The 52,047-nt window shown below is 41.5% G+C and overlaps 1 protein-coding gene across 1 annotated transcript; it reads left to right on the top strand.

Annotated features, from left to right (window-relative positions):
• Nucleotides 1-514: 514 nt before the first annotated feature.
• On the top strand, nt 515-41,023 carry sirt6 (sirtuin 6). Its single transcript, XM_059991682.1, has 8 exons — nt 515-671; nt 5,276-5,403; nt 11,758-11,940; nt 16,207-16,266; nt 25,869-25,964; nt 34,278-34,358; nt 37,581-37,704; nt 39,866-41,023. Exons 1-8 carry the CDS (start codon nt 606-608, stop codon nt 40,217-40,219), a joined length of 1,092 nt encoding a protein of 363 aa, XP_059847665.1. The 5' UTR covers nt 515-605; the 3' UTR covers nt 40,220-41,023.
• The last annotated feature ends 11,024 nt before the right edge of the window (nt 41,024-52,047 follow it).

The raw sequence follows: 52,047 nt of genomic DNA, 5'->3' as shown, positions 1-52,047 counted from the left end.
CAGTGGCCTCCTCCCCACTGTGGTCTAAGATAAACAGGGGTAGCCTCTCAAACCCTACAAATGTTCTAATCCTAGGCCTTTAAACGTGATTATATTCCACGTTCCTGAGTCGTGACATATTTGTTCCAAACCAGACTGAGGTCTGGCTTTTCCTGTCCACTGCCCGTTTCTTGTCTTGTACTGCTCCATGTCCTTTCCTTTCAAGTTTGCGCCACTTTCCGGCCAAGCCAATCTTCTGCTTGTCCCTATGATGGCTTTACCATCTGTCCTCGTCCCAGGCCCAGGCTGTGAGCGGGACTGCAGCACGGTCATCTCGAAGGTCATCGGCAGCCATGCGCAACAAATCACGTGACGGCGTCAAACAGCCAAGCATGTTCACGTTACGTCCGCAGATAGACCCGCACACCCACCTTGCGTCGGTGGGCGTAAGCGCGTGTCCACGTGACGGCTGACGAGCGGCGCCCGATGCCACGTGACGGAAATGCTCAGACGAGCGCTCTCACGTGACGGCAGCCGGTTGACGTGCGTAGCGTCATGACGCTCGTTCAGCGTCAGTGCGTTGTGTTTGTCTGCAGAGTTACTGCTACCTGCTTCTCCTTCAGACCATGTCCGTTAACTACGCGGCGGGGCTATCGCACTACGAACATAAGGGCAAGTGCGGCTTGCCTGAGGTAAGGGAGGTAGCGCCACTGTCCTGCCTTTCCCGCATCGGGTTCAAGAAGTATTGGGTCTGATGAGGCTGGTCCCAGTCGTGCCACAGGCCCTGGGCCAGAGAGCTGCGTTGCTTGGGCCCCAATCGTCTGTAGAGTTCATTATTCTCCCAGATAAGATGCGGCATTGAGAGATCAGAAAGTGAGGGACAGCGTCAACATGCAGGTCCAGTAATCAGAAACAAATGATGTTAGCCTTTACTGAGCAAGTTGGCGAAAGAGACCTATTCATAATAGTCGTAAAGGAGACTGCACCTGGGGTATGAAGTGAAACATTTGTTCCCTTACCTAAGGAGCTGTGCATTTGCTTTGATCAATTTCTGAGCTAAAGATGCCTTATGAGGAGAGGTTAGAGAGGAAACAAAGCTGAAGAGATCGGGGGAAACTGCCATAGAAAAGTACAGCACAGAAACAGGTTCTCTGCCCCATCTAGTCTGTGCTGAACTAGTTTGCTGAGGCCTATTGACCTGCACCTCGAACATAGCACTTCATACCCCTCCCAGGTTTGTATTTATCCAAACTTTTAAATGTTGGAATCAAACCCATATCCACCACTTCTGCTGGCAGCTTGTTCTCACCACCCTGAGTGAAAAAGTCCCCCCTTGTGTTCCCCTTAAACATTTCAACCTTTCACCCTTAACCTGTGAAATTTAGTTCCAGCCTTACGCAACCTCAGTGGAAAAAAAACCTCCTGTTTTACCTACCTCTGCCCCTCATAATTTTGTATACCTCTATCATATCTCCCCTTATTCTCCCACAATCCAGGGAATGAAGCCCTAACTTATTCATCCTTTCCCTATACTAAGGTCCTCAAGATCTGTAACATCTTTGTAAATCTTCTCTGTACTACTTCAATCTTATCTTCCTGTAGATAGGTGTCCACAAATGCACACAATACTCCAAATTAGACCTCACTCATTAAATTACTAGACCTCACTAATTAGACCTCACTCATTAAGCAGCTTCAACATAACATCCCAACTCCTGTGCTCAGTATTTTGACTTAAGTGCCAAAAGCTCTCTTTATGACTCTACCTACCTGTGACGCCACTTTCAAGGAATTATGGATCTGTATTCCCAAGTCCTTCTGTTCTGCACTCTTCAGTCCCATACCATTTGCTGTGACTGTCCAGCTCTGGTTTGTCCTCCCAAAATGCATTACCTTAGACTTGTCTGCATTAAATGTCAGACAGCATCTGTGGAAAGTGAAATAATCAGCATTATGGGTTTGGCTCACAGAACCAAAACAATGATTGCTACTCTTCACAGATGCTGTCCTCTATACTAAATTTTTCTACCATTTTCTGCTTTGAATTCAATTTCATTTTGATTTATTTTTTGGTGTGTAAGGACTTGTGTTCCTTGATAATTATAACACAGGTCGTAAAGGGTAGTTAATCAGATACTTACCCCTGATTGGAGAAAATAGTCTTGGTATAGTAAGTCACAATGATTCACTATGAATTGTGAATCAACTTATCAGACCCATAAGATATAGGTGCAGAATTAGGCCATTTGGCCCATTGAGTCTACTCTGCCGTTTCATCTTGGCTGATCCATTTCCCTCTCAATCCCAGTCTCCTGCCTTCTCCCCATATCCTTTCATGCCCAAATAATCAAGAATCTATCAACCTTTTCTTTAAATATACCCAGTGACTTGGCCTCCACAACCATGTGTGGCAACAAATTCCACAGATTCACCACTCTGGCTAAAGTTGTTCATTCTCATCCTCATTCTGAATGGATTGGCCTCTATTCTGAGGCTGTGTCCTCTGGTCTTTGACCCTCTCCCACCGTAGGAAACATTCTTTCCACATCCACTCTGTCAAGGCCTTTCAATATTTGGTAGGTGTCAAGTCCTCTTGAAATGAATGTTAACATTTAGAGAATGCTGCACAATGATTCCCAAGTCTCTCCGCTTCTCAGATTTTTTGAATTTTCTCTCCACTTAGAAAATAGTCTACATTTTTATCTCTTCTACCAAAATACATGACCATACACTTTCTGCCACTTTGCCCATTCTCCTAATTTGTCTAAGTCCTTCTGTAGCCTGTTTCCTCAACACTACCTGCCCCTCCACCTATCTTCATATCCTGAAATTTGGCCACAAAGCCACCAATTCGGTCATCAAAATCATTGACATATGTAAAAAGAAGTCCCAACACAGACTCCTGTGGAATACCATAGTCACCCGCAGCCAACCAGAAAAAAACTCCCCTTAATCCCACTCTTTGCCTCCTGCCAATTAACCAATGCTCTGTCCATGCTGGTATCTTTCCTGTAATACATGGGCTCTTGTTAAGCAGCCTCATGTGGTACCTTGTCAAAGGCCTTGTGAAAATCGAAGTATACAACATAAACTGATTCTCCTTTGTTATCCACCTTGTTATTTCTTCAAAGAATTCCCACAGATTTGTCAGGCAAGATTTTCCATTCAGGACCATGCTGACTATGGTATGGTACCTGTACCTATCGCATGGTACTCCAAGTACCCAAAACCATGTCCTTAACAATTGACTCCAACATCTTCCCAATCACTGACTAACCTGGTCTTTAATTTTCTTTCTTCTGCCTCTCTCCTTTCATGAAGAGTCAAGTGATATTTGCAATTTTCCAGTCCTCCTGAACCATACCAAAACTAAAATTGTGGAGTGGAGATTGCAGACCAGCCATCATCAGAAATTGTTGATCAAGGTCTAAGATCTATATGACTCAACTCTTGTTTGCATTTGTTCTCATCTCCTCAGTTAAAGCATTTTCTGCTGTTAATGGATTATCCTTCTTAGTCTTTTTAAGGTCTTATTAAGTGACACTATAAGATTAGTATTGTTTGTTTTGTATTACCCTATAAACTATTTATCTGAAATGCATTGGGGGTGCCGGTAGCATTCATTGGACCTTCTGAAAGAGGAATAAACCCATTTAACTGCAGGAGAATCAGTCCACAGCCATCTTGCAAACAATTACTGACTTGCGCATCCTTTGAACAATGAATCTGCTTTCACCTACTACTTCATTATCTGAAATTGATGAAGTTGTGTTCATCGTTAGAAAACTTTGGGGGGGGAAAGCTTTTTGTAGCATTTTCACTGCTTCAGATAACCTTAAATGCTTTTTGATCTATGGATTATTTCAGAAGTTCCCCCTTTATTAGTGTGTACACAACAATTAATGGTGTTCCCCGGCTTTCTCCTTGTAAAAGCTTAAATGTATAAAATGTATGAGTTTAATGATGCCTATTTCAGGAATTATAATGTGTTAGAATTCCTTCAAGATTGCTTTAAAATCAGCTTGGATTTATTATTGATTTATATAGAGATACAGTGCGAAATAGACCCTTCTGGCCCTTCAAGCCTCACTGCCAGCAACACACTGACTTAACCCAATGTTATCACGAGACAACTGACAATTAACTGACTAACCAGTACGTCTTTGGACTGTGGGAGGAAATTGGAGCACCCAAAGGAAACTCTCACATTCATGAGGAGAACATACAAACTCATTAGATTACCAATGAAGAAAGCACGCTAGAAAATGGTGAAAGCATTCAGCAGGTCAGGCAACAGGCAGAAAGAGAAACAGTTGACATCTCAGCTCAGATACCCTTTGTCAGAAGAGTAAAAGAAGCTAAAATAGTTTATTTAATTTCCAGAAAAGGTAGAGGTGATGGATAGTATAAAGGAAACATTTCTGAAAGGGAGAAGTCATGGTTGCAATGATGAAGCAATCTGTTGATAGGGTTAGCGAAGACAGAAAGAGGGAAAGAAATGGCCAGGATGCCAGAATGCACTACTAGAGGGAGGAAAATTGCATCATTCTTTCAGATGGAACCTGGTAATGTAGTGGTCTTGGGTTTGAATCCAGCCGGCTCCTTGCACGCTTTCCATCCATACTGGGTTGAGCGTCGAGCTAGCAACACAGCTCTGTAAAAAAAAAACAGCAAGGTTGCCACCTGACACGGAACGGAATAGATTGGGGGGGGGGGGGTGCGTAGAGCAACACTGGGAAGTTCTGGTTCAAATACTGGGCATTTCTCACAGATCTACATTTTATAGCTTTTACATGCATCTTAGTGTTTCTTCCTTCTCTCTAACAATTCTGATGCTACCTTCAACAGCTTATAAGCTATGCCATTCTGACTTCATTTTGTCACAGAGATTCCCATCCCTTATTGCCCTCTGTAACCTTAAGCTATCTTGGTTTCTTACTTTTCCAGTTCTGATGAACTGTCTTCAACCTGAAACATTAAATCTTTTTCTTCTTCCACAGAGGCTGCTGAGTGTTTCCAGCATTTTTTGTTTTTATCTCACGTTTCCAGCATCTGCAGCTTTTGATTTACACCTTTGAACCTGCAGTTTACCTTATGCTGTAATGATGGTTTAAATCCTGGAGGGTGATTGATCTTACGTCATTTGCTGTTGGTTACCATTGCTCCCAAGTGATCCAAGCGGACATCTTAGCATTTGTTTTAACTTTATAAGGATCTGAGGTTGAAGGAAGTACAGTTCTTTAAAGCCACAAGTAAAACTTCAGATTGAAACCAAATTGCGTTCTTAATGTTACAGAGTTTTGATCCCCCTGAGGAACTCGAGAGGAAGGTGTTGGAGTTGGCTGATCTAGTACGGAACGCCTCTTATTTAGTGGTGCATACTGGAGCTGGGATCAGCACATCCTCGGGAATTCCTGACTTTAGGTATTTTGCCTTTGCCAACATGAAGTTGCATTTGAAGCAAGTGTCCTATGTCTGCATGTTGCACGTTAATGAATCTGTCTAAAGTGTTCAGTGACATTTATTAAATGGCATGGATACTGTTTGTGTTAGGATTTGAGTCCCTTCCTTGCCTTGCTCTTTTCGGTCTTTAGCTGTCTTCACTGCTCTCGCCAAGCTCTATTCTTTTGCCCTTTTGTAAATTTCCTTTCATTTTGACACGATCGATTTTCATGCTGTCAATTCCCTCATCTACATCTTTCAACTTTCTTAATTTTGTTAGCTCCTCTATAGACTAAGTGCTCATCAGTTTTTTAATTATCCTTCCCAATATTCTTTTATCACCATTTCTGTATAATGATTTTCATAAATTTTCCCGAGTGCCAGAGGATGGTTTACTGTACTAAAGGTGTTCTGTAATAATACCATGACAATCTTAATCATTTGGTCTCTTCAACTTTCACTTAATATGTGGTATTGAAAACAGTAAACATCTTGTGAGTTAATCCTCGGTAACAAATGGGTAGTCTCAATATTTTTAACAACCCATAACTGGTAGAGTATGATTTTGTCACTTTTCATACACCTGATTAGGGGGAGTGTCATCGGGAATTATTAACATCGAGTCATTAAGCCACGGCTTTTCCCAAGTGTTTGGAATCCCCCCCCCGCAGAATCATAAAATTTATGCATAAAGGGAAGCCATTCGGCCCTTTTTTTCAATGCCAACTATTGATCAACTAAGTTAATTCCACTTCCCGATTCCGGGTCTAAAGACTGGAAAATTACAGCTCACTAAATAGGCATTCAAGTAATTTTTACAATGAGGTGAGGTTTTCTATCTCCTCCATTCTTTTTGGTAGTGTGTTGCAGATCCCATCCCCACTCCTCAATGAGCAGGATATTTTTCCTGTCAGTTCCTCTCCTCACTACCTCACTAATCCTCTTTTGCACTATTTATTTACTGTATTATAACTTGTAGTAATTTGTTCCAACAGAAGCAACCAAAGCTTAGACATTTTCCCTCATAGCTGTAACAAGATCCTTGTAAATCTTCTCCACACTTATAGCACTAATATTTTTATTATGTGATGACCAGAACTCTACACAGGGCTCAAGCTATGGCTTAACATGTTCCAATGTGACGTCCCTGTTCTTATTTCCATGTCCTAGCAAATAGAGGCCAGTTTTCCATTTGTGTATTTGCCTTCACAGATTTGTAGGCAGGCAAATCTTGTCATTGTAGTTTATTCACTTTTAAGAATGCTGCATTATCTCTCTCATTGTTCATTATTTCTATTGCTTCCCATTATTCCCCTTCAACTTAAGTGCTTATCTAAATCTCCCTCTGGTGAAAACAGATGCAAAATATTCATTGAGAACGTTACACATGTTCAGCATCCATAATCAATCCCTTACTTCTGAATATAATTCACTTTCTAATCCTCTCCTGTCATGCATTTGTAGAATATCTTGAGGGTGCTTAGATTTTGCCTGCCAGCATTTTTCATACCTGTCTAAATTGTTATCTGTTTTCACCAGTGCACCTTTACAGCCAGATTCTGCTATGTTGAGCTTTCAGCACCTTTTCACTTTGTTCTGCCCTGTATTTTTATGAGTTTAGAATTGGGGTCTTCTTGCCCTACTGATAGATACTTCCTTGTTCTGAACGTTCAGTACTTAAACCTTAAATAGCTCCGACAGATTTGGCTTCAAGGAGCCATTTCTATTTGTATTAAATAGTCTTTTAGTCTTGTAAGATTAACCTTGCTCCAATTTAGAACTACTCTGATCCACCTTTAGTCCTTCATAGCCATACTAAATACAACTCATAATCACTACTCTTTTTGCTACCTTTTCCACTTACCAGTGTTCCTTCACTAACACTGTTGTACTCCTGTTGTGTTTGTTATACTTAAAATATTTCTTAATGCATTCAAGAATTCAGTTTCTTCTAAACCCATTATTCTGCTACTCTCATATTACTTACAGAATTGTTGAGATTCCCAGCTATCATTCATTTATCATTTTGACATGTCTTGGATATATAATTAATAATTGTCTACCTCTGTCTAAATATTCAGTAGGAATAGTATGTTCCCATTAATGTGATTGCTCTTTTTTGTTGTACAATTCAACCAAGGTTGCCTCATTTATTGATCTTTCTCATATATCACTCCTCCCAGATGTAACTGTGACAGCTGATAGGACTGTGTTTTATGGCTATCATGAAAGCCCTATGTCAAGAATGTTCAGCAGTCACATCACATTTCAGTAACGGTTTGTCAAACTCCCAAATTAACATCTGTGCCCTCAGTTCATCATCACCTTTATCCTATAGACCATTTGTGCTAGTTTGGACAATTAAGCCTCCCATAAAATGGTCTTTTTCAGCCTATTGTTTCCTCAGCCTTCATCTCTTATGCTGTGTTTTCAGATTTGGAATATGTTTCCATGTATTGAGTTCATCCAAACTCCATCAGCCTACGTCCTAATTTGTACCATGTCCTGTTCAACTAACACCACTACCTTTTTTGACCCACACTGTTCTCATCTTGGGTAGTATTTCAACAGTACAATTCTCATCTTTTCGCGACCTTCCTGTCATTATGTTTGTGATCTCTTTCAATATAATTTAACTTTCAGTATAAATTCTGTGTTTCTCTAGTGAATGTTATGTATATGATGCTATGTACCTGTGTTGCTGCTGCAATTTTCATTGCATATGTGCATACTTTAGAATCATGTTTCATCTTTAGTCTCATGCACACTCCTGATGTTAATGGCCATCTATGGTAGCCTTTGAGTTCCAGAAATTTCCTCCATGGAGTTCTTCTCATCCAGAATGTTCATTTAAAATCTGACTACTTGACCAAGTTTATTGTAATATCCCTTTAATCTGGTTTAAATTTTGGTAACACATAATTGCCTCGTTCTGAGAGTACATTTACTTGGTACTGTGGAATGTTTTACTATGTTTAAAGAGCTATTTAATTGCAAGTTGTTGTGTTGAAGAGTGCTATTTTCAGATTGTTCAGCAGACAGGAAAACATATTTATTTGATGTCAACAGTGCTCTCCAGATGTCTGTAGGTGATGCAGTGGAATACTCCATGATAGTTTGTGCAGTCTGCTACCCATTTCCAAGCAGACAAATACTTAGTCACAAACCTTAAGGGCCTAGGTTGTAGTAGATCTGTGTTTACCTTGAAGTATTTTGAAACTTGCCTTTAAATAGTAGGGCAAAGCAGCAAATAAGTTGATAGTTCACTAAGTTATCATGAGGTGATGGAGCAACTTGAAATATTTCAGAATGAAAGCAAAAAGTGCTTTGCCTTGTTGAATTTAAAGCAGTAGGTGGCACAGTGTTTCTGCTGGACCTTACATCTTATACTTAATGTTTTCAAGATGTTGAAAATCTGCAGTTAAGCCCAGCTTTAAATTTGTGATTATGTGGGCTGTATAAGATGCAGTAATGCTTGAGTATGTTTTCCTACACAATGCCTTTTGTTTATTTCAACTATTATCAATTGCCATCAATGGCAAGCTTCTGTCCCTCTGCTGTTACCACAGATGAACAGGACTTTACCTGAGAGCTGTTTTTTTTACCATTTGTGCAAAATAGGCCCTTTCTTGGCAATAATCTTTTCTAACTATGCATTTTAAAACTTCTGCTTTCACCTCCTTTAAGGAAAAAAGTTCTGACAGTTTCTAAAAGAAATAAGCTCACTTCATGTATTTGATCTCTCGTCTCCTTTTTTTTAAGTTGTGACCCTGCTTTTAGCTTCTCCCACAAGAGGATATGAATCTATTTCAAACTGATAAATTATTGTGTGTAAACGTCTTTAACTGAATAAAGTCTTGGTTTTTAGAATTTACACTGGATAATACTTATGAAACAATGGACTGTGAATATACTCTTAACATCAACCCACTTCATGGATAAATACTATTCTTTTCCTTTGTGCTATGTGATTGCTATTAAATGTCTGTGTACCATTTCTTCTTAACTGTTCTTGCCAGTTTAGATAAAGTTGTTCTGACTGAGATCTGTATTGGTTACTATTTTATATTTTATTTTTGGGTTCCTTCATAAATTGGCATGTTCCCAACAAAACTATTTAACTTTCAAATATCAATAAATCACCCATATCTAGAGAGGAGCTGTAGTCTGTTCAGCTTAATTCTGTGCAAATATATATATACTTTCAGTTTAGTTTATAGCATGTGAATCACTTCTGCATCTTCAGTGACTGTAATATGGGAATCAGAACCTAGTGCTATTCTCCTAAGTGAGAGCCAGCCAAAATTTAACATTTCTACTTTCTGAAAGTGAGCTCTTTATTTGCATTTTAATGCATTTATAATACCAGTATAAATTTGTGTATTCCATATGCAGTTACCTCTCCATCCCAGTTAGACTCATTCTAGCAATATGTTCCCTCCTTATGTGTACCATAACCATATAGGATGCACTGATCATAATGTATGTCAGGTCACATTTCTAACAAGGTTGACCATGGGTCATAAGACCATAAGATAGAGAAGCAGAAGTAGGCCATCGGCCCATTCAGTTTGCTCCGCCTTTAAACCATGGGCTGATGCAATTCTTCCAGTCATCCCCAGACCCCTGCCATCTCCCCATGCCCTTTGATGCCCTGGCTAATCAAGAACTATCTACCTCTGTCTTAAATGCACCCAATGACATGGCCTCCACAGCCACTCGTGGCAACAAATTCCACAGATTTATCTCCCTCTGACTAATGTAATTTTTCCACATCTCTGTTCTAAATGGACATCCTTCAATCCTGAAGTCATGCCCTCTTGTCCTGGATATCTAATTTGTTCAGGCCTTTTAACATTTGGAATGTTTATATGAGATCCCTCCTCATTCTCCTGAACTCCAAGGAATACAGTCCAAGAGCTGCCAGACGTACCTCATACGGTAACCTTTTCATTCCTGGAATCATTCTCATGAATCTTCTCTGAACCTTCTCCTTTCTAAAATAAAGAGCCCAAAACTGTACACAGTACTCCAAGTGTGGTCTCAAGAGTGCCTTATACAGCCTCAACAGCGCATCCTTGCTCTTATATTCTATACCTCTAGCAATAAATGCCAACATTGCATTCACCTTCTTCACCACTGACTCAACCTGGAAGTTAGCCTTTAGGGTATCCTGTACAAGGACTCACAAGTCCCTTTGCATCTCTGCATTTTGAATTTTCTCCCCATCTAAATAATAGTCTACCCGTTTATTTCTTCCATCAAAGTGCATGACCATACACTTTCCATCATTGTATTTCAATTGCTACTTCTTTGCCCATTCCCCTACACTATCTAAGTCTCTCTACAGGTTCTCTGTTTCCTCAACATTACCCACTCCTCCACTTATTTTTGTATCATCAGCAAATTTAACCATAAATCCATTAATCCCATAGTCCACGGCATTGACATACATCGTAAAAAGCAGTGGTCCCAACATCGACCCCTGTGGAAATCCACTGGTAATCAGCAGCCAGCCAGAATAGGATCCATTTATTCCCACTCTTGGTTTTCTGCCTATCAGCCAATGCTCCACTCATGCCAGTAAGCTCCCTGTAATTCCATGGGCTGTTATCTTGCTAAGCAGCCTCATCTATGGCACCTTGTCAAAGGCCTTCTGAAAATCCAAGCACACCACATTTGCATCTCCTTTGTCTACACTGCTTGTAATTTCCTCAAAAAACTTCCAGGAAACCATCTGGCTTTGGCCTGTTTTGTCATGTGCCTCCAGGTACTCCATAATCCTATCCCTAACAATCAATTCCAAAAACTTACCAACCACTGATGTCAGGCTAACAGGTCTATAGTTTCCTTTCTGCTGCCTCCCACCCTTTTTAAATAGCGGAGTAACATTTGCAATTTTCCTGTCATCTGGTACAATGCCAGAATCTATCAATTCATGAAAGGTCATTATTAATGCCTCCGCAATCTCTCAGAACCTGACAGTACATTCCATCAGGTTCAGGAGACTTATCCATCCTCAGTCCATTAAGCTTCCTGTGCACCTTCTCAGTTGTAATTTTTACTGCATGTATTTCACTTCCCTGATACACTCTTGAATGTCCAGTATACTGCAGATGTCTTCCACTGAAGACTGATGCAAAATATGCATTCAGTTCCTCTGTCATCTCTGCGTCTCTCATTACAACCTCTCCAATCCTTGTGAAATATGACGACTTCTCTGCAATCCACTGCATTATGTTTTGAATGTGCGTTACTTCCATTGTGTAACTCAAGGGGCTACAACATGCAGCTTTGCAAGCTTCATTTGTAAACTCTTACTGATGCTTTCAACAGGGGACCTCGTGGTGTTTGGACGATGGAGGAACAGGGCCTGGAGCCCAAATTTGACACCACTTTTGAGGAAGCCAAGCCTTCTAAGACTCATATGGCACTTGTGGCACTTCAAAGGGTTGGCATTGTGAAGTATGTGATCAGCCAGAATGTAGATGGGCTTCATGTACGGTCGGGATTTCCCAGGTAGGATCTCTATGCCTTCATTTTCTTTATTTTCTTATATTTTAAAATCTTATATGGGTTTTCCTATTGACAGTGATCAATATTATGTATATGGATTTAAATGCAGATGCATTTGGGCATATGCAGACAAGTGGTGTAAATTTTACTTGCCAGACATTGACTATCTTCAACAAGAGTCCACCTACTTTTTGCATTGAATAAAATTACTACAGCCAATTATGAATTTCCAAGCACTATCATTGTTTAAAATTTCAGCGGCACTAACCACAAAAAAAAAAGCTGTCAGGTGTCACTTACTAACAACCTGCTCATGACTGTCTAGTTTTTATTAGGATATAGAAATTGCAACACAGAAACAGACCATTTGGCACAAGGTCTATGCAGATCATCTCACGCTCCTCTTGACTTTATTACATCACCATATCCTTTCTATATTTACTCCCTTGTCTACTTGTCTAGCTCCTTGCTAAGTGAGCTACTTCAGAAGCTAACTGAACTTAAAAAATCTCATTAAGAGAAATTAGCCTTGATTTATTAGTGTCTGCTTGAACTCAATAACTTCGTTTTGAACACCTCCAAAAGGGGACGTATTTCTTAAATCTATCATATCAAATCCCAAAGTCTTAAAACAGTGGTCCCCAACCACTAGGCCGCAAAGCATGTGCTATTGGGCCACGAGGAAACAATACGATTTGGCGATATGAAACGATATGAGTCAGCTGCACCTTTCCTCATTCCTTGTCATACCCACTGTTGAACTTGAACGCATGCGAGGTCATTATGCACGTGAAGTCATTACCCATGCGAGGTCATCGGTCACCTAAACGCAGTGATACCCTCGCACCAGGGACCACTGGTTGGCCTCGGGTAACCGGCCGCCTTGTGCAGCCGGTGAGAAGTGCCATTGCTACTGGCCTGGAGCGCAGACAGATGGGCGCCGCCTCTAAATCTGTTTAGCACACCAAATGTTTGTGGGGAACCCGGTGCTAAAATATTCGCAGACGACCTAATTCAGGCTCAGGATTTCGTAAGTAGCAGAGCAGCTACCCGCTGCGATCTACTGAAAGTCATCCCTCGAACCAAACTTTTGTCGGCCGATAGATCCTACTTACCTACAAGGGGGGTGCGGGCAGGCGGGCGCTCTGTCGCACTCCTCGCTCGGTCAGTCGTTCTCTCCAGACTGCGACCGCCGCGGACCCAGCATGGGGACCTCCAGCCCTTACCTTGTCCTCTCACTGGTATGTTGCAATAATTTTATATGTTCATACGAGGAAAATATGTGCTGCGTGTTTAATATCCAAACGTTACTTAAAATGTTATGATGCTATTTACTTATAAGTGAGTTATAATTGACCTATCACTATATTCATGCGAGGAAAATGTGCGCTGTGTGTTTAATATTAAATTTGTTAGATAAATCCTTTTAGAAGCAAAATTGAGTGTATTAGCCACTTATAAGTGACTTACAGTTGACTTATCACCTATATTCTGGTCATGGTTAACACACCCCTCCCTTCCCCACCCCCATCGGTCGGTCCACAAGAATATTGCCAATATTAAACCGGTGCAGAAAAAGGTTGGTGACCCCTGTCTTAAAAGACTTGCACTAAATACCTTTGACTTCTGTTTATTAGCCTGAAGTGTCTATTCAGTGTCTATTCATTGTTCTTCATTTCTGCAATATAGGTATTATTTCTTCATCTTGATTTGTGAAATGAAGGTCAGAGTGGTCTGATGCTCTTAGCTATGGTCAACACAATGATTTGTGTATTTACTTAGCTTGTCTACTTTTCAGTTCTATTCCTCCAGAATAGAGGTTCACAAAATTTTCCCACTGCATAATCCTTTCTAGATTTATCAGCTACCCACCTAGTTTTACCCAGCATGTTTTATATTCCTTGCATGTCAGTTATTTTATTTGCTTGCTTTAAGATTAATTTGCCAATTTATAAATTACCGACAGGGATGGATCCTGATATTTAAATCCAAGGTTCTTTTTGAAGTCAGGAATGAGGCATAAAACTTGTTGCTTCACAATTATTTTATTAAAAGTTGACAGAGGAAATTTTAATAGACAGTGATCAAGGAAGCTAAAATTAAAGAACTTAGGAGGACAAACTGGCTATGCATGGCTTCATGTTTAGCTATCTTATATCCTTACAGAAAAGGAAACTTCAACTCAAATCTATAGACAAGACCAATTAGAAAACTAATATCCAGTACTGCAGTACCAAGTTAACCAAAGGGAAAGCACTTACTCAAGTAATGCAAAATAAAACTGCGAGAACTTTCCAGAATTATACTTTGTATAGGGGCATATTAAACTGTTATGTACATATAAGGACTACTTAAAGTATAGACAGATTGTTAGATTGCAAAGAAATAACAATTAAACAGTCTAAGAATTAAACAGTTGGATCCAGCAGCAGTCTTTGCTAACTGTTACATCTGAAAAGCTAGCCATAATAAGTTACTGCGAGTTATTAATTGAACTGACATCAAAATTAGCAAATTGCTCAGTTTTTTGACAAAATCTAAAAGGGAGTCGTAAACACCACAAAACACCAAAAAATAGAAGATTGATACTTCTTAGGTAGCTCCTTGGAGTTAAGAGTGACTCACTTAACTCCAAGTTCTATGGACTCTAAAAGGGCTAATCAGGCCAGTGTGGATCTCACATACAGGGTCATGAATGATTGATGGGTTGGTAGAGGCTACATGCCTTCCACTATTTAAGCTGGCATCTGTGTGCTCCTGACAAATGCAGTTAACATACTCAGTGTATCCCAAATGCTTCATTTTGAGCAACTGGTTGCCACGGATTCCCAGCAGTCTAATAATGTTACAATTTGCAAAGGAGACTTTGAGAACATCCTTTAATTATTCCCTCTGTCCATTGATTTGGTGATGTGTTGCTGTGAGTCCGGAATAGCAAATTTGTTTCAGGATGTCAAGCATAAAAATGTGGACACAAGAGACTGCCAATCCTAAAATCAGGAGCAACAATCGATCTGCTAAAGCAATTCAACAGGTTGAGCAGCATCTATGGAAGGAAAGGAATTGTCAACATGTCATATCCTACATCAGAGCTGAGTGTGGAGAAGAATGATAGCTAGTATAAAGAGAATTGTATTAGTGAAATGGGGGCCAGAAGGTATTTAGTCAACTGAAGATAAATGAAGGATAACATTCAAATAGAACCAGCTAAGGGAGGAGCAGGGGATGAATTACAAAGCAAACTCAGGTGGTTGATAGGTGGAGACAAGCAAAAATAAAGGCTGTGACCATTCTGGCCTCTCCATTGCTTGTCATTTCAACTCTCCTTCTCATTCACACACTAACCTGGCAACTCTTGCGAGACCCAAAGCAAGCTGAGGAACCACACCTCATTTTCTGCCTTGGTAGACTACAATCTGATGATATGAACACTGAAATTTGCTATTCCAGGTAACCCTTCCTGTTATGTTCCAGCCACCACCTGTTTTTGATCCAGTCCAGAGTTACTATTTTTGTGCCCATTAGTAAGTTGTGAGCATACTATGTTGGTGCTGGAAGCATGGTGACATTTGCGGACTAGCCCCAGCACATCCTTGGACTGTGTTTGTCATTGATACAAATGATGTAGTTCACTGTATGCTTTGATGTATATGCGATAGATAAAGCTAATCTATATTAAAAAATCTTACATCTTTTAGCATGTCTCTACCTTCCTTATTCCCTCCCTCTCCTCCACCACTGCAACCTGGCTCGATCTGCCCTTTATTTGCCTTCTTCCATCTACTACCTTCTCCAGTCTCCTAATTCCAGTCCTCCCCTACTTGGTTACATCTGCCTGTATTCTTCCCCATCCTCAATCTACCTATCACCTACTGGCCTCTATCTCACTACTGACCCTTCCACTGGCTAACTTTCCACACCATAAACATTCCTGATACATGAACAGTTGCGACTTGCCCACTGGAGCAGCAATAAGTCCAAAACTTGTTACTGTAAAAACGTCACACAACTGAGATGAGGAATTTGGGATTATCAAGTGTGTTCAGTATGTGATACTTGCTACCATGTGAAGTTGAGTAACCTAGGGCAGCTTGTACATCAGGGTGAAAGGGTTAACTGGTGACAAACAAAATAGGATGCAAGTGGTTCATGTAGAGTGTAAAGTGTGAGCTAGTTGTACAGTTTCTGTGCTGTAAATTCTAACACATCTGTGTGCATAAGTAGAATTGACAATGTATTTTCACATTTACTCTGTGTTTCCATTCTCAGGGACAAGCTTTCCGAGCTGCACGGTAATATGTTTGTGGAAGAATGCACCAAATGTGGCAAGTAAGTTTTATACATTTTTGTAGTTCATAGCCATAGCTCTGTGCAGTGTCTTACCATGAGGTTAAATGAATTGTTTGTTTTCCCATTGTCTTTATTTCAGGAGACTAAAATCACTTGACAGCAGTGTTGCTTCTACAGAAATCCTTTGTGGTAATGATAGACCGCTTAAAGCTGAGCACAAGTATAATTTCAGACATTTTGTATCATTTAGGAATTTGGAGAAACAAGAAATTAACTTTTATTGATATAATGCATTTAATTCCTTAATGGTTCTGATGTTTTACAATAGTTCAACTAAGTTAAAAATATTTTGTTGATGATTTTCATTTGTATTCAGTGTCTGAGGCTTCTCGCTTGTGTCGAGCAATAATCAGCCAGTATGAAGGATTCAAATTGCCCTGATTCCGTTTCTCCATCACCACAATGTCCTGGTGAAACCTTTCACAATGCTCATCACTGACAGTGCCAAGGTTTGCAGGGAAGAAGCCTAAATGGGAATGCAGAAAATGAATTTTTAGTGACACTTCATAGTTTTGTATGCTTGAAGAATGTTGTCAACAATATTTATTGTGATACAATGCAGAGTAAGCCCTTCTCACTGCCTAGCAATCTTCCGCCGCCCCCCCCCCCCCCATTTAATCCTAGCCTAATTTGGGGACAATTTACAGTGACTAATTAACCTACCAACCAGTATGTCTTTGGATCGTGGAAGGAAACCAGAGAACCCGGAGGAAACCCATGCAGTCACAGAAAGAGTATGCAAATTTCTCACAGGGAGCAGCAGGAAATGAACCCAGGTCGCTGGTACTGTAAAGTGTTGTACAAATCTTAGTAGACTACTTTGTCCAGCACCTTTGCTCAGTCCACAACAAAAAGTGGGATTGCTCAGTGGCCACCCATTTCAATTTTACTTCCCATTCCCATTCTGACAAGACAGTCCCCTCTACTCCCACAATGAGACCACACTCAGTTTGGAGGAGCAACACCTTATATTGTCTGGGTAGCCTCCAACCTGATGGCATGAGCATCAATTTCTTGAACTTCCAGTATTTGCCTCTCCCACTTTGTCTCCTTCACCATTCCCCATTCCTGTTTCCCTCCCTCACCATATCCTTACCTGCCCATCATCTCTCTCTGGTGCTCCTCCCCATTCCCTTTCTTCCATGGTCTCTGTTCTCTCCTATCAGATTCCCCCTTTCCAGCCCTTTATCTCTTTCACCTATCAACTTCCCAGCTCTTTAATTCAACCCTCCCTCCCAGTTTCACCTATCACCTGTCACCTTATACTTCTTCCTCTCCTCCCCCACTACCCTATTCTGACGTCAACCTTTCCTTTCCCATCCTAGTGAAGGGATTCTGCCCAAAACATCGGCTGTACTCTTTTTCCATCAATGCTCCCTAGCCTGCTGAGTTACTCCAGCACTTTGTGTGTGTTGCTTTGGATTGCCAGCATCTGCAGATATTCTTGTGTTTGAGGTTTCACTAATAGCTTTTTTTCATTGTCCACTTAGGAGTTTGTCCTTGCCTAGTTTCATATTAATCTACTCAAAACGGAAGTACCTACAAATTGGCTTTTGAGCAAAATAACACCCTGTGGCCCACCAACCATCTGTCATCACTAACTGCTTTTCCTTTTGTATGTGCTATTCCATTGCAACATCATCTAAAGACGTGGACTCTCCTTCCATGAGTATTCTGCAACAGCTAGCTCTTAATGAAGAATAAATAAGCAGATAATTTTCTAATTGAGAAGCTGTGACTAGTGGGATTCCATGGGAATAAATGTTAGACCCCAGGTGTTATCACTGAATGAAGTGCCCACTTTAGAACTGTGTGTTTGAACTAACTCCTTAAACCCATCTGTCTCTACCTTCTCGAATTGTATTAGGGAAGAATGGATATCGTCAATGTAGAGGTGGAACCTCATTCAATGTTTATTTAGCTGATTTGCTGAGGGACCAGATGTTGATGGAAAGTAGTAAGCCAAAGTTAAGTCCTTGGTGGCCATGGGAGGTAATGGTATAGGGAAACATACAGGTGAACTGTTGGAAGTATCCTGACTGGTTGCATTGTGTCCTGATACAGCAGTTCCATTGCACCCGAAAGCAGAAAGCTATAGACAGTACGTGGTGCTGCCTCATGAAGGTGGGATTTGTCATCAGGGGCCCCCACCATCCAGTTCAGAAATAGCTATTTCCTATAACCATTAAGTTCTTGGAACAAACCTGCACAACCTATCTTTAGCTTAGCAATAGAATACTATGTACCACCTCTTGCTCTATCTTTGATTTGTCTCTAATTTTATCTTTTTTATGTACCGGTCTTATTTATGCAGCCTTTTTTCTCTCTCCACTCTCATGTATAATTTATATTCTGTTTGTTGTCTGTACCTGTGTGCCAGTGCTGATGCTGCAAGTAAGTTTTTCACTGAATCTGTACTTTATACTTGTGCACATGGTAATAAGCTCTGGCTCGTGAGAGGAAGTAGTAAATTACAGGTGATTCTCTGGCCACAACAGAGTAATCATTGCTGACTGGTGATGATCTAACCTCAGTAGCCTTTCTGAATTTGAGGAAATTGAGCACTGATAAAGAAATTTCATGTTTGGTGTTGGTATGCTAAGTAGAGCTTTGATGTAGCTTCATCACACAGCTAAGGAAAACAAAAATAGCTTCATCCAGTTGAGAAAGTTAATCTGCAGTTTTTGGAAATAATTACTGCGTAAATTCTGCTGAACAATAAAATTTCACATAATTTGAGAGTTGGTAGTTTAATATAGACCAGGAATCAGATGAAAGCTAATTGAAAATGCAACTTGTGCTATCTTTATTTCGAATTAACATCAATTAAATGAAATACTTCACTATGGAAAATGCATGGTCATACACTTTGGTGGTAGAAATAAATGTGCAGACTGTTTTCTAAATGGGGAGGAAATCCAAAAATCTGAGATGCAAAGGGACTTGGGAGTCCTTGTGCAGAACACCCTAAAGGTTAACTTGCAGGTTGAGTCAAGTAGATGTGCAGGGATGTGATGCTGCACTGGTGGGGCCTCACCTTGAGTATTGTGAACAGTTTTGGGCCCCTCATCTTAGAAGAGGTGTGCTGGCATTGGAGAGGTTCCAAAGGAGGTTCACGAGGATGATTTCAGGTTATCATACAAGGAACGTTTGATGGCTCTGGGTCTGTACTCGCTGGAATTTAGAAGGATGAGGGGAGATCTCATTGAAACCTTTCGAATTTTGAAAGGCTTGGACAGAGTAGATGTGGAAAGGATGTTTCCCATGGTGGGGGAGTCTAAGACAAGAGGACACAGCCTCAGGATAGAGGAGTGTCCATTTTAAACAACTGTGGAGAAATTTTTTTAGCCAGAGGGTGGTGAATTTGTGGAATTTGTTACCACAGGTAGCTCTGGAGGCCAGATCAATGGGTATATTTAAGGCAGAAATTATGGGTTCTTGATTGAACACAGCATCAAAGGTCGGGCAGTGGGGTTTAGGAGGGGAAGAAAGGATCAGGCATGGCTCTATCAGAATGGTGGAGCAGATTCGATGGGCAAAATGGCCTAATTCTGCTCCTATGGTCTATTTTCATGGGAAGGCCAGATCGAGTATTTCATGGGCCATTCACAAAAAGCATGTTTTATTTTGTCCATTCAAGGAAATAAATAAAAAGCTAAATAGATTAATATTTTAGGAAATAAAACTGTATCCACCAATTCCATACTCTTGTAGCGATGTACTACATAGAGAGCCAGAGACGATAGGCAGTTGGTAAGTCATTTTGAGACTAGTTTATTCAAACTTCGCAGCACTGGCATTTAATCCCTAGCGCTCGCCCTCTCTGGGTGGAAATGACGTCAGAGGTGCATTACCAAAATCTTCCCCCGCGTGCTGGCTATTTGTGAGCCAGTTCACCTGCACAGAAAATGGGTCACCACATAACCCCCCCCCCCCCCCCCCCCACAGAACCAGCGATACACCCCCCCAATGACCATAGTCTGGATCAGCCTCTGTTTGGGAGGTCTACCTCTGCACTGCGGTGCCTGAACCTCGACCGGCTGCGCTAAGTCCACATGGGCTGGTTTGAGTCAATCCACCATGAAAATCTCCTCTTTCCCCCCAATGTCCAGAACGTACATGGACCTGTTGTTGTTGATCACCTTGTATGGCCGTTGTAGCGGTGGCCGGTGGCCGCCCCTTTGTAGAAACACAAACTTACAGTTCTGCAGGTCTTTGGGTACATGGTTTGGGGTCCGTCCATGCTGTGAAGTCGGTATGGGGGCCAGGTTGCCGAGCCTTTCACGTCGTCTGTCCAGGACTGCTGTGGGTTCTTCCTCTTGATCCCTTGGGGCTGGTATGAACTCTCCTGGGATGGCCAGGGGTGCGCCGTACACCAACTCGGCTGACGAGGCGTGCAGATCCTCTTTGGGTGCTGTGTGAATTCCAAGCAGAACCCAGGGAAGCTCGTCCACCCAGTTAGGTCCTCTCAGGCGGGCCATGAGAGCCGACTTCAAGTGACGGTGGAAGCGTTCCACTAGTCCATTTGACTGTGGGTGGTAGGCAGTTGTGTGGTGTACCTGAGTTCCCAACAGGCTGGCCACTGCCGACCACAGGCTGGAGGTGAACTGGGTGCCTCTGTCAGAGGTAATGTGGGCCGGTACCCTGAAGCGTGCTACCCAGGTTGCAATCAGTGCTCAGGTGCAGGAATCAGCAGATGTGTCGGTGAGCGGGACCACCTCATGAACCGGTCTACCATAGTTAGGAGGTACCGCGCTCCTCGGGATACTGGTAGGGGGCCCATGATATCCACATGAATGTGGTCGAACCTCCGGTGGGTGGGTTCGAACTGCTACGACGGGGCTTTAGTGTGCAGCTGCACCTTGGCTGTTTGGCACTGCACACACATTCTGGCCCATTCACTGACCTGCTTGCAAAGTCAGTGCCACACGAACTTGCTGGAGACCAGCCAGACGATTGTCCTGATAGATGGGCGCGCCAAACCGTGTATGGAGTCGAAAACTCCCCGCCTTCAGGCTGCCGGGACGATCGGGCGAGGTTGGCCGGTAGCCACGTTGCACAGGAGGGTCCTCTCACCTGGGCCTACGAGAAAATCTTGCAGCTGCAAACCCGAAACTGCGGTCCTGTAGCTGGGCATCTCGTCGTCTGCCTGCTGCGCCTCCGCTAGTGCTGCATAGTCCACCCCCGGGGACAGGGCCTGGATAGCGGGTCTGGAGAATGCGTCCGCCACGACCTTGTCCTTTCCTGAGACGTGCTGGATATCCGTCGTGTACTCGGAGATGTAGGACAGATGTCGCTGCTAGCAAGCCGACCAGGGATCGGACACCTTCGTGAACGCGAAGGTCAATGGTTTGTGGTCCATGAACGCGGTGAAGTACCTTCCAAGAAGTACCTGAAATGCCGGATTGCCAGATACAGTGCCAACAGCTCCCGGTCGAAGGCACTGTCCTTGGGTTTTGGTGGTCGTAGATGCTTGCTGAAGAACGCCAGGGGTTGCCAGCACCCCTTGATGAGTTGCTCCAGCACCCCACCGACTGCTGTGTCGGATGCGTCCACTGTGAGGGCGGTCGGAACGACCGTTCTGGGATGCACCAGCATTGCGGCATCTGCCAAGGCTTCCTTGGCTTTAACGAAAGCGGCCGCGGCCTCCTCGTCCCAAGTAATGTCCTTGCCTTTACCCGACATCAGGGTGTACAAAAGGCGCATGATACGGGCTGCTGAGGGGAGGAAATGGTGGTAGAAGTTCACCATACCAAAGAACTGCAGGCCTTTTTGCGTATTGGGCCGGGCAAGGTGGCGGATCACGTCTACCTTGGCGGGCAGAGGTGTTGCCCCGTCTTGTGGCCCAGGAAGTTGATGGTATCGAGACCGAACTGGCATTTGACCGGGTTGATCGTGAGGCCAAAATCACTCAGGCGGGAGTAGAGCTGGCGGAGCTGCGACAGATGCTCCTGATGATTGCTGCTGGCTATAAGGATGTCATCCAAATAGATGGATGCAGAGTCCAGGTCGCGTCCCACCACATCCATTAGCCGCTGGAACGTCTGTGCGGCATTCTTCAGGCCGAACGGCATTTGGAGGATCTCGAACAGGCCGAATGGAGTAATGAGTGCTGTTTTGGGGATGTCTTGATTTGATGGTATCCCCAGACGAGGTCTACTTTGGAAAAGATTCTTGCCCTGTGCAGGTTTGCTGCAAAGTTCTGTATGTGCGGCACGGGGTAGTGGTCTGGAGTTGTAGCCTTGTTCAGTCTGGAATAGTCGCCGCATGGTCTCCAACCCTCGGCTGCTTTGGGCACCATGTGCAGGGAGGAGACCCATGGGCTGTTGGACCTCCATACGATCCCCAATTCCTCCATCCTCTTGAATTCCTCCTTCATTAGGCGGAGCTTTTCCGGGAGAAGCCTTCGTGCGCGGGTGTGGAGGGGTGGTCCCTGGGTCAGGATGTGGTGCTGTACCCCGTGTCTGGGCATGGCAGCCTTGAACTGCGGTGCCAGAATCGATGGAAAGTCTGCCAGGATTCTGGTGAATTCGTTGTCCGACAGCGTGATGGAGTCCAGGTGTGGGGCCGGCAACTTGGTTTCACCCAGGGAGAACGTCTGGAAAGTCTCAGCATGTACCAGTCTTTTCCCTTGCAAGTCGACTAGCAGGCTGTGAGCTCACAAGAAATCCACCCCCAGGAGTGGGTGGGCCACGGCGGCCAGTGTGAAGTCCCACGTGAACCGTCTGGCGCTGAACTGTGCGGGTGCCGTAGGTCCGTATCGTGCTGCCATTTGCGGCCCTCAGGGTGGGTCCTGGCTTCCTGTTGTGGGTGTCATACCTCGTTGGGGGCAAGACGCTGATTTCCGCTCCGGTGTCGACCAAGAAGCGGCGTCCCAGCTGTTTGTTTCAGACGTACAAGAGGCTGCCGTTAGCGGCAGCTGGCTCTGGCCCTGGCCCTTGCAGGGTGGGCAACAACGGCGGGCTTCTGTGCCCCACCGCTGGTGGTAGAAACACCACTGTTCACTGTCCTCCTCACTCCTGCCTCTGTGTTGTGTGCGTCCCCCTGCCAGGCCTGGTCTGCTGTTTGGCACGTGGCCTGGTAACGCTTACTCGAACATGAGGCAGGGCTTGTGTCCATCAGTCAGGGCCAGCATCTCATTCATCAATGTTGATGGCAGCCTGTCTCCCAAACTGTCCAGGTGAAGCAGGTGGGCACCCTGCTCACGCCGTGAGAGGCCAAAGGTCCCAATGAGCAGTACTTTGAATGCTTCATATTTGCCTTCTTCCGGGGGCGACTGTATGAAATTCGCAACCTGGGTGGCCGTCTCCTGGTCAAGGGCGCTCACCACATGGTAGTAACGTGTGGAATCAGAAGATATCTGCAAAATCTGGAACCGGGCTTCTGCTTGGCTAAACCACACGTGTGGTCGCAGCGGCCAGAAAGTCGGCAGTTTTAGCGAAACTGCATGAACAGACGAAGAGTCGGTCATCTTTGGTCCAAATCCCGTTTGGACCGTCGGGGTCACCAATGTAGCAATGTACTACATACAGAGCTAGAGACGACACACAGTCAGTAAGCCATTTCGAGACTAGTTTGTTCAAACTTCGTGGCGCTGGCATTTAATCCCTAGCACCCGCCCTCTCCGGGTGGAAATGATGTCAGAGGTGCATTACCAAAGTCTTTACCCGCTCGCTGGCTATTTGTGAGCCGGTTCGCCTGCGCAGAAAGTCGGTCGCCACACTCTTGTATTATATGGTGCTAGATGCACACTTACCTGTTTCTAGATCTGGTCCTAGTCTCAGAGCCCAGCACAGACATGATCCTTGGTCTTAGAACAGACTTCCAATCCCATGCTCATTTCATCAGCGAGACTGCTGAGTTTAACTTTTGCTTGCCTTTCTTTCCTGTGCTATTGAAACATTTATCTGTGCCTTTGTTAACTCTTACCTTTGACTATTTCAACTGATGCCTATTGGCCTCCATTAGACTAATCTGTTTAACAGAGTAATAAAATCTATTTATATCATTGAATTGTCCCATCACATCACACTGCTCATTGACTGCATTGACTCTCAGTTAATTGAATACTTGATTTTAAAACTCTCATCCTTGTTTTGAAGCATCCTTAAGAATTTAGTTTCCCTATATAATTCCTGTGGCCCTCAAATCTTTTAGCTGCCTTTCTTATATCTCTGTCCTTTTAACTGTAGTCCCTTGTCTCAGAATATATTTTGGTAAATTTGAGCCCTATTCGGTACTTTTACATCATCGAACATTACAGCACACTACAAGCTTCAGCCCACGATGTACCAACCTTTAACTTATTCTAAGATCACTCTAACCCTTCCCTCCTACGCAGTCCACCTTTTTCTTTCATCTTCCCTAAACTGAAACAATATAGGCTAGAGTAGTGCAATATATAGGGTTAGCATGATTTCAGTGATCTTTATAATCTCTACCTCTTCTAATAAAGCCTAGTATTTTGGATACCTTTATTAACCATTTTTTCTACGCACCCTACTGTTTTCAATAACTTTTATACCCATACTTCCTACCACAGGTCCTCTACTCTTGCACTCCTTTATGAACAATATCTTTAATTCTATATTGCCTCTCTTCACTATTCCTATCAAAAAGTATTACCTCACATTTCTCAACATTAACATTTGTCATACTTCTGCCCATTCTATAGTGGTTTGTGTCTTCTGTAGTTTATCAGGGACAAATTGAAAATACTACCAAGTATTGTTTTTGTGTGCCTCTGTTGCTTTATCTACTCTGAAAATAAGGTCATTCATTAAAATAATTAAACCCTTCAAGTTATTGACTGTTGGCTACAATTGAAAAAGAACATAGGTTATCAATTTATTTTGTCATTGTGATGAATCTGACTTGGTGCTAGAGTCATACATAACAGAAGCTAGTCCCAAATGCCTAAGTTCGACTTATGTCCCTATCCATAGACTTAATCAAAATCTTTTTTAAATGCTGTTATTGTACCTGCCTCAACTACTTTCTCTGGTAGCTTGTTTCATATACACATTACTTTCTGAAAGAAGCTGCCCTCTGGTTCCTTTTAAATCTTTCGTGTTTTCACCTTAAACCACTTCCATCTATTTATCTGGATCTTGCCTCCATTAGCTTAATATTTTTTATCACTAAAATGTATCAATTATCAGTTTCAGTTTTGAAATATGTAACTAACTTAATTCAGGCTTAAGGTTTGATATTTCCATTAACCTTTGAATAATGTGCTTTTTAATGTAGTTTTGATCAGTATTTTGATCAGATCACCCTTGATTTAGATTTCCTCAATGGAATTTCTCCCTCTCCCTGTAAATTATTTAATCTTTTGAACATCCATTAATCTTTATAGTTAAGCAAGTACGTGCCTGTTCTGTCAATCTAACCCATTTAGCTCTGGTATCATTCTTTTTGAAAAATAACCTGACTAAGATATTTGAGTTCACTGGGTTATCACTGGCTTTACTGTCTGGTTGAATGCCAGATGGAAAGAGAAATGAAGTGAGCAATTCCTCGTGATTTGATATCCTGCAGTATTATATGTTAACTTTTCCTGCACTGTTCTTCCATTATAGACAGTATGTTCGAGATTCAGTAGTTGGCACCATGGGACTGAAATTAACTGGCCGATTGTGCGATGTTAAGAAGGCAAGAGGTCTTCGAGCATGCAGGTATGGGGTTCTCCTGTTACATGGGCTATCTTCAAACTTCATTGTGAAACATTAACAATAAATAATTACCTTTCCTACCTCATTTAATTCTGACTCCTTATTTGTACATATTGATTGTGTTACGAACCCCGTAACTGGGTCACTTACCAGCAAAGATAGAGACGTCCGTTGATGTCTGATGATACTATTTTTAACAGTATTTATTAGTAAAAATACACAAAAATAATATCAATGCAAATATACAGATAATATACGTCAATACTAAATCTAAAAGTGCGGGTATAATAATAATCAATAAGAAATCAGCTCTATCGTTGTCTAGGGGATAATGTATTGTCCGATGGAAATATAAAGTTCACTGCAGTTCCACAAGTTGCCGACTTTTGGTTGTCGCTGTGTTGCATTTTGTTGGAGAGAGAGAGAGAGAGAGAAAACTTGCCGGCTTTCCTTTATGATTTCGATCCGTCAGGTGTCTCGTTGTCGTGGCCGTTCAAGTGTGACCTCTCCTTTAGCTAAACCGTTCTTCCGTGATGAGCCCGCCACACCGGCAAGGGAGGACGCACATGAGCTTTCACCGGCTTTTGCTATAAAACGCTATCACGGGATTTCTAGCGTTTCTCCTGGTGCGTCTAAAGGGGTGTTCCCCGACCCCTCTTTTATCCTTACTCACGGGGTCTCAGATGTCAGTCAGGTTGGGATGATGCAATCCCTCAACCAGCCCACTCTCGTTGTCCCCTGAGGGGTTTCAATGAATAGTATAGTACTCAATACACAATTCCGTCTCAAAGAGACAATAGCAGTTATCAGTGATTCTGTTCTGCTGATGTCAGGACACATTCCAAACCTTGTGTATTCTGGATGTGTCTCTCTCATTTCCTGGGTCTCAGACCCGAAATAATAGTGATCTTGCAATTTTCAAAAAGGAGGGGCGACTTTGTACCCTTCAGCCCCTCAGAGTTGCTTCACATTCGTAACACCCCCTTCCTTCTAGGATTTTTGTCACAGGTAAAAATTAATTAATAAAGCGTCTTACAGGATTTCAGAATCTAACACAATTCAAAAGATGTTTTTCACCACAGAGTAATACAGTTATACATTCAATTCAGCATCTAAGCAGTTAGCGATTACATTGTCCCTTCCTTTAATATCTTGTACGTTAACAAATTCTTGTAGCATCAGACTCCAATTTAATAACCACCTATTTTTATTCCTTTTCTTCAGCAAAACAAAACTAAAGAGTTGTGATCTTAGCTTTCGTGTATACTACAAAAGTTCATGCAAATACTAATCTTTATTTTACTTTCAAACTTAACTGTCAATCTTCCATGGGGTTGTCTTTATTAGTCATGTGCTTTGTCGAAATCCCTTAAAACCGGATCCTGTTATTTAAGGTGGCATCCCATCAACCCTCGCCCCTTTTCCATTTAACTCCCACGTGGTTAACTTGTATACCAGTGTGGAATAGGCTTTTGCGTGCTCCTTTCATAGGAGTTATTTTATCAAGAATGTTTTCCAAACATAGCCCATTGGCTGAATTTCCACACAATTCTTTATTTTTAAGCAAGTCGTTAGTTTTATCTTAAGGACCCTTCATTCTATTAGTTTTCAGTTTAAAATCTGCAAGCAATCCCTCTTTGTCCAAACAGCATTTCAAATTCTGCCTCTTCACAGCACACTCTTGAATAACAATAGCACGCGGGGCACCTTTACATTCCAAATCAACCTGTAATTGATTTGCAAGCACCGTGTTAACAAGCCGTTGTCCCTTCAGCCTGGTTGCTGCTTCTGACATCAATCCAGACTAAATTTTCTTCATTCAATTTAGGAACTACACTTTTCATCTTCAATAATAATATTCACCTCACCACCTTTTATCTCCTCACTAACTTTTAACACACCTTCGAACACAAACAACTGGGAATTCTTACTTCGCACTAGTACCATGGTTAACCCTTTCTTCCCTGAACCAAGTCCATCTGACCCACAAGGACTGCATTCCTTTTCAACTGAATCAAATACCTCAGACTTTTCCTGAGTTCCATTACTAGGTTCAGTACCACGTGCATCTACATCTTGAACACACTCAAACGGGACATCTGCCTCTTCCAGGCTTTCAATACCCGTCCCCTTTTCAAATTCTAAGTTCCCCTGATCCTCCCAGTTACTCTCTGGGCAACTCCCTTCCGGAGTAAACTCAACCCTGCGGGCTGAAACAACCTCATCTGCCAACCCAGCAGACTTCTTCAAGGTAATGGCATCCTTTTTATCTAGGACTGCCCTCATTTCATTATCGGGAACACATTTAAAATTTTCAACTTCTTCAAACAGTTCTGTCAAGCCAGACAGATCATCCATGTCCAACCCTGGACCTTCTAACAGCCTTATCTGTTTCTCATTTTTGCTCCGTGCCTCTATAAATTTCCTCCTGGCTAAGGGTAGGTCTACCTCCTCTCCCTTACTCTCTTTCACCTCTCTATTCTCTGTTTTACCGCCCTCTAACCCCTTTTGGTATAGGGTCGGTAAGAACGTCTCAGCCAAATCGATACCGGCCTGAATTAAACTGGTCTCTTTCTCAGCTGTCTTTCTCGACATGCTGCGAGTGGTCGTGCATGCGGGATAGATCTTGGAACCTAGGGGCGGGTCCTCAACACTTACAGGCTGGCTCGTCAGCTCCATGGCTGACCAAATTTCACCACCAGCTAAATCGTTACCCAGAAGGATGTCTACGTCAGTTCTCGGAAATTCTGATTGCACCCCTATTTCAACTGGTCCAGATACCAGCTCACAATTTATAATGATCCTTTGCAAAGGCACTGCTTCTGTCCCTTTTCCTGTCTCCTTCCTCGGAGCAAAGCACTTAGATGCAATATGACCCACCTTTCCACAATTAAAACAGGTCAAGCCAGGACCCCTCCTGCCGTCTTGCCTTTCCTCTTCCTTATTTTTACCACTAGCTCCCAGCTGGATCTCTGCCTCAGCCGGCGGGCTTTCTCTACCGTCCCCACGGTCTTTCTGGTAACTCTTATTCGAGGAAAACTTTGTGTTGTGGGTTAGGGCATATTCATCTGCGAACCTAGCAAATTCGGATATGGACTTATTCGGCTTCTCATTCAGATACATCCGGATATCATCCGAAACACAACCTTTAAATTCCTCAATCAGAATTAACTCCCTGAGACACCGAAAATCTACTTCCACCATTTCTGCTGCACACCAACAATCCAAGAGCACACCCTTCTCATAGGCAAACTCTGCATATATCTGATTCCATCCTTTCTTTAAATTTCTGAACTTTTGTGTATAGGCCTCAGGTACCAATTCATAGGCCCGAAGGTTGGCCTCTTTTACTCCCTCATAATTCTCAGACTCCTCCTCCTCCACAGATAATGCCGCATATGCCTGTTGTGCCTTCCCTTTTAACACACTTTGTAACAACACCACCCACTGATATCTGGGCCACTTCTGACTCACTGCCACCTTTTCAAAATGCAAGAAATAATTATCAACATCCGTCTCCTCGAACGGAGGTACTAACCTAAACTCCCTACTAACATTAAATCTCTCCTCTCGATCTGGCCCTTGAGCTCTTCGCTCTTTCCTTAACTTCTCCATGTCCATCTCATGTTGCCTCTGTTTCTCCTTCTCCTCATACTCCCTCTCCTTTTCGGCTCTCTCCTCCTCTTTTTCGGCCCTTTCCTTCTCTTTTTCAGCTGCTTCCAGCTGTTTTAACAATTTCATGCTCCAACCTTAATTTTTCCAACTCTAACTGAGCCGTCCCACTAGCTGGTACCTTTTCAGGGATATTTTCCAATACCTCAGCTGAAAACACATTCTTCACAATATAATACTGAGTTGTGGCCCTCCACACCTCCCGCTTTTTCATTGACAACCTCACCTCTGCGAGATTTAGTCCTTTCACAATATTTATCAAGTCCAACTTTGTGGCAGCCTCTAGCGCCTCCAGAGTCGGGTTTTCTGTGAATTTGTCTATGTCCATCTTTGCTGGTTTCCCGTCTGGTTACCCACGCAACCATCTCAAGTTTGGACTTAAAAGCCCGATTTACTGGCCCTCCAATTTGGTATCAAATCTCGAGACGAGGCCCCACGTTGTTACGAACCCCGTAACTGGGTCACTTACCAGCAAAGATAGAGACCTCAGTTGAAGTCTGATGATACTATTTTTAACAGTATTTATTAGTAAAAATACACAAAAATAATATCAATGCAAATGTACAGATAATATACGTCAATACTAAATCTAAAAGTGCGGGTATAATAATAAGAAATAAGCTCTATCATTGTCTAGGGGATAATGTATTGTCCGATGGAAATGTAAAGTTCACTGCAGTTCCACAAGCTGTCGTCTTTTGGTTGTTGCTGTGTTTCACTTTGTTGGAGGGAGAGAGACAAAGCTTGCCGGCTTTCCTTTATGATTTCGATCCGTTAGGTGTCTCGTTGCCGTGGCCGTTCAAGTGTGACCTCTCCTTTAGCTAAACCGTTCTTCAGTGATAAGCCCGCCACCCCGGCAAGGGAGGACGCACATGAGCTCTCACCGGCTTTTGCTATAAAATGCTATCACAGGATTTCTAGCGTTTCTCCTGGTGCGTCTAAAGGGGTGTTCCCCAACCCCCCTTTTATTCTTACTCACGGGGTCTCAGATGTCAATCAGGTTGGGATGATGCAATCCCTCAACCAGACCACTCTGGTTGTCCCCTGAGGGGTTTCAATGAATAGTACAGTACTCAATACACAATTCCGTCTCCAAGAGACAATAGCAGTTATCAGTGGTTCCGTTCCGCTGATGTCAGGACACATTCCAAACCTTGTGTATTCTGGATGTCTCTCTCTCTCTCATTTCCTGGGTCTCAGACCCGAAATAATAGCGATCTTGCGATTCTCAAAAAGGAGGGGGCAACTTTGTACCCTTCGGCCCCTCAGAGTTGCTTCGCATTCATAAAAATTGAAAGTGATGTCATTGCTTTCTTACTTTATATTTATGTCGCTGAAAATAGTTATTGCAGTCGAGTTATACAAATTCTATCCATGCTCTGGTAACTAAACTAAAAAAAATGCATAGACTGGAGCATACATCTGGTGCTCCATACCCTTTAATCTTCTAGCAGGAGCTTGTAGATGATGATCAGGAGTGGGAACTCTCTTCCTGGGCACCAGGCAACTTTTAGTTATGTGATTTCTAATCAAGTTATTAAAAGAAAATCTGCCAGTACAGATCTCTCCCACTTGAATGGTCTGATTCATTCTGCTGACTTCAGTCAATCTTTTACAAATTTGTTTATGCGATATAACATTGTTGATTTATATCCATGTTTATTGTTTATCCTGTATGTTCCCTGTGGAAGAAACATTTAAGAGTCATTTGTGTTCGTTGACTTGAAAGGTGAACTGAGTAGGCTCTTTGACCATAAATGCTTTATTTCATAGCAAAGTGATGATTCTGTACAGCCACCATGACCAGACTTGGCCAGTTCAGCTCAATACATGTAATATATCCTCATATTCCATGTCCCTTCGTAAAGATTACCATTTTTCTTGATTTAGGCTGAAAGGCTTCTCATTCTCCTGCAATATTTCTATCTTCTTGCTCAGTTACATTTTTTAAAAATTTCTTCTAAATCTTTGTTTTCCGAGCCTCATTTCATATGTTTCTGTTTCATTCCTAAACTGCCTGTTCAGTCAGAAACTTAAGATCTGCCAGATGTGCTTTGATCTTGTCACTATAGACTCTCCCTAACATGACTGAATAAATGGTAACTAGTGGTCTGTCTATACCCCAGCTTTCTCAATCTGCATCAGTGTTTGATCTGAGGGAAGCAAATGTCATAATTCCATATTTGTTGACATCTTAGGTAGAATTGCAAGTTTGGGGGCTTCAAAGTTAAATAGACCAACTATCTGAATGGGCAAGGACAGCACAGATGGAATAGAGCATTTGCATGTGTATATATCCATCTTAGTGCACATGGCTGGCTGGTGGCACAATGGCATCAGTTCCAAACTCTGGAGCGAAGGCTCCCGAGTTCGAATCCAAGTCGAGCACGCTTTCCATCCGTGCTGGGTTGAGCATCAACCTAGCCACTCAGAAAGTCAGGAATGTTCATATCACGACCCAGATAATCCGAAGGGAGACCAATCCTGACACCAGAATGGCTTGACTGTCTGGTACGACATTAGGCAATATTAATGATCAAAGGAACCTGGGGTATTTGTACACAATGGAGCACATATCTACAACTGTTTCATTCAGCTGAACACAGGAAGTCTTGCTCAGGGGTATAGCATTTCTTTCAGGGAGGCCACACCCGGAGTTTTGTGTACTTTTCAGGCTAGAGTACACAATGGAGGGCTGTGGTACAGAACAATAATCAGTAGTACTTTAGACGTAATGGAGTTCAGGGTTATTGGGATAAAGCACTGAAATAGAAGATCAGATATTCTGCTCATGAATGGCAGAGCAGACTCTAAAGACCAGATGGTCTATTTTGCCTCTATTTCTTGCATTTTTTTAATATATCTGTGTACACCATATCTATTGGGAGAAACTGAATAACAAGTTGAATCAGAATGGAATAAAATAATTCAGTTCACATTATTAAACAGAATTTAATGAGATGCAGAATTAATAACATTGTCAAGGTTGTTCTGTTTTATTTTAATCAGGCATTAAATTAATCAAAAATACATTCCCTGTACTTTTTTAGGGTTTCTGGCCTGTATCAGAAGATTTTGCTGCAGTGATGGTGGAGTACATAAAAGTCAAAAGGATTAATAATCGTTGACTTCATAAACTCATGGGAGTTGTAGATGTGCTCCATTGTTGCAAACATGCCACAAATAATTAGTTACTGACTTACTTGCTACTTCACATTTTCTTAATTTTTTACATCAGTGTTTCAAACATGAACTTTCAGTGATATTGGGAATGGGATTTAGGCTGAGCACCAATGAATGATGGACATCAAGGTGCTTATACTTAGTGACCACTTAGTGACCATTGACCACCAATCTTTAAGTGATCCAGCTTTGGAAGTGGTCAAGATCAGCCTCCAACTTATAGTTAAAACACAAAGAATTTTAACTTGTGTATTATTTATAATACAGTATGTTACAAAGTTGTGCACCATTAATAATAGAAGTCCCACCCTGTCTTATCCCTATCTTGGAAAATAAAATGCAGAAGATGGTAAATCCCACCTGATCAAGCCCAGGTTCCTAGTCTAATCACCATAGTTTATTTTATGAAGAGATACAGGGCAGAACAGACCATTCTGGCCCACTGAGCTATGCTGCCCAGCAACCCCTAGCCTAATCACAGGACAATTTGCAATGACCAATTAACATACTAACCAGTATGTTTTTGGATTGTGGGAGGAAACCAGAGAACCTGGAGCAAACCCACATGCACACAGAAAGAACTTTCTTCCAGGGGTCGCTGAAATTGAACTCTGAACTCCCAACACCCCAATCTGTAATAGCATTACAATAATGACTATGCAACTGTGGTGCCCTGGTTGTTAACTATTTCAATAATTAACATATGATCTTCTCTGAAATATGTGAATAAGCAAATTTAGTTCTATATTCTCAATCTGCCCTCTGGTCTGCTTCACTCATCATATTATTCCATAAAAGCTACCTCTCCTGTTGTAATCAAAATATTCATGTATGTATAGTACACATGTCACTTCACTAGCACTGGAAACCCCAAAGATCATTGATAGATTTGATTTTGTCTTAGGAGTCTTTATTGATCTTAAATTTTTAAAAACATTACTTTTCCCAAATTAATTTGATTGATAATGTTCTTCAGCACTCAAAAGAATGGTCACCAATTTTGTAGCTTCTCAAAAAAAATCTACATTTGTGATTGAAACCAAAAGGTATATGTGACAGCATATTAATCCTGCAGTATATTAATTAATAAGCAAGGATTAAACTACATATTTTGAAATTGAAACACAACTTAAACATGCAAACTCAAATGTGTTTCATCCCAAATGTTAAAAAAGACAACAATATCATCATTAATCTTAACTTTAGCATCAAGCTGTCGAGTCTATTCAATTGAATCTATAGTCTCAACATTAAATGAGTGGACAAAATTAAAATGTCACTTATCAGCTTAATCAATGGCTTCAGAATTGTATTATTTAACTCATGATGGTCAGTTTCTGTTATAGAACAACTGCAATGTATTTGCATTTCTTGATTATCAGTGTTGGAAAGATCAGATTGTGTGTAGGATGATGTTTTTAGAGTACTGCGTAAAGTGACAATTTTAAATTTTTAATCTAGAGGAAAATTACGAGATACCATTTTAGACTGGGAAGATGCATTACCTGACCGGGACCTCAGTTTGGCAGATGAAGCCTGCAGGTACATTTGAAACCTATCAGTGAGTGTGTGCTTTTCTGTCTTTTTTGTGTTCAGAACCTGGTTTTCAATCATAGTCATATAGCATGAAAAGAGGTCCTTTGACCCATGACTCCATGCTAACCATAAAACATTCATCTACATTAACCCTACTTTTCTCTCCCCACATTTCCAATTTCTAGCTGTTTTGAATGGATTTATATTTATTTATTTGGAGATACACTGGCGTCAGAATTGAATTCCAAACTATCATAGCATTGTGTTAACCACTACTCTACCGTGGCACCCTAGACTTTCATGATTAAAAAAAAAATGGTTACCATTGACAAGACTCTTATTTATTGCCTAGCCTTAGTTTTTCTATGAGGCAGTAGAACAGAATGATTCGTAGGTGACTTCTGCAGGCATTTGTAACTCTTGACTGCTTTATGCCAACTCACTGTTCACTAGTGCGTCATGAATAGGGCGTCACACTTGGACTTAATCCTGTATATGCTTCCCAGTACAGACCTTTGCTTTCCTGTGCTGAATTGAAATCCTCCCATGCAGGTATTGATGACAACTGCTACCAGAGATGGTATTCTGCATTAACTGGACCTTGCAGTGAGTATGGCCGGATGATCCTCCTGCAGTGGGTCTGAGCTGTGAAATACGTCCTTGAAGGGCATTTCAATGAGTTTAGCATTTACTTTGATACTTTGCGTTCTATTGTCTGTCTTGAGCAACCAGTTAGTTCCTTACTCAGGCTATGTGCTTACATCTCATTTCATTGTTTTCTTTTGCTGTTTTGAACTTCCATCGTGAATTTAGACAGGTAACGTGAGAAATCCATGTTTCTACATTGAATTCCTTCTCCCAAAGCCACTGAATCAATTCCATTCCAGAAAGGTTAAAATAGAAGCTAGTGAGTTTCTGTTCCGGTACTTAAATTAAAGTTAATAAACACCACACAAAGTATCCATGGTTCTAATTCTGTCATGCAGGAACAGCTTTTTCCCATTCTCTACATAAAACCATATAGAATCATTATGGCACAGGAGGGAGGGCATTGTGAAAATATGCAGCCTCTGTTTGAATGAATCCATTCAATTCCATTTCCTTTTCCCCTCTCCAGGGCTCTCTAAATTTTACTTCCACTTTGAAAGCCCGGATTGATTCTGTCTTTTATCTTATCATTGTTCCAGATGATAACTACACATTTTATAAAACAATGTTCTTTGAATTCCCTCCCCAGTCCATATTTTATGCCATTTTAAATCCTTGTTTGTTGTCATTTAAGGTACAATTTATCTCTGTTTACCTCTCACCTTAATCTTCTATGATCTCGTACATTGGGTAAATCTCTTAGCCATGGAGATCAGCTGCAGTACATAACCTTGTATCTAAAATTCTTCTGCGTACAGTCAAACTCCAGTAATCCACAACGTGGCCATTCAGAAACTCGGATGGTTTGGCATCAAGGAATAAGGCAAATGGGTATGTGCAGCTGGCCAATCTGATGTTTTTTTTTTAAAGGCACCATTGATTACCTATGGTTCCCTGGCAATGTTTGTAATATTGCCCATCCACTCAGCGGGCCCACAGTTCTGGAGCTATCTTCAAATTTACCTCATTCTGCTGACTGTGCCCCCTTGAAACTGACCTGGTTCTATTTCCCATGATGCTTAGAGCTCACTAGAATATTTATTACTCCACTGTGTTACTTTTTTTAAAAAGACCTGTGATGAAGCATTAATAAAACAACACTGCTAGTCTGGCAGCTTAAGTCCTGAACATGCTGGGTTAAGAGTTTTGCTGCAGTATTTCTATTCTGAATCCTCTCACATTCATTCCTAATGTGCAATGATAAAATGGATAATGCTTCAGGTAAGACAAGGCATAGGAGCAGAATTAGGCCATTTAGCCCATTGAGTCTGCTGTGCCATTCAAGTATGGCTGATCTATTTTCCTTCTCAACCCCTTTCTCCACATAACCTTTGAGTGGTGGAAACATTTCCCAAGATGAGGCTTTCCTTTCCAGGACATCTGAGATGTCCTCTTTGTTCAAAGAACAGGGTTTTCCTTCCTCCACCATTGTTGCTGCCCTCATCGCCTCATCCATATCACCACCATTTCTTGGACATCAGCCCTCACCCCATCTATCTGCCGTCTTAACAAAAATAGAGTTGATTTTGTCCTCACCTCTCATTCCATGAGCCTTCACATCCAACACATTCTCCACAACTTTCACTACCTTCACAGAACCCTACCACTAAACACATCTTTACCTTCCCAACACCCCCCCCCCCCAACAACTCTCCACCTTCCACAGGATTCCACAATTCCCTTGACCATTCATCCCTCCCCATTAATCTTCCTCTTGGAATTAACCCCTGTAAAAGACAGAAGTGCTACGCTTGTTCATCCATCTCCTTCCTCACCTCTATTCAGGACTCTAAACAGTTGTTCCAGTTGAGACAACACTTCACATGCAATTCTTTTGAGATCATTTACTCTATTCAGTGTGGACCCCTTTATATTGAGAGATCCGGCATAGATTTGGCAGCCACTTAGTCAAGCACTTCAGTTCCATCCGCAAAAAGTGGAATTTCCCAATGGCAAAGCATTTCATTTCTTATCCCCATTCCCATTCCAACATGTCAGTTCATGGTCTCCTCTTCAGCCATGATGAGGCTACTCTTGGATTGGAGGAGCAACATCTCTTATTTCATCTAAGTTCCTCCAACCAGATGGCATGAACATCAATTTCTCCAACTTCTGGTAATTTTTTATATCAGCTTCCCCCTTCCCTCTTCTTCATTTCCCCACTCAGGCCTCTTACCTCTTCTCACCTGTCTTATCACCTGCACCTGATGCCCCTCCTCCTTCCCATGGTCCACTCTCCACGTTCATATTTTTTCTTCAGCCTTTTGCCTTTTCCATTTATCACTTCCCGGCTTCTTACTTCATCCCCTCCCCACCTTATTCCAGTATCTTCCCCTGTAATATCCTGTCCTGATGAAGGGTCTTGGCCCGAAACGTCAATTGGTTATTCATTTTTATGAAATAGGAAATCAGTAAAATTAAGAAAATCAAATGTGAATGATTGGGGAATACTCAGTTATTTTCAATAATTTTTAAGTTATTATTTTATTCTTAGTATCCAGCATTTATATTCTAGTTATGTGCTGGTTATGAGGAATTGCCTGGAAGAGCAAATTTACTGAGCTTTCTCCATCCCCACAGAAAGTCTGATGTGGCCATTACATTGGGGAGCTCTCTTCAAATCAAACCGAGTGGCAATCTGCCATTTAGTACAAAAAAGAAAGGCGGAAAATTGGTTATTGTTAATCTGCAAGCCACCAAGCTAGTAAGTATGATTGAAATTTGAGCTTTGATTCAGTTGCAGGGTTCATTGTTCATTAGTGTTCAGCAGTCATTTAACTTCATTTGTAAAGACTTTCAACCAAAGTGCTGAGAAGTTTTCTGAGCAATATTGTTTCCATATCCCTTTACTTACAAGTTTACTTGTAATAGCTGTCCTGCTTGGATTGCTCTAATTAGATCTTCTGATTTTCAACAGATAGCCTTGTTGGATCATAGTAACAACTATGATATTTCTTTTCATTAATTCTTCAGAAAAATCTTTATCCTTTCATGTAGATGCATGCACTTCTTTTCCAACCTGCACTTACTCTTCTGGCTTTTTTTATACCAATGCGGCACTAATGAGCCCATCCAGCAAATAACAGGGATCAATTAGTACTCTGCAAACTTGTTTTAAAAGTTGTATTCAAATTAATGAAAGCAACATACAAATTCTTTGTACTTGATGTTAATTATTAGGAAAATAATTCCAAATTGGTATTTTTAAATAGTCCCTAGGTTATGGGAGCAGTTCAGTGCTGGGGTGAGTAGGTTATCCCTCTGGTTCAAGAGTTTGATGGTTCAGGGGTAGTAACTGGTCCTGAACCAGGTGATGTGAGTTCTGAGGTTCCTGTATCACCTTCCTGGTGGTAATAGTGCGAAGAGAGCATCATTGGGCAGCGTGTGTCCCTAATGATAGATGCCGCTGTCCTGTGACAATACACCCTGTAGATGTGCTCAATGGTGGGAAGGTTTTTACCCATGATACACTGAGCTGTGTCCACTACTTTTTGTAGGATTTTCCATCAAGGGCATTGGTGTTACCAATCCAGGCTGTGATGCACTCAGTATATATACTGTCCACCACATACCTTTAGAAGTTTGTCAAAGTTTTAGATGTTCTGCCAAATTTTTGCCAACTCCTAGGGAAGTAGAGGCACTGCTGTGCTTTCTTCGTAATTGCATTTAGGTGCTGGGGCAGGTCACATCCTCTGAAATCATAACACTGAGGAATTTAAAGTTGCTGACCATCTCCAAATTCAATCCCACAATGGAGACTGGCTCATGAACCTCAGGTTTCCTCCTCCTGAAGTCAAAAATTATTTCCTTGGTCTTGCTGACATTGAGTAAGGAGTTTGTTGTGGCACCGCTTGGCCAGATTTTTCAGTCTCCCTCCTATATGCTGATTTGGCCAACGACAGTAGTGTCATCAGCAAGCTTAAATATGGCATTGGAGCTGTGCTTAGCCGCAATCATAAGTGTAAAGTGAGTAGAGCAGCCATGTGCACCTGCGCTGAAGGAGATTATGGAAGAGATGTTGCCAGTCCAAACTGATTGGGATCTGCAAATAAGGAAATGGAGAATTAAATTGCATAAGGAGCTATTGAGATCAAGGTCTTGAAGCTTATTGATTAGAGGGGGGTGATAGTATTGAATGCCGAGCTATAGTTAATAAAGTGCGTATTGATGTATCCATCTGGACAGTAGCTTGAGATATTTTAAGTGAGTCTCAAAAACAGCAGTGAGATTTTGACCAGATTTTATAATCTGACAGTTGGGTGTTGATCAGGATCCACAATGCTGAACATCACACCATAGTTCCTCTGCACATCTAAAGGTCCTGCCATTCATTGTGATTATTTAATCTTATTGGTCCTTCAACAATGCAACTCCCCACAATTATAGCACTAAATTCCATTGTTATTTGTCTGTCTGATCATCTATAGCCAATGACTATCCTTGCTGTCAATAACACTACCAGTGTTTCTGTCATTTGTGATCAGATATATACCTAAAGAAGAGTGTTTATCTTAAATTAACTCCTGTCTTAGCCCTTTTTTAACAGCCTCTTTTCTTTCTATGCAGCCCATATTATTAATCTGACATCTTGTGATAATTTCCTTCTTTGCTTCATCTTACTCTAACCAAATGCATTATCAACCCACTGAAGTTAGTACTTGTTAGCTATTCTGACTTTTCCATATTTGAATTAAAACATAATAATATGACCACTGCTCCTTATGTGTAAGCCCCCCCCCCCCCCCCGTAAACAGTAAGGTGATAGTTATAACTCTTGTGCTCATGAAACCACATTGTATATTCCACTTCACCAATCCATGCTCCATAACTGTGTTATTTTAATATATTCCTCCATGTGTCCCCAGGATAGATACTCAGACCTCCGGATATTTGGTTATGTTGATGAGGTTATCAGCAAATTAATGAAACACCTTGGTATTGAAATCCCTGAATGGGAAGGACCCCAAGTGGTGGAGACAGCAAATTCAATCAAGCAGGAAATGGGAAACCACCTTTCAGTGAAAGAAGATCTGGACAGTAAACCCAAAATCGAGGTCAAACAGCAAAATAGAGACACTGAAGAAGAGGGTACAAGTGGCCTGGGATCTCTGGCGTCAGTCTCCTCAAAGTCCAATGGCTGCTTCAAACAAGATTGCCAAGATGTGGATTCCAGTACTTTTGAGACTAAGCGCATCAAGCTTGAGCCAGTCATGGTGTGAAGTCTCCTTTTCTGTAATAGTTTGGGACAACTTACTTCTGGCAAACATTGTCAGTCAATTGTGACTATATATTTAAGTGTTTTAATTTCTTTATAAACTGGATCCTGAATCCAACCTGCAATAACTGTTTGTCTTTGTGTAAATGTATTCACAAAGACACAGTTTTTCTTAACAAAGTTCCTGTAAAGATCCTTTTTAATAGTAACTTTGAAGAAAGCTACATTATAAACACACATTTTAAAGAGACATTTACCTATCCAATATATGTAAACTGAAAGAAACAGGAGCAAGTATTTCTCCCTTTATTTTTTACTGTACAGAGGATGAGTTTGCCAAAGGGCCTTGCCTGTGCTATAGTGCTCAATGATTCTATGTAACAGGTGGATTTAGAATTTTTCACGTACATGTTTAATACCTTTCTAAGTAAAATTCTTGCTTTACTCTGTCACAAGCAATGTGTGTCATAAATTTATAATGTATTGATGATTGGAGTTTTCTGATTCTGTAATACATTTTTTTATTCATTTACAGAACACTGGCAAGGCTAGTTTCTAACAGTTCATGTAGAACAAGCTGGAGGAACTCAGCAGGTCAGACAGCATCCGTGGAAACGAGCAGTCAACGTTTCAGACCGAGACCCACTGCTCGTTTCCACGGATGCTGTCTGACCTGCTGAGTTCCTCCAGCTTGTTGTACATGTTGCTTTGACCCCAGCATCTGCAGCGTACTTTGTGTTTAAGTTTCTAACAGTTGTCGGTTTTGTTTAGTTAGGTTAACATTGCAGGAAATAAAGATCCCAAAGGGTATTGGTGTCCTTTGTAATTTCCAGTGCTTCAGGTATTCAAGCAGTTGCCTGTAAATCAGTGAAGTCCACTCAGGTCTTACAGATGTAATTTTTTTCCTTATCAAGTGTAATTTGAGGATGATGCCTTCCATCATGTGGTTGTCTTGCAAAGTACAGCTGAAATTTGAATTGGTAATTATATGTCTCAATAGTTAATCCATGATAATTGATGAACAATAATGCTGTGTTTGCATTTACGTACCAGCTAATGATGTCAAAATGTCTCGAACGGTTTCTCACATTGGATTACAGTGATAATTCTGCATGCAAAATTTAACAAGCACTGATTGCTTAGCCAAAAAACTGACTATTGGAATGCTAAAGCATTGAATTGTAAGTAAACCTTAATATTGCAATTTTAACGAACACACTAACCTAATGAAGCTTATCAGTTTGCATTATGGTTTAATTATATGTAATTACTATTCTTAAGTTGTGATAAGGATATGCTAACCAACACCTATAAAATCTTCGTTCCAAGCACAGCATCATTGCCTCTGAATTGGATACCATTTGTTTCAAGGTCTGTGCCATCAACATGGAAAATGTGGTAGCAATGTGAAAAGTGAGATTCACCAGGATGAAGATTGAATAAGGTGGTTTAGAACCTGGCACATTCTATAATATTGCACAATACAGATCCTTTGATGTTTTGCTGACCTTTTAATTAATTCCAAGGTCAATCAACCCTTCCCTCTTACATAGCCCTCCATTTTTTCTTCATCCAAGTTTAAACTCACTGGAACGTAGCAGGCTGGGGTGGGAGGTGACAATATATACAGTAGGTTTATAAAATTATGAGCAGCATAGGATAAAGGCTTTTTTTTTCCAGGATATCTAGAACTAGACAGAACAGGTTTAAGGCAACAGAGGACAAATTTAAAAGAGATCCGAGGGGTAGATTTTACCACACAAGTTATGTGGAATGAACTGCCAGAGGATGTGGTAGAGACAGAGACAAATAGAAAGTTGAAAAGTTATTTGGGCAGTTACTTGGCATGTCATTGCAACAATGAAACAATGCAGTTGCTGGATGTGTTCCCTTTAAAATTGGATTTTAAACGCTGAATGTATTTTGAAGAAGAGCTGGGAAGGTCTCGCTGGTGTTTTATCCCTTACCAATTATCTCCAGTTTCACATTGCTGTTTGTAGGAGTTTGCTGTGAGCATATGATAAGATAAGAAAACCTAAATGACTAAGATTTACATGTACTTCATTGACTATAAAATGCTTTCAGACTTCCAAAGACCATGAAAGGTCGTCTATAAAGATATTTTTTACTTTAGAAATCACAGCAAAGCTTAGCATAACCATATAACAATTACAGCACGGAAGCAGGCCATCTCGGCCCTTCTAGTCCGTGTCAAATGCTTACTCTCACCTAGTCCCACCTACCTGCACTCAGCCCATAACCCTCCATTCCTTTCCTGTCCATATACCTCTCCAATTTTTTTTTAAATGACAAAATTGAACCTGCCTCAACTACTTCTACTGGAAACTCGTTCCGCACAGCTAACATTGTCTGAGTAAAGAAGTTCCCCCCTCGTGTCACCCCTAAACTTTTGTCCCTTAACTCTCAACTCTTGTCCCCTTGTTTGAATCTCCCCTACTCTCAATGGAAAAAGCTTATCCACATCAACTCTATCTATTCTCCTCATAATTTTAAATACCTCTATCAAGTCCCCCTTCAATCTTCTACACTCCAAAGAATAAAGACCTAACTTGGTCAACCTTTCTCTGTAACTTAGGTGCTGAAACCCAGGTAACATTCTAGTAAATCTCTGTACTCTCTCACTTTTTTTGTTGACATCTTTCCTATAATTCAGTGACCAGAACTGTACACAATACTCCAATTTGGCCTCACCAATGCTTGTACAATTTTAACATAATGCCTGAAAAGTTTCAGATAAAATTTTTACACTTTTAAAAAATTGTATTGGAATTATTGAGTATACGAAACACAAGTAATTGGAATTAATGTTCCGTTTACCTCACCTCTGTCATTCAGTGTGTCTGATTCTGTATGAAAGCATCAAAACGTTTTGCCTGAAGCATTTGCTATGGCAACATGCTTCCGATTGTATCATCCTGTGAGTAAAGGATGTTCTTTCTCCCTCTACCTCCTCATTAGGCTCATCACCAACTGTCTGTGTGCTTCTGGTAAAGTTATACCACAAATGGAAATAATCTGCTATGCGAATGGAATAAGCTGTTTCTTTGAATCAAGTATCTCCTTATTGAAGAAGGTTAAGGTATTATTGGATACAGTGTTCATAGTTTGGTGAGATGTTTATTGATGCTTTGACTTAAACTTGATGGTAGTACAACCATTGCCCATTATACTGAAAGATTGTTTTTAAGTAACAGCACAATGGCCACTGATAGCTGCACATAAAGCAAACGTGAATTTACAATGAACTTCTGATAAAGCTGATCAACTTTGAAAATTAACATCATCTTCACTTCCTTGATCTTTTAACTGCTCAATGTTTTCAACATTTGGTCGTCATCTCCCATTTGTATCACCCTTTGCTTCTTCCATTTTCAAATTTTTCATTGCTAGTGGTACAGTCTGAAGCAGTAGGTTCTGAAATATCACATGAGGCCATTGTTACAGATTGTTTTGCCTCCTACGGTGTATATTTTCTTTAATACTATGTGCTGTTTACAGTATATAATTGATACCTTATGTGCACAGTGGCGATTAGAGGCTCAGTACTATCAAAGTATGCAGTGTACAGCCCAGTGATGCATGTTTCCACAGGCAGCTTCTAAACAAAAAATGGAATCCCTTCAAAGAAAACATCAAACACCCACCATGCAAACAGCAAGAAATGAGTGAATCACAGAGAATATTAAACATCAAACTGCAAAGTCCTTGAAACAGTCTAGGAAGTGTGATTCAATTCAGCACTGTGTCATTTGATCTGCAGGCCAGAGTTAGTGGCCTGGTCCAAATCATGCAAAATAACAACTGGAAAAAAAGGAGTAACCAGAAACACACACAACATGAATTGCTGAGTCTTTAAAATAAAAAAGTCCAGTCCACTAACTGCACCCTTCAAACTTGACTAGGACCCAAGCTTCCTGCACCTTCCTCTGGCAGCAGCAAGTGAGAGGGAGAGGTCAAGCACAGGCAGATATGCTGAATGCCCACTCATCTTCTGCTGTTGACAGGTGATATGGTGACTTCATTACAAATGCTCAAGTAAACTATATGGATAGGGGAGAGCCAGTGGATGTGGTATATTTCAATTTTCAAAAGGCTTTTGACAAGGTCCCACACAGGAGATTAGCGTGCAAACTTAAAGCACATGGCATTGGGGGTATGGTTTTGTTGTGGATAGAGAATTGGTTGGCAGACAGGAAGCAAAGAGTGGGAGTAAACGGGACCTTTTCAGAATTGCAGGCATGACTGGTGGGGTACCGCAAGGCTCAGTGCTGGGACCCCAGTTGTTTACAATATATATTAATGATTTAGACGAGGGAATTAAATGCAGCATCTCCAAGTTTGCAGATGACACAAAGCTGGGCGGCGGTGTTAGCTGTGAGGAGGATGCTAAGAGGATGCAGGGTGACTTGGATAGGTTAGGTGAGTGGGCAAATTCATGGCAGATGCAATTTAATGTGGATCAATGTGAGGTTATCCACTTTGGTTGTAAGAACAGGAAAACAGATTATTATCTGAACGGTGGCCGATTAGGAAAAGGGGAGGTGCAACAAGACCTGGGTGTCATTGTGCACCAGTCATCGAAGGTGGGCATGCAGGTACAGCAGGCAGTGAAAAAGGCAAATGGTATGTTGGCATTCATAGCAAAAGGATTTGAGTACAGGAGCAGGGAGGTTCTACTGCAGTTGTACAAGGCCTTGGTGAGACCACACCTAGAATATTGTGTGCAGCTTTGGTCTCCTAATCTGAAGAAAGACAATCTTGCCACAGAGGGAGTACAGAGACGGTTCACCAGATTGATTCCTGGGATGGTAGGACTTTCATATGAAGAAAGACTGGATCGACTAGGCTTATACTCACGGTAATTTAGAAGATTGAGGGGGGATCTTATTGAAATGTATAAAATTCTAAAGGGATTGGACAGGCGAGATGCAGGAAGATTGTTTCCAATGTTGGGGAAGTCCAGAACGAGAGGTCACAGTTTAAGAATAAAGGGGAAGCCTTTTAGGACTGAGATGAGGAAAAACTTCTTCACACAGAGTGGTGAATCTGTGGAATTCTCTGCCACAGGAAACAGTTGAGGCCAGTTCATTCTCTATATTTAAGAGGAAGTTAGATATGGCCCTTGTGGCTAAAGGGATCAGGGGGTATGGAGAGAAAGCAGGTACAGGGTTTTGAGTTGGATGATCAGCCATGATCATACTGAATGGTGGTGCAGGCTCGAAGGGCCAAATGGCCTACTCCTGTACCTATTTTCTATGTTTCTAGGAACAGAAAGGGGTCAATAACTTTACTGAATGTTTTTTTTATAGGCTGCCTAATAGTAACAGGAATATCGAAGAGTAGATAGGGAAACAGATCCTGGAAAGGTATAATAAAAACAGAGTTGTCGTGATGGGAGATTTTAATTTCCCAAATATCGATTGGTATCTCCCTAGAGCGAGGGGTTTAGATGGGGTGGAGTTTGTTAGGTGTGTTCAGGAAGGTTTCTTGACACAATATGTAGATAAGCCTACAAGAGGAGAGGCTGTACTTAATCTGGTATTGGGAAATGAACCTGGTCAGGTGTCAGATCTCTCAGTGGGAGAGTGTTTTGGAGATAGTGATCATAATTCTATCTCCTTTACAAGAGCATTGGAGAGGGATAGGAACAGAGAAGTTAGGAAAGCATTTAATTGGAGTAAGGGGGAATTATGAGGCTATCAGGCAAGAAATTGGAAACAGATGTTCTCAGGGAAAAGTATGGAAGAAATGTGGCAAATATTCAGGGGATATTTGTGTAGAGTTCTGTATAGGTACATTCCAATGAGTCGGGGAAGCTATGGTAGGGTACAGGAACCATGATGTACAAAGGCTGTAATAAATCTAGTCAAGAAGAAAAGAAAAGCTTACAAAAGGTTCAGAGAGCTAGGTAATGTTGGAGATCTAGAAGATTATAAGGCTACTAGGAAGGAGCTTAAGAAGGAAATTAGGAGAGCCAGAAGGGGCCATGAGAAGGCCTTGGCAGGTAGAATTAAGGAAAGCCCCAAGGCATTCTACAAGTATGTGAAGAGCAAGCAGATAAGACGTGAAAGAATAGGACCTATCAAATGTGACAGTGGGAAAGTGTGTATGGAACCGGAGGAAATAGCAGTGGTACTTAATGAATACTTCAGTATTCCCTTATGGAAAAGGATCTTAGTGATTGTAGTGATGACTTGCAGCAGACTGAAAAGTTTGAGCATGTAGATATTAAGAAAGAGGATGTGCTGGAGCTTTTGGAAAGCATCAAGTTGAATAAGTCACAGTGACCGGATGAAATGTCACCCAGGCTACTGTGGGAAGCGAGGGAGGAGATTGCTGAGCCTCTGGTGTTGATCTTTGCATCATCAGTGGGGATGGGAGGGGTTCCCAAAGATTGGAGGGTTGCAGATGTTATTCCTTTATTCAAGAAAGTGAATAGAGACAGCCCAGGAAATTATAGACCAGTGAGTCTTACCTCAGTGGTTGGTAAGTTGATGGAGAAGATCCTGAGAGGCAGGATTTATAAACATCTGGAGAGGTATGTAACCCCCTGGGTCGCCTCAGGCTTGCTCAGCTCATTCTCGTCTAGGGGGAGCAGCCTTCGGCCCCGCCAAACTGGGTAATCAGCTTTGTGGATGCTGTGTGATGTGCCCGCCTCGCCAAAGAACAAACAGGACACTATATGCAATTAAATGATTACAGTTTATAAAGATTACTATAACTAAGTAATTAATAATGATACAGTATACATGAAGGAAAAGAAAATAAAGAAAAGGCGCCAAACTTATCAAAGTCCAAACCACTTTGTGCACAACCATTGGGGGTCAATTACTGAAGTCTTCTGGCTACCATTCAATCCCCTCCGAACTCCTCGACTCGCAGCTCAGGATCACCTGAAGTGGTCAACCAAGCACATCTATCTTCGTCTCCTCTCCTCGGGGTACCTCCTGGCCTCGGACACCCGCTTGGGGTCCGTTCCTCACCCAGTTTACAGCATCGCGTCCTCTCTCTCTCACCCCCTCACGCCGATCTCCCCAAAAGGCTGCCAACAATAGCTTACAGACTCAGAAGAAAGAACAACATTAATCCCAATTGGTTTACAAAGGAATACAATTCTCATTATCAGTACATTTTAACCCAAACAAGCTTCCAGCACTCTTTCGCAACAAAGAAGCATTCCTACTTTTAACAAAACAAAGAAGCCATTTTGATTAACATATGCAGTAACAATGAAAAAGAAGAGACCTCCCCCTTTACAGGTATAATATGATTAGGAGTAGTCAGCATAGCTTTGTAAAGGGCAGGTCATGCCTTATGATCCTGATCGAATTTTTTGAAGATGTGACTAAACACATTGATGAAGGAAGAGCAGTAGATGTAGTGTATATGGATTTCAGCAAGGCATTTGATAAGGTACCCCATGCAAGGCTCATTGAAAAAGTAAGGAGGCATGGGATACAAGGGGACATTGCTTTGTGGATCCAGAATTGGCTTGCCCACAGAAGGCAAAGAGTGGTTGTAGAAGGGTCATATTCTGCATGGAGGTTGGTCACCAGTGGTGTGCCTCAGGGATCTGTTCTGGGACCCTTACTCTTCGTGATTTTTATAAATGACCTAGATGAGGAAGTGGAGGGATGGGTTAGTAAGTTTGCTGATGACACAAAGGTTGAAGGTGTTGTGGATAGTGTGGAGGGCTGTCAGAGGTTACAACGGGACATTGATATGATGCAAAACTAGGCTGAGAAGTGGCAGATGGAGTTCAACCCAGATAAATGTGAAGTGGTTCATTTTGGTAGGTTAAATATGATGGCAGAATATAGTATTAATGTTAAAAGTCCATAGGACGCTCAAAGCAGCTATGCTGGTTGACTCTGTGGTTAAGAAGGCATATGGTGTATTGGCCTTCATCAATCATGGAATTGAATTTAGGAGCCGAGAGGTAACGTTGCAATTATATAGGACCCTGGTCAGATTCCACTTGGAGTACTGTGCTCAGTTCTGGTCGCCTCACTACATGAAGGATGTGGAAGCCACAGAAAGGGTGCAGAGGAGATTTACAAGGATGTTGCCTGGATTGAGGAGCATGCCTTATGAGAATAGCTTGAGTGAACTTGGCCTTTTCTCCTTGGAGCGAAGGAGGATGAGAGGTGCCCTGTCAGAGGTGTACAAGATGATGAGAGGCATTGATCGTGTGGATAATCAGAGGCTCTTTCCCAGGGCTGAAATGGTTGTCACAAGAGGACACAGGTTTAAGGTGCTAGGGGGTACGTACAGAGATATCAGGGGTAGGTTTTTTACTCAGAGTGGTGAGTGCATGGAATGGGCTGCCAGCCATGGTGGTGGAGGCAGATACGATAGGGTCTTTTAAGAGGCTTTTAGATAGGTCCATGAAGCTTAGTGAAATAGAGAGCCTAGTAATTTCTAAGGTAGGGAAGTGTTCAGCACAACTTTGTGGGCTGAAGGGCCTGTATTGTTCTGTGGGTTTTCTGTGTTTCTATGATTGCCCAGGTATATTTTCACTTCCCGGATTAGCAAGCAGCCCATGCCCACACAGAGCAAGATGAGGATATTGCTCAGGTTTGAGCCAGTGCAAATAACATTCATATCACACAGTTGCCAGGTAATGACTATCTTCAGCAAGAGATGTTCCAGTCACCTTTGCACAACCTTCACCAGCCACAATGGATAGCCCTGATGGAGCATTATATTTGCTGAAACAGTTCAGGAATAGTTATTACCCTTCAACCATCAGCCTCCTGAACCAGTGTAATCAGAGTCAATGAATCATAGAAGGGTGGAGCACAGAAAGAGCTTTCAGCCCATCTAGTTCATGCCAATCCATTTAAACTGCCTAATCCATTGACCTGTACCGGGACCATAGCTCTCCGTTCCCTTGCCATCATTGTACCTATCCAAGCTTCTCTTAAACATTGATATGAAGCTTGTATGCACCACTAGCACAGGCAGATTGTTCTACACTCTTACCACCCTCTGAGGGAAGAAGTTTACCCTCATATTCCCCTTAAACTTCTGACTTTCACCCTTAACCCATGACCTCTAGTTGTAGTGCCACCAACCTCAGTGGAAAAAGCCTGTTTGCATTTACCCTATCTATACCCTTCATAATTTTGTATACCTCTATGAAATCTCCTCTCAATCCTCTATGTTCTAAAGAATACAGTCCTAACCTATTCAATGTTTCCTTATAACTCAGATCCTCCAGACCCAACAACATCCTTGTAAATTTTCTCTGCACTCTTTCAACCTTGTTTACATCTTTCCTGCAGGTGTGTGACCAAAACTGCACACAATACTACAAATTAGACCTCAGCAACATCTTATACAACTTCAACATAACATCCCATCTCTTTTACTCAATATTTTGATTTATGAAGGCCAATGTGTCAAAAGCTTTCTTTACAGCCCTTTCAACCTGTGACTTCAGTTTCAATGAATTATGGATGTGACTTCCCTGATCTGTTTGATCTACTGCACTCCTTAATGTCCTACCATTCACTCATCTCAACACTCAACTGATTCCACAACCTATGGACTCACTTTCAAAGATTCTACAACTAATGTTCTCAATATTTATTTGTTATTGGTGTAGTTTCTCATATTTTGGTCATTGGTTGTTCGTTTGTGTGTAGCTTTTTTATTGTTTCTGTTGGGTTTGTTTTATCTACTGTGAATGCTGAAGGAAAATAAAGCTCAGGGTAGTATATTTGGGGAAACTTCTATGATTTCCTGGGTAGCCAGCACTCAAAAATTGCTTTCAATATTTATGGTTTTGGTTAGAAAGATTCTGATGGGTAAGACAGTGAAATTTGACAGTGTAAAAGGCTGAGTTCTTCACTCAGTTAGACTGGAAAAAAAACCTTCACCAGGCTTTGGTCAGCAATAACTATAAAGTTCTTCTAAAAATGAGCAGCAAATTCTTTCTTCAAAATGTTTTCTTCTTCACCCACACATTAGTGACAGTGGATTGGAAAGATAATTAGATTACTGTGTAATGAGAAATTCAAGAATTGATTTACTACATTGGCTTGTTTTCTCAATTTCAATCCAAGAAAGTGGGCTCTGAAAAGAAACCATTGCTTCATGACAGGAGAGTTAGTGTCCAAATACCAGCTATATTGAACACATGGATCTTTTTATCTCTAGCTTTCTTGTATTGTGAGCCAAAATTAATTATAATGCTGCCTTTTATATTTGCATTTACTTACCAAAGTCCTTCTGTCTTTTTCAGTGAAAGGACTGTAGCATGCAACATAATTTTACATGAAAATATTATAGCTTTTATCTTTGTACCATTGACATTTTGCCTGGATTGTTAGTATGTAAGTGAATTCGGTCTGCTCACACTAAATCATTGGAAATCCAGTCTATATCATTATCTATATATATAGATATCTACATGAATGATATACACACATCAAATTACTGAAAACTAAAAGCAATAAGGAGCAGGAAACCCATCTGTCATCATTTATGAAATGACTTAAAAAATTGACCACACTGATAACGTCCAGAAACAGTTGCACTGCTTTACAAAAATGCGACTGTTGTCAAAAACTGTCATAAGTGCTGGCAGTTCAGAGGCAATAAAAATAGATAAATTAATAGTTTTGAAATGATTATTATAGAAAAAAGTTTAAATCTACCACATAAGCTCGCATAACATTCAATATTAAATCAAACTGCAGCTGAAGGAAAAAGGATATTGGAAATACAAAGTTAGGGCTTACTAACTTTGTTTCAATGTATTTTAGTGTTTGTAATTGTAATGCCCTGGTTCATATTTTTACTGTATGCGTTTCATTTTGGCAGTTCTGTAAGAGCAGCTTGTTTCGTTTCCAGCTTGTTTGGGTTATGGTTGACGATAAGAGATGAGGAGAAATGTGTGCCATCCAATTAGGATGGTCAGTTTAAGGGGAGGTTTCTCTGGTGAGGGACACTAAGGCTGGCTTGGGCTTTTGTTCGTCAGGAGATGAAGAGAGAAGACACTGGGGAGAGCCGGTCGTAGCATACGATCCGGTGGGAGACCCGTCTGTTGGAGATGGATTGTGAGCGACGTTCAGAAGGTGGTGTGGGTGTTCACGCTGACTGAGGGCCCAGCATGTGAGTGACAGAGAAGTTCAAGATGAGCTCCAATGTGCACATTTGACTGTTTAATTAGAATGGGCCCTTTTCTTTTTGTTATTCTTTACTAACCCTATAGTTAAGATTCATAAATATAATTCCTTTAATCATATGCAGTGTACAGTCTGTTATTTCATGGCACCAATTTGTAACAGGGCAGCGAGTTACACAGCATCCAGAGTGTCTTCCCTGGACTTAAACATCCAAGGAAACCAGGTTGTTTCATTAGCTTCCCAATTAAACATTAATTAGTTTATACAAACAACTGCAGAACACCTTGCATTTAAACAGCTATTGTGATATTTCCCAAGGCATTTCATTGGTATACAGTCAAAAAAAAATTGACATCAACCCACTTAAGTGTTTTGACCTGTAGAGACACATTTAACAGAAGAGAAGGAGACAGGAGAAGAGACACATGTAGGGGCAGATTTCCGGAGATTGGAATGAGAGTATACGAGAGTCACCATTGTAGAACAATTAAAAGTGAAAAGGGGAAGAAGGGCTAATATCTTGAGCTGAAGAAATTGCAGACAGGAAAGAGAAGAAAGGCATGGAGGGATTTGAAGTCAAGAATGAGTATGTTTTCTTTAATGCATCACTGGACAGAGAGAGACACTGAATATCAGTGATCATGTTTTGATTTGCTCCTTGCTTCTTAAGAGTCAT

This window comes from Hypanus sabinus, chromosome 16 (assembly GCF_030144855.1).
Source record: "Hypanus sabinus isolate sHypSab1 chromosome 16, sHypSab1.hap1, whole genome shotgun sequence".
Lineage (NCBI taxonomy): Eukaryota > Metazoa > Chordata > Chondrichthyes > Myliobatiformes > Dasyatidae > Hypanus > Hypanus sabinus.
The sequence above is the reverse complement of the archived record's forward strand: the minus strand, read 5'-3'. Positions and strand labels throughout refer to the sequence as shown.

Excerpts from the sequence above, each read along its gene's own strand:
- sirt6 (XM_059991682.1), top strand. The coding sequence starts at position 606 with ATGTCCGTTAACTACGCGGCGGGGCTATCGCACTACGAACATAAGGGC. Across the intron at positions 25,965-34,277 it reads AGAGGTCTTCGAGCATGCAG|AGGAAAATTACGAGATACCA; the intron begins GTATGGGGTTCT and ends TTTTTAATCTAG. Across the intron at positions 37,705-39,865 it reads ATCTGCAAGCCACCAAGCTA|GATAGATACTCAGACCTCCG; the intron begins GTAAGTATGATT and ends ATGTGTCCCCAG.